General features: G+C 43.5%; 1 long non-coding RNA gene across 1 annotated transcript; it reads right to left on the minus strand.

Moving 5' to 3' along the window:
* Window positions 1-19,195: 19,195 nt before the first annotated feature.
* LOC129015288 (uncharacterized) lies at window positions 19,196-54,365 on the minus strand. Its single transcript, XR_008494531.1, has 3 exons — window positions 53,916-54,365; window positions 20,370-20,507; window positions 19,196-19,934 (listed from the first exon to the last, which is right to left on the minus strand). It is a non-coding gene; the product is annotated as an uncharacterized LOC129015288 (long non-coding RNA).
* Window positions 54,366-72,089: the final 17,724 nt, after the last annotated feature.

Consider the following 72,089-nt stretch of genomic DNA (forward strand, 5'->3'; position numbering starts at 1 on the left):
TGGGGAGGACGGCAAAACCCCCCAAGGTTGTATCCTGTGATGGTCTGAGACAGATGTGCTGCTTTTGTCCAAATCTCCATCCTTTCCTTTTTGGCATTCTATCACTCACAGGTTTGCACTCTCAGTGCAATGGGAGCTGCTGGCTTCACTGCTTTGAGCCTCTGTCACCTTTGTCTCTGGTCCTGGCTGTCACTTCTCTTGCTGTTTTGTGAGTCTGATTTTCTCTCCAATGGAAAACACCATCACTCTCTAGGTAGGTAGGAATTTTCCATAAAGGAAATTGTTGGGGCAATTAACACACATTTTATTCTCAAATTTTCAAGAGGCTGCTGAAAATATGGAAAGAGTTTGGAGGTTCTGAAATTCTAATTTAACACAAATTTAGTAATAATAATTAAGGGTTATCATTAATGTGATTATTCCTCCACTTTATCACTATATCAAGAATTTTGCCTCATTCTTGAACTTTGTACAATCCAGAGGCAATGCATAGATGTGTAATATAACTTGCATTTGATGTTTATTATTTTCCCCTGTCAACATGGAAAAATATTAATCCATTACAGTTTAAAATACATTTGGATGATTATTTGTTTTAGCTAGTTGTGTGTGTTTTGTAACTTGCTTCACATGCTCTCTCTTTCTGATTTTTGTTGCTTTGGTTCAAATGCCCAAGATTGTATTTGAGCCATTATGAGTTCATAGTGATTGATGGACTTATCCCAGTGACTACATTATCAGCATCCACCCTTCTGCAGAGAAACATCTCTACCAGGGAAGAGCCCATTTTTGTTTTCCTCCATTTGCTGTTAATCTGACTTTGTGATAATGTCATCAAGCCTTATTCTGTACTTTTTCTTGATGAGCTGAAATTCTCTGGAGCTACGAGTTGCAGGCATGGGAGAGAGTGATAAACTGGAACCAGAGAATTAGGCAAATACACTTTTGACATTCCTCTGCCTTGGACATAAAATTGATGGACCCACATTTGCCTTTTTTTTTTTTTTTTTTAGGTTTAGAGCAATCCCAGAACCACTTGACATTCAAATCAAACTCTATTAGAACACCCAACTCAAGAAAAAGATGCCAAGTAAAAAGTTGAAGGTTGATGTTGAAAGAGAATATCATCCTTATTATATTTGGTGTCCAATGGCTTCAGAAAGTAGCATGATGATAAGAAAGACTACAGAAGAGTTTGCAAGGACCAGTTTGGTTTGCAGATATTTTGAAAACTTAAAACGCATTCATGCTTAATGGGGAAACTTTGCAAACAGGGCAGACCCGGAAAATAGTGAGATTTGACTTTCTTTTGATTAATATTTCCCACGTGGAAACAGTTTTAGCCTCCACATACTAGTAAACATAGACTTGTTAGTGAAAATACCAATAATAATTCTTATGTCATTTATGTAGAAATTATATATAGTAATTTTGACTATCTGGAACAAAATTCAAATGTCAAAAGTAATGGGGGGAAATGTCTTCTATAGGAAGAAAAGGATGTAACAAGAAATGCAAACACTAATACTGATGAGGTAAAAATCTCACTAATTCTGATGAGGTAAAAATCTTTGGGGGAGTCTCATTTAATGTATCTTAGGAATATTTCATTAAAAATATTTAAAATAAAAATAATGCTTTGGGGCATGAAAGGATATACTTCAATTTCCCACCACAATAACATATGAAAACCCTTTATTCCAATGTCAGATAAAAAGGCATGTTATACAAAATCCCTTTCCTAAAATTAGTTAATTGGTGTAATACTTTCTGTAGTTTGCTAGTTAAAGATAGACACGAGAAAGGGAACTGAGCATTTTGCCCCTGCCTTTGTTACTCGTTAATGGTGTAACCTTGAACCAGTCATTCAATCTCTCTGGCCCTAAGTTTTTTCATCTGCAAAATAAGGTATTAGGTTGGTGCGAAAGTAATTGCGGGTTTTGCCATTGAAAATAATGGCAAAACCCTCAATTACTTTTGCACCATCCTAATATTACTCCAAAATTGTTTCTGCTATTTGTAAGGAGTCTGATGTGTGCTTCCTACACATCAGAGCTTCCAGATTGGGGTGTCAGACAGACTGCTGAGCTCCAGGCCTCCCCAGAGCCTGTCTAGCCAAACAACTGAAGAAGCTTCAATCTAAGAGAAGCAAGACCAGCTTGAATCAGTTCAAGGCATCCGTGGAGGGAAGAAAGGTGTGATTTAGAACTCAGGGGAGTCTCTGTCACTGGTGTGTCCTGGGAAGCTCTACGTCTCATCCAGGGAGAAGACGGGACCACTTTGGTGCCCATCTACCAGAGCATGGAAACAAACAAATAGGGAGGAAGCCATTTCCCACCCCACCCTCCCCTGACTTCAGCCAGGATGTCACCTGGCTTCCTTGCATCGAAGTCACAAAGAACAGTGCAGCCAAAGCAAGGGGAGGTCCTGGTGAGTTGATGGTAGCAGAATTCACAGCTTCTTGTTAACCCTGGTAGCAGTGGCAGTGGGTGGGTAGCTGATACAGTTTGGCTGTGTAAGCACCTAAATCTCAAATTGTGCTCCCATAATTCCCATGTGTTGTGGGTGGGACCCATTGGGAGATAACTGAATCGTGGGGGTGGTTTCACCCATACTGTTCTTGTGGTAATGAATACGTCTCACGAGAGCTGATGGTTTTATAAGGGGAAACCCCTTTCACTTGGTTTTCATTCTCTCTCTTGCCTGCTGCCGTGTAAGACATGCCTTTTGCCTTCCACCATGATTGTGAGGCCTCCCCAGCCACATGGAACTCTGAGTCCCTTAAAACTCTTTTTTGTTGAGATGCAGTTTCACTCTTGTTGCCCAGGCTGGAGTGCAATGGTGTGATCTTGGCTCACCACAACCTCCACCTCCCAGACTCAAGCGATTCTCCTGCCTCAGCCTCTGAAGTAGCTGGGATTACAGGCATGTGCCACCATGGCCAGCTAACTTTGTATTTTTTGTAGAGATGGGGTTTCTCCGTGTTGGTCAGGCTGGCCTCAAACTCCCAACCTCAGGTGATTCGCCCACCTCGGCCTCCCAAATTGTTGAGATTGCAGGCGTGAGCCACCGTGCCGGGCTACCTCTTTTTCTTTATAAATTACCCAGTCTCAGGTGTGCCTTCATCAGCAGTGTGAAAACGGACTAATACAGCAGCCATCCCCAGTGCACTGGGCCGTAGGAGAACTCACCACCCATTCAGGGAGCCTCAGCAGGTTACAGGGCTCTGGTGCAGACACTGGTGCTGGGAGGATACCCTTTAGGTCTGCAGAGGCCCCCCAGGCTTTAGCAGCAGATATCCCTGACCTCAAATGGCAGATTCCTAAGGTCCTGAGGGTGACTCATTGGTGAGTACCTGTGAGCCCCAACCCAGAATGGGAGAGAACTTGAGTGGAGGCCTTGGTTCTAGGATAGCAGGTGAGACATGAAATGGGAACTGTGACTCATGACCATGGCTTAATCCCAGAGCTTCTCACCCCGGGCACTTTTGCCCTTCAGGGGACATTTGACAATGCCTAGGAGGTAATTTTGGTTGTCACAAATGAGGGGAGAGAAGTGCTAATGGCATCTAAGGACAGAAGTTGCTCCGAGTACAGAACAGCCCCACCACAAAGAATGAATTGGGCCAGGCACTGTGGCTCACACCTGTAATCCCAGCCCTTTGCGAGGCCGAGGCGGGCAGATCACCTGAGGTCAGGAGTTCGAGACCAGCCTGCCCAACATGGCGAAATCCCATCTTTACTAAAAATACCAAAAATTAGCCGGTCCTAGTAGTGGGCGCGTGTAGTTCCAGCTACACGCTGGGAGGCTGAGGCAAGAGAATCACTTGAACCCGGGAGGTGGAGGTTGCAGTGAGCCGAGATCGCATCACTGCACTCCAGCTTAGGTGACAAGAGCGAAACTCTGTCTCAAAAAAGAACGAATTGGTTCAAAATATCAAGAGTCCCAAGCCTTAGAAACCTACTTTACCTCCTTTGTGCCAATCCATCATGCAGGTTTGACCTGGGAAATCTCTGCCTAGGTGCACCTGAAAGCTGAACACAATGCCAGCCAGCCAGCCAGCCAGCCAGTTCAAACAATAAAGAGGATGATTCCACGATCCTAATAGCATCATAATATCACTAATAACATGTATTGAGTCCTATTTACTTCCTGCCAGGCACTATTGATGCATTCCAGAGGTATTTATTCATTTAATCCACCCCACGACTCTAGTAGGCAGGTGTGACTCTTACCTGCAATGCCCCGTGTAAATAGCCATGCTGGCCACTGACTGGACAGCGTCAGCCAAGCTGCTTGTTTTCCCAGTTTGAGTGGGTACCTCAGTCAGACCCACCCAGAGGACTGTTGAAGTCACTGACCTTCCTCAGCTCCGCCATTGTCCCACCAACTGGAGAACAGAAGGCCAGCCCGGCACTCCCAGCCCACTGTTCCACATCTTGAGATCAACCTCAATGATGTTATCTGACCACCTCCAAAAACACACTGTTGTTTTCTGCAGGAAAAAGCAACAACAACAAAAAAACACCATCCATAGATGAGTCAACACAGCACAAAGTCAAGTGGAAAGGGGTGGGGAGAGAAGCCAGGAACTTGAAATTTCTATTAAAATACATCGTTAAAGCCTCCAAAGTCTGTTTTTGCCTCAGTTATTCAAGCAGATGCAGATTGTTTTTAAATGACGCAGATAACTGGGGCAGGGTAGCCCTAGCCTGTTTCCATAGGACCTTAGTAGATAAACTTAATGAGATGGACTAATTAGTCCTCAGCCCCTGCTTCAGGGGCTTTGGTTTCCTTAGAGGAACACCACAGACCTCCCGTTCACCTTTCATCTCAATCAATCCTCTTGTATTTACTAAGGGCCCCAGGAGTGGGGCACGAGAAGTGTAGATCATTCAATTTGTCGCAGCACATATTTTCAATATTATGATAAGAAGACAAGGGACCCTGCATTTTGTCAACTTTCGAGTCCAAGATCGATCAGCAAATAGATGGGCCTCCCCGTATTCTGAATTACAGTGTGTGTTTGGGCGGTTTATTGACAGTTGGTAACTACTGACCACTAGTCCTGATAGAGTTACAAAGGTCAGGTCAAGGGAGGTCAGAGCCACAAAGGACGCCTCCTTCTCTTCCAGCTCGCCCCCCTCCCAGAAGGGACACGCAAGTCAATAACTAAGCCACCTGTAAGGTCTGAAGGCTTTTCTAGTCTTTCTCCCTCTGGCTGTGCCATGACATAACCCCAGTGCAGCCTCATCCTCTCTGGCTTTCAGTCTGGCCACTGCCCTGGGAGTCACACAGGCAGCCAGGAAGCCACGGCTCACCCAGTAGGCAACGTGCAGCCGCAGAGTGGGCTCAGCTCTGTCTCCCTCTGCAGGCTCAGTCCCCAGGCCCTTCCAGAAGCATCATTGCCAGCACAGGCTGGGCGTCTGCCTCGTCACCTCAGAGAGTTAAGGACACACAGAGGCAAAGGAAGTGGCAGGCTTTATGGCTCCCCTAGGAGCGTGGTCCCCCTGTGTGTATGCAAACCGCTCTTGGCAAGCAAAAGTTTAATTAAAAGCCTCTCAGAATGCCTCTCCAGCTGGGATGGGCCTCGGTTGCCAGGAGGGGCCTTATCAAGTGGATTTGAAAACTTATAAACGATAGTCCTTGTTCCCAGGAAATGTCATCTGTCTGCCTCATTGGGCGCCTTGCTGAGGAGGGGGTGCTGTGCATGTTTTTGATGCGGTGTCTATTGTCTACCTGCAAGATGCAAATGATATTCAAATTTGGTTCCAGTGTACAGGCTGCGTGCGTATACCCTACAGCAGCCCTCAAGCAAGTAACTAATGGGAACATGTGTTCTTTCTATTTTTATAAGTCTGGGAGAACAAGGGGGTGGAGGGCTAAGCTTGTGGGGTTTCAAATCTCTCTTTGCAGGGGACACGCTGCTGTCTGGAGTGATAGTAATACTCAGTGGCAGCTCCATGGCAGCGGGCCCTGACCTGCCTAGATGCTCTGCTCCACGGAGGACCTTGAGCTGAATAAATGGTCCTGCCTGTCCCTTCTATCCTCCCAGCCAGGAGAGAAACCCATGGACACAGCAGGGTTCTTAGGACAGTGGCGAGGCCCCAGCCTCTCCCTCCTGTGGCTTGGCCAGGTGTTAGTCTCAGCAGGACCTCATTGGGAGCTAGTAGAGTGATTATCTCAATATGATCTAGTTGGTACTGCAATGATCTGTGTTTTTAATTAGATGATTCCTAACTGTCTCTGTCAGGTCAGCTGTGGAGAGGCAGGGGAGCTTGAAAGTGACTTCAATAAAACCCATCTATCCAGAGCCTTGTGTAGCCTCTTGCAGCCCAAGGTAGAAAAAAAAGAAAAAAAAAAAAACACAGAACGATTCTAAGATGCTCTTAGGATCACAGACAGTTTCTGCTGCTCCGTCCCTGATGCTGACATTGCTGTGGGTGCAGCAGTGGGTCTTTCTATGTCTTAATGGTTTCTACTTATACCTGGATCCAGTGAACAGGAATTACGTGGCAAAGAGGCATGAGGTGACGAACAACAGCTCTTGCATATGGGAAACATTCTCTTCATATGTGAATAACAGAATGCATGAATCTTGAAGTGCTGGGATTTGGAGGGATCAGAACAGATCGACTAGATCAGTGGATCGCATAGGATTCCCAAGAGTCTTTTCAGAGGGGAAAGAAGTGGGTTGGGCTCTGGACTCCTCACCCCTTTGTCAAAGAGTCTCACTCCAATTGATCTGCTTTATATTGTCTGTTTCAATATCCAGTCTATCAAATGGAGTTATATGCTAACTCCAGCCACCTAATAGGGGCTGCCTAGATTGATGTGTGGAAGACCCCAAGGCCAAGTCTTGGATGTATGAGAGAGAGAGCACTGTAATCAGTAGGTACAGGATAGGAGAATAATGGCCTAGAAACCATGCATTTGCTATCCCTAGTATCAAATTTCTTTTGAAAACAAGGCTCTGAGATTGAAAAAGTTTGAAGACCACAAGACTGTTTCTTGTGCTAAGACAGAAATCTTCGTCCATCCCTAGGGAGACGCATTTTGATTTTAAAGACGAATTTCACCTGTGCTCAGGGTAACCTCAGAACTCAGAACTCAGCAGTTCTGAAGAACCTCTTGGTGTAAGAGAGCAACACGCTACCTTCATAAACTCAAACCCAAACGTTCCCCTTGTCAAATGGAGGAGAATCTCAGGGATGAAACTAGAGTCCCAAGGTCTAGTTGCTTCTCCAGACACAGAGATTCGCCTCCAATGACACTATTGGGAGACCCCAGCTTGTCCCATGAAGGCCATCACCTGCCTCCTTACACTTGATTTGAGGATTCTTGGGGGCCAGGTACTTAATACATTTCCAGTATTGTAATCAAAGTGCATCCCTTTGACCAAATTGCTGGGATTTTTTCTCCCAAGGAAATAAATCATGGAATTGTATATAAAATACATTCATTACATCATTATTCTAAGTAATAAAAACTGGGACTAACTGCATGTCTGACAATCAGTAATTAAATTTATAAATAATGGAACATTTGTGGAATATATATGTACTTTTATAATCAGAAGACTTTTTTTTTTTTGAGACAGGGTCTCCGTCTGTCACCAAGGCTGGAATGTAGTGGTGTGATCTTGGCTCACTGCAACGTACACCTCCTGGGTTCAAGTGATTCTCACGCCTCAGCCTACTGAGTAGCTGAGATCACAGGTGCGTGCCACCATAGCCCAGCTAATTTTTGTATTTTTAGTAGAGATGGGGTTTCACCATATTGTTCAGGCTGGTCTTGAACTCCCGACCTCAGGTGATCTGCCCGCCTTAGCCTCCCAGAGTGCCAGGATTACAGGTGTGAGGCACCGTGCCTGGCTGACATAAAAACAAAAACAAAAAAACAAACAAAAAAACAAAAAACAAAACAAAACACATTACCATAAAAATTAGAGCGCTTTATTTTTAAGAGTATCCCTAGAAACAGACTACCTTAGCGTCTATAAAGGAAAAGCAAGGTGAATTTTCTGTTAATGCCGTTTAGGGTTAATAGACAAATTGCATAATTCAGGCTAAAAAATCTACTTTCTCTGTAATTAGATGTTTGTCCTTCTTTATCACAAAACTTGCTTCAAATTTCCATTTCTTTTTACTTCTGTGGAGACAGTGAACAGCCACACCTTATGTTCTAGAGCAGGCGCAGTTGTGACCCACTAGCTGACCCATTTTGTCCCCAGTATGTCCCAACAATGTGCTGGGCACTGGAAACACAAAGATAATTAGTGCAACATCCCTTCCTTTGAGGGACTTTTTGGGCTAAGTGGGTCACAGAAATGGAAACAATTAAGAAATAGTGCCTGTGTCACCTGGTTCAATGCACTGGCCACTTACTTCATGCCAGACATTGTCCTAAGTGTGTATGTGTCACCTCCTCTGTTCATGACCTGCAGCAAAGGCACTGTTGCCACATTTCAGTGATGGGGACATTAATGCCCCACAGGCTCAGCAGCACAACTGACAGGCAGAAGAGCCAGGGCTCCAACCCAACGCTTCTTGTCCTTACTCCTGTTATAACTCTTGAGGCAAAGTGATGTTGGAATAGAAGAGGAAACCCTCTCTTCTGCCTGCAGAGCAGAAGCGCCGTGTGCAAAGGGATTTTCTTTTGATCTGTTTTGTTTGCTGCTATATCCCCAGCACCTAGAACAGTGCCCAGAAAGAATGTAAGGTGGGTGTGGTGTAGCTGAGGTAGCTTTGCCAGCTTTAGCAGAGGAAATAAAGGACACCCATTTACATTTAAATTTTAGATAATGCATCATTTTTAGTCTAAGTATGTCTGATGCAGTATTTACGGCATACTTTAAATGGATTCATTGTTAATTGAAATTCAAATGGCACTGGGCATTCTAGTGTACCTGGCAACCCCAAGCCAAGGCAGTGGATGGCAGGTTGTACTGAGTTGAGTGGAGGAGGGCCAGCAGGGTGACTGTAATCCCAGTGCTTTGAGAGGCCAAAGAGGGAGGATCACTTGAGGCCAGGAGTTGGAGACCAGCCTGGGCAACACAGCAAGAACCTGTCTCTACAAAAAAAAAATTTTTTAATTAGCCAAGTTTGGTGGTGCATGTTGTATCCCAGCTACTTGGGAGGCTGAGGCGGGAGGATCACTTGAGCCCAGCAGGTCAAGGCTGCAGTGAGCAGAGATCACACTACTGCGCTCCAGCCTGGGCGACAGAGCAAGGCCCTGTCTTGAACCAACAGAAAAGAGTGGAAGAGAAGGCTCTCATCAATTACACAAGTCAGGGAAGGCAGAACCCCAAGCCATCTGTAGGGGAATGAGGATGGTTTTCCCAGGGAGCTGTAAGCAGCCTCGTAGGGACAACCAGACTAGAGAGCAGTGTTCCCACCAGGGGCCTATGGGTCGACATGTTTTGTTCCATCTTCAAATTTTAATTAGTTCTCAACGTTTAAAATCTGGCAATTTTACATTTTTAAAAATTGGCTTTAAAAAATCTGAAGGTCTTGGCTGGGTGCGGTGGCTCATGCCTGTAATCCCAGCACTTTGGGAGGCCAGGACAGCTGAATCACTTGAGGCCAGGAGTTCGAGACCAGTCTGGCCAACATGGTGAAACCCCATCTCTACTAAAAATCCAAAAATTAGCCAGGCATGGTGGTGGCCACCTTTAATCCCAGCTACTCAGGAGGCTAAGGCAGGAGAATTGCCTGAACCCTGGAGGCGGAGGTTGCAGTGAGTCGAGATTGTACCACTACACTCCAGCCTGGGCAACAAAGTGAGACTCCATCTCATAAAATATATATATATATATATCTGAAGGTCTTTATTTCCAAATGACATTTGATAGGAGGTGAGTAGCAGCTGTCCCCTTTGGCATGGGGGAAGGCTGGACTCTATCGGCTTCACTCTCCTATAGCTTACTTTACCTACTTTGCTCTCTTGAACCATAGAACTTCTGTGCTGCTATCCCCAGAGTAGGGTGATTGGGAGAGTTGCTAGATATGGCCTATAAAAATTGACAAAAGATGAAAAAGGAAGGAAGGCCCTGCCCCGGGTGTAAAGAGCCTGTAAACCATGCTAAGGGTTTTCCTCTAGACATGGAGGGGTCCACAGGGTGTTGTGTAAACCAGGCCAGTGGCATACCCAGGTGTCCTTTAGAATATGACTCTGATGGCCTCGTGAAGGAAGAATGGGAGCAGGCAGTGGCTGGAGTCTGTTGGAGGCCCGTGCAGTATTCATTGGATATTTAACATGGTGAGGCTGACGGGGAGAACGCAATAGAGAAGACAGTTCCAATAATTACTGTCTTCAGATCCTTATAGAAGGGCCTCAGACCCTCTGGAATCCAGAGGATTGGATTCAACTCCTGAGCAGGTTGTAAATGTGTGAGCTTCAATGGAGAGCGTGGCAGGTTTAAGGGATAATGACATGTAGTGATCCATATTTATTCTATCTCTCTGTCTGTCTATTAATTTATTGATGGTGGGGAGGGAGGAGGAAGGCAACAGATGGAGTTAGAAATGGACATGACCCTGCATTTGCTCTGCTAACTCCCCTTGGTTTAAGGAAACGTGGCTATTCCTTGGCCCTGCATGCCTGGCTGACCCAGGCTGTCCTTGCTGGTGGCTGGTGGCTGGGGGCAAATGCATTCGTAATGGAAGAGGTGAACTCACTGTTGGGGGTTCGAGGGAGCACGGGGAGGTGTTTTCTTCTGCGGTAATAAGATTGTCAGGGCCCCTTCCTGGCTCGTGCATTGCAGGGACCGATGCAGGCTGCCAGAATGGGCAGCTCACTCTTCTTAATTAGTCCTAATGCAGTCGAGGCTGTTTTCTTAGCCTGACCAAAGGGAATAGTAATTAATATGGTGGGAGAGACAGACGGAGAGTTCAAGGCCGGCATGTGTGCCCCCGACCCTGGGGTCACTGAGGAAGGGGAACCTAGAAGACAATAGCCTGGCTCCCGCAGGCCTGGACAAAAGCTGGCTCTGGTTCTCAAACCTCAGCTCACTGTGGTCTTCCCATTAATGAGAAATTCTGTCCTTTCACTCCTGGAAAAGGGACCCGGCTTAGTAGACCTCCCAAATCATATGTGTGTGTCTACGTGTGTGCATGCATGTGTGTGTGTTTCAAGGTGTAATTTGTCTCCCACTTAAATAAATTCACGAGGCCTGGGGGAGTACCTGTTTCTTTTTTTTTCTTTTCTTTTTGAGACAGAGTCTCGCTCTGTCGCCCAAGCAGGAGCGTAGTGGCACAATCTTGGCTCACTGCAACCTCCGCCTCCCAGGTTCCAGCGATTCTCCTGCCTCAGCCTCCCGAGTAGCTGGGACTCCCAGCGTGCACCACCACGCCCAGCTAATTTTTGTATTTTTTTTAGTAGAGACAGGGTTTCACCATATTGGCCAGGCTGGTGTTGAACTCCTGACCTTGTGATCTGCCCACCGTGGCCTCCCAAAGTGCTAGGATTACAGGCATGAGCCACTTTGCCCGGCCAAGTACCTATCTTAATGCTAGTCAGTGGCTACTGTTGCTGCTGGTAGGGCTGGATTTGTACCACCAACATGCAGGGCACAGGACTCATTTCACCTAGGTCTTGCACAGCATCCTGGAGCTCGGAGCTTGGAAATGAGCATGGCCTTTTGCAAGCTGGGAAGAGGCTATCTGGGTGGGAGCAGGTAGCTGGTGCCCAGATACTGCTGCCGTTAGCAAGCTGGGTGGCAGGCAGGCCGCCGATACACACACAGTGAGGACAAAAGCCAGAGGCAGTGACAGCTCCACCTCCCAGCAAATCCCCACAGAGAGAGGGAATGAGGGCCCCAGAATGATGGTGAATGGGATGCAAACAACTGTCTCACTCATTACGGATGACCTTACCACTCACGAATGACAGGTAGACACAGAGCCACAAATAAGTGACAATACATTGCATTTGCAGTGCCTCTTCCTTGTTGGAGATGCTGATCTTTCCAGCAACAAAATTTAGTTCTTTTTAGGTTTTGCCCTCTACTTTCCTTTGGCTTGTTCTTCTTCTCCTCTTTTCTTGCTTTAATTAAATATTGCTGCCTAACTCTTTCAGGTCAGCAGCAATGTCACCAGCATCAGCCATGAATCATGGCTGAGCTGACATTTTAAAAATGGCATCGTCAGGGTAGCAAGTGCAGGCCAGACACCCAGGCACAATGACTGGACCCCGTAAATTACACTAAAAGTCTAATCAGAATAATCAACACGTTGACATCTTTATGCATGTGGGCAGAACTCGGGGAAGGAAAAGGCGCTGACTTGGATTGCTCTGAGATTTTGCTTATAGCAGATTCTGGCACTTTCTGAGGATGCATAAAGAATCTTCAAGGTATATCTTTTGAGTATGCAGTGACTGCTTTCCCCACATTTACATGTTGTGATTAAAAACAGATATAATGAGTATCTCTCAATAGCATGTTGGTTTATATGCAGCTCATGCAGCCGTCATATTTTTTTTCCTTCAAACCTCCCACATACACATATTTCTTCATCAGTGCACGTACGCATGAATGGCTCTCTCTCACACACACACACATGCACACACACACCCTATGATTATAATTTGGAGACATTCTTGGGTACTCTGCCTACAGAACTGCATTCAAACTCTGTCATTATGAGAATGGTTTTCATAATTCTGACCAGTTCTGTACTGATCCCCATTAATGTGATTTCCCGAGGCCAAACAGGATAGCCACCCTCCAGCCCAGGCCATTTACCACCTTTCTTGCTCCATTTTAGTTTTTGACCTTTACTTTTTTCTCTCTCAAACCTCCCCCTACCCCTGTCACCTCCTTTTTGTCTCTCTAGTTTGCAAACAAACAAACAAAACCTACTAAAGCTTTGTCCTCCCTGACTCCAAGGGGTGCTCTTGGCCATATATAATGCAGAAAGAGCACCTCCTAGTGATTAATTGGCCCCACCAGGTCACAGGCACAGAGAGCCCATTTGTCACCAGTGAGCTCTGGCCATCACAACCAGGCTGTCCAGGGCTCATGGGCGGCCCAGTGCACACCAGCTGGGACTCACCAGTTAGTACCCACTGAGGTGTGGCCAGCCAGGGCCCAAGGGTGAGTGCTATGGGTTGGCTGGAAGGAAGAAGGGGGACACAAAAGGAAGAAAAAGTGAAAAAAAGAGGATCACAGTTGACAGATGAGAAGCAGAAGCATTTTTTTTTTAATGGTAAGGAAGTAGGCTTTGTTTTTCTTTCACGGGTTTCTCATTTATTGAGCACTTATTGTGTTCCAAGAGTGAACAAGATATGGTCCCTTAATCTGGTAGTGGTTTGATGGATTTGACCCATCTGATTTTCTCAGTGATCTCAAGAGAAGGATATAGCTGATATCTGTATGCTAATTTTTCAGACGGATAAACAGTGCCAGGATCTCTGTGATTTGCCCACAGCCAGATGATTATACCTCCTCCCCTAGAGCTTCTTTTGTTCCATCACACACAAGAGGGGTCCATCAGCTTGACCCATCTGCCATACCCTTGAATCCTCCTGCAATGCCCTGACTACAGAACAGCCATCGAACCCATTAACTCCTGGATATAAACACCTAGGCTCTGGTTTCACTTTTAGCTTTTTCTACATACCAGCCATAAGGCCTTGGACAAGTCGCTTTAGCACTTGGATCCTTAGTATTTTCATCTATAAAACAGGTTTCATGCCCTTAGAATTGTGACGATTATATGAGATTATAAAACTTGGGGTATTATGCTTGGCATAGATTAAGCAATTCGTAAATTGCTAGGTGTGTAAGGTACCTATGTATGTATTTCTATAATCATTCTGTAAGGGCCAGGCTGTCTGGGTACCTGCAAGTGGCCCCAGCATCAGCACGCACCCCAAGACTGGGGAGAGAGATAACCAAAGAGATAGATGTCTGCAAAGTACTTCCCAGGAATATACTTCCGCAGCTTCTCCCTCTCCACCCTCCTGCTACAGTGGTTCCTACAGCCAAGCATTTGCTCAAGAAGTACTTGCTGATCATTCCACCGGAAAGCACCGTATTAGGTGCTATGCGCTGGTCAGGGCAGGGAGGGCAGGAGGTGGGAAAAGGGCAGTGACAGAAACACAGCAGAAGAGAGGGCGGGGACAGGCAAGACGCACTCCCGCTGGTGGTCTTTGGCCCAGTTATGAGACCCCCTCATGGACATGTCCCGCTTTAGAAAGCTCCAGATAAGAAAGTCCAGCCCAGTGAACAATTTCAGGAAAGGGAGATTTCTATAGAATAATGAACTCTTTTGCTTTAAACAAACAAACAAGACGGTGAAAGATGGTGATTACTTTTAAGTCAGTAGTTCATACTAGTTCTGTTTTTTTCTTTTCTTTCTCTTTTTTTTTTTTTTTTTTGAGACAGGGTATCACTCTGTCTCCCAGACTCAAGTGCAATGGCATAGTCATGGCTCACTGCAGCCTCAACCTCCTGGGCTCAAGCGCTCCTCCCATCTCAGCCTCCCAAGTAGCTGAAACTATAAGCATGCAACACCATGCCTCACCATGCCTCACCGAGTTTTCATTTTTTGTAGAGACAGGGTCTCGCTGTGTTGCCCAGGCCAGTCTCGAACTCCTGAATTCAAGTGAACCTCCCACCTGGGCCTCCCAAAGTGCTGTGAACAAAACTATCAGTAGCCCAAATTGTTGAGCTGCTCTGCTTGTGAGTACATATGCAGGAGGTACAAGGAGAGCCATGTTCAAGATACCAGAAGCCCCTGGAAGAGCAAAAGCTAGAAATGGCCTCTGTGTATCAGACACTTTCTCCTTATGAGGCACTGAGTTGGGTACCTTGCATGACAGATTTCACTCAAGTTACACAGTGATGCCACAAAGTGTCATTACCTCTGTTTTACAAATGGGACAACTGAGTCAGGAAGCATGACTGGTGAGTGACTACTAGTAAGTGGTCTGAAGCCTTTCTATCGGTCAGTATGCTTTTGGAGTGAAAGTAGTAAAAATCTGTTTCAAATTGGCTTAAATAATATGAAACAGTTTTGTCTCACCAAACAACAAATGTAGTGGTAGGGTGGGCTCTCAGATGGGTGGATTCAGTGGCTCATTGGTGTCATCAAGAAATTTTTCCGTTTCTTCTGGATAATGCTCTCCTTGATGCGTTAGCTGGCCCTTCTTTCAGGTCCCCTTTGAATGGTAATATTGGCATAGAAATTAACATCTCACAGAGACCCAATATTGTCCAGAGATACAAAGGAAGTATCAATTTCTAGATCTCTCTCACTTTTTTTTTTTTTTTGAGATGGAGTCTCATTCTGTCTCCCAAGCTGGAGTGCAGTGGTGTGATCTCAGCTCACTGCAACATCTACCTCCTAGATTCAAGCTATTCTCCTGCCTCAGCCCCCGAGTAGCTGGAATTACAAGTGTGCACCACTGTGCCTGGCTGATTTTTGTATTCTTAGTAGAGGCAGGATTGTGCCATGTTGGCCAAGCTGGTCTCGAACTCCTGACCTCAGGTGATCTACCTGCCTTGGCCTCCCAAAGTGCTGGGATTACAAGCATGAGCCACTGTGCCCAGCCCGTTTCTAAACCTCTTAACAGCAAACTTTTCCCCAGAATCCTTCAGCAGGCTTTCCTTCCACTGGGACACATGACCAGACATAAACACATCACTGACAGATGCATGAGATCACAGTCTGCCCAGTCTCACCAGCACCCAGTGTGGTGGAATGTGGAGGATAAGACTAGGGCAAGTCGAAAAAGGATGAAGGGGAACTGGGAGCTGAGGCAACAGTTACCATTGTCAGCCACAGCCAAGACTCCAACATTCTCTGATAGCAAAAGAGGAAATGTTAGTTGTCTAGCTATAAAACTATGTCTGTCCAGCATGGTACTGGTACCAAAACAGAGATATAGATCAACGGAACAGAACAGAGCCGTCAGAAATAATGCCACATATCTACAACTATCTGATCTTTGACAAACCTGACAAAAACAAGAAATGGGGAAAGGATTCCCTATTTAATAAATGGTGCTGGAAAAACTGGCTAGCCATATGTAGAAAGCTGAAACTGGATCCCTTCCTTACACCTTATACAAAAATCAATTCAAGATGGATTAAAGACTTAAATGTTAGACCTAAAACCATAAAAACCCTAGAAGAAAACCTAGGCATTACCATTCAGGACATAGGCATGGGCAAGGACTTCATGTCTAAAACACCAAAAGCAATGGCAACAAAAGCCAAAATTGACAAATGGGATCTAATTAAACTAAAGAGCTTCTGCACAGCAAAGGAAACTACCATCAGAGTGAACAGGCAACCTACAAAATGGGAGAAAATTTTTGCAACCTACTCATCTGACAAAGGGCTAATATCCAGAATCTACAATGAACTCCAACAAATTTACAAGAAAAAAACAAACAACCCCATCAAAAAGTGGGCAAAGGACATGAACAGACACTTCTCAAAAGAAGACATTTATGCAGCCAAAAAACACATGAAAAAATGCTCACCATCACTGGCCATCAGAGAAATGCAAATCAAAACCACAATGAGATACCATCTCACACCAGTTAGAATGGCAATCATTAAAAAGTCAGGAAACAACAGGTGCTGGAGAGGATGTGGAGAAATAGGAACACTTTTACACTGTTGGTGGGACTGTAAACTAGTTCAACCCTTGTGGAAGTCAGTGTGGCGATTCCTCAGGGATCTAGAACTAGAAATTCCATTTGACCCAGCCATCCCATTACTGGGTATATACCCAAAGGACTATAAATCATGCTGCTATAAAGACACATGCACACGTATGTTTATTGTGGCATTATTCACAATAGCAAAGACTTGGAACCAACCCAAATGTCCAACAATGATAGACTGGATTAAGAAAATGTGGCACATATACACCATGGAATACTATGCAGCCATATAAAATGATGAGTTCATGTCCTTTGTAGGGACATGGATGAAATTGGAAATCATCATTCTCAGTAAACTATCACAAGAACAAAAAACCAAACACCGCATATTCTCACTCATAGGTGGGAATTGAACAATGAGAACGCATGGTCACAGGAAGGGGAACATCACACTCTGGGGACTGTTGTGGGGTGGGGGGAGGGGAGAGGGATAGCATTAGGAGATATACCTAATGCTAGATGACGAGTTGGTGGGTGCAGCGCACCAGCATGGCACATGTATACGTATGTAAGTTACCTGCGCGTTGCGCACATGTACCATAGAGCCTAAAGTATAATAATAATAATAATAATAATAATAATAATAAAAAGAAAAAAAAAAAAAACTATGTCTGTCCAATACTCAGCAAAATTGAAGGAATTCTGATTTTTTTTTTCCTAACAGCTCTTGAATAACAAAAGGTGGTGTTATGGGATGAATTTTGTCCCTCCCCAGCCCCTGCAAAAAATAATATGTTGAAGTCCTAACCCTCAGTATCTCAGAATGGGACTGGATTTGGGGATGGAGTCTTTGAAGAGGTAATTAAGTTAGAATGGTAAGCCCTGATCCAATTTGACTGGGATTCTTATAAGAAAGAAGGGGAGATTAGGACTCAGAGGGAAGACCATTTGAAGACACAATGAGAAGACAGCCAAGGAGAGAGGCCCCAGGAAAAACCAACCCTGCCAACATCTTGACCTCAGATGTCTACCCTCCCAGAACCTGTAGCCTTCTTTCTCACAAAGAAGATGAATTTCTACAGCCTGAGCTACTTTGTTATGGAAACCTAAGCAAACTAACCCAGGAGGGTTGTCTGTTTCACAGTTTCCTTCAAATCCATAGTATTCACTGGAGATTGGGAATGACAGAGATGGTAGAGGGAGTTGGGAGGATGACTGCAATTATCAAGAGGAAAGAATAGAGCAAAGAAGGCAGAGGAAGGAGGGCACATGAGTATTGGAGAGGAAATGTGAATGCCTTTGGAAATTTGACCCATTGGGCAGTAAATCTAGACATAAGTCTGGGTGCCAGGAAGTCATGAGGCCACTGACCTCTGGGAAGTTGGAAGGGAAAGTTGCTTTGGGCAGAAAAATGACTTTGATTTGGGGAAAAGTCTCTTTACTGTTTGTTAACTATGAAATCAATAATTTATGCATTTTCTGTGTGCCAGTCACTGTGCTTGGGCTGTGAAATGGATAGACAGGGCGGCCCGTGACTTCAGGGAATTGGTATTTACTAAAAGAGAATAAGTTTAGCATGAGTGGTGGGAGGAAGATTAGTTTCAGACATTTGATTGCCAACCTCCAAAGCTCTGTTGTTGGGAAGTTTAGGATATGCTGGAGCCATTGATTTGTAAAGACAGATGACCCCATCCAAGGGTTGAGCAGAGGAAAGTATCTGCAGAGGTGGCCTCCCAAATAGAAAAAAAAAAAAAGATCTTCTGAAAACATCCTGTTTTATTTCCACGAATTATCTTCTTGGGCTTCTTAAATGGGAGAAGAAAAGAAAAAGATGCTTGGATTTAGAGTAGAAATAGGTAGAAAGCAAGAACATCTAGAAGATAACCTGTGCTGCCTGTTTGCCCCTGAAGCATGGTAGAGGAAATGTACCTTTTGGGTGAGGAAGCTCCAACCAGGTGCCAAGTCTTATTGTATGTTGTGATTTGTCCTGGAATCTTGTAGGCCTTACCGGGAAATGTCAGGAGGTTGCTCAGTTGGAGGAATCTAGGTGGGTTTCATGTAGGCTTTTCTGAATTCTATGAAATCTAGGGCTTTATTCCCTCATTATAAGTCAAGGCAGGGCTTTGCCTCAAGTTTTGCCCTGGGCGTGTGTGCTCCTGAAGAGAAAACCAAATCCTGACCTACAAACCCGTCCCCCATCCAGACAGAAGCCCTGGAGAGATGAAACTTGGGTGGCCCATCCATCAGCAAACCTAGGTTTTGCCACAAGTGTAGATTCTGTATCAGTCAAATGATACAGGAGGTTTATGGAGATCCACAAAGATGACAGTTTATTTAGGTTCTCCTGCTTAGAATTTCTTGTCTTTTTTCTGTTGATTTTTACTGGCATAAAATGTACATTTTGTACATTTATCACTATGGTATGGATGTTTAGATGATGACTGTAAATGAAATATGGATGTATCCTAAAGATATTTATGTAATTTAGCAAAATTATTTTGCAAATTCATTCAAAAGAATCTGCTCAGTTCACGTCTTGCTAGCATCACAAAACATTTCACAAATCATACCTTAATGTGGGAACAAGTACACATTACTTAAACATACCAAATATGTGAATGTACAAATAGTGTTTAAAATATTTTGTACAATAAATTGTGATCACTCTGTTAAAATACCAATTTCTAGAGAAAATTGATTTAAGAAAAATATCTAATCACAGTACCCCGTGAAAGCTGTGTTTTTTTAGTATCATTTAATTTTCAAGCCAAGAGATTTGGACGGTTATCTCATTTTGTTTTCCTTTTATTTTTTTTCCATTCATTTGCTGAACAATCATCTTCTGAAACATCCCACTTCTGCTGTGGTATCACCTGGCATGTTACCAAAAAGATGTAAATGATTTAATTGAATTAGTTTAATTAGGTAAATTAACAGTTAAGCATATCACACACAAGCTTGTTCTGTTTATACTACGTTATGGAGATAATTTAGTGCAGAAGGAGAATGGGCATGACCAAAATTCCAATGAAATGAGCCAGATTAGCTGGCAGAGGGGAAAAAAATACAAAGATAACAGTTGCTGGAATTAAATCTGAGTAAATAATTTATGTGCTGGATTCATTATGTAATTTGAGTCATAGACAACCAGTTGATAGTCTATGAATGCGCAAAAACATTGCTACTGAGTGGAAGCGTGAAGACGACTGAAGTGTTTCTGACCTTTCCCGAAACATATTCCCATGAAAATTCCAGCAGTCCTTGGTAATTTAGATGAACTGAGGCAACGCCAGCCAGCTTGGTTAATCAACAATCTGAAATAAAACAAAAAAAAAATGAACTGTAGTTTGACTGCCTTCAAGTATATGCCATGCCATTACATCAAACAAAGCAGGGTTATTCAATCTTGGCAATACGGGCTTTGTTTGGGAGGATTGGCATTGGAGGGAGTTTCTAGGGCATTCATTGTAGGATGCTTAGCAGCATCCCTGGCATCTACCCGATAATGCCAGTGACACCGCCTTCCCTGCAGTGTTGATAACCCAAATGTCTCAAGACATTGCCAGATGTCCCCTGGGCGGGGGTGTCAAAATAACCCCGGCTTTATTTCAGAACCACTGAAATAAAACCATTAAATACTATCTAATATGAATCTTTAGGAATTCTGCTTTAGTAAGTTATTCACAATGAGTTGTAACATTCATAGCGCTTACATAGAATCTGATATAAAATTTAAAAATATTTATTACCTCAAGTATTTGAAACATTTCCTGGCTGGGCACAGTGGCTCATGCCTGTAATGTCAGCACTTTAGGAGGTTGAGGCAGGCTGATGGCTTGAGCCCAGGAGTTTGAAACAAGCCTGGACAACATAGTGAAACCCTGTCCCTACAAAAAGTACAAAAAATTAGCCAGGAGTAGTGGTGCATGCCTTTAGTCCCAGGTACTTGGGAGACTGAGGTGGGAGGATTACTTGAGCTCAGGAGGTCGAGACTTCAGTGAGCTGTGATCATGCCTCTGGACTCCAGCCTGGGTGACAGCGAGACCCTGTCTCCAGAAAAAAAAATATATATATATATATATACATATATATATATGTATGTATATATATACATATATGTGTGTGTATATATATATATATATATATATATATCTGTTAATTCTCATTCATTCACTCAGCAAGAAGCAGGTATTAACCACTAAGCACATAGTATCATTAGATTGAAAAAGTATCAACACCCTCATGGACAAGGAGTTCCAGGCAGACTTGTGAATGAAGAAATCACATAGCCAAAGCTGGGCATGGAGGGGCGCACCTATGATCCCAGCTATTTAGGAGGCTGAGGCAGGTGGGAGGATGGCTTGAGCTCAGCAGTTCAAGTCCAGCCTGGGCAACATAGCGAGACCTCATCTCAAAAAAAAAAAAAAAATCACATGGCATATAGTAAATGCTAGCAAAGGTGGGAAGACTGAGGGAACCACATTTTTAAGAGAGCCCCAACCTTAGGTAAATAGCTTTTAGTTCTGTGTGGCAGCAGGGGCGACTACCAAGGCATCAAAGGCTGAGCTGAGACATTCACTGATCTAGTGGCAATGAGAGAAATTGGGAGGTTTTAAGCAAAGGAATGTTACATACAGTCAGTGTTGACTTCTGGAAATAGCGCAGGTTTTAAAGTCACACTCACATGAGTCAAATACTGATGTTGTCACTTGCCAAGTAAGGCAAATTGCAGATTTCTAAGCCTCATGTCCATATCAATAAATAATAGCTACCTCATTGCAAATGGTGAGTGAAACAGTGTCTGTGGAGCACTTAGCACACTATCTGCCCCATAAAAGTCACTCAATAATTATCAGTGCTTCTTTCCTTCATTAGCTGGTCTGTCCCACTCAACATCTTGCTCGTACAGAACACAGTGGAAAGGCTACATTTACAAGGTTTGCACTCCCCAACATCTGGGTTGTGTTGTCAAACGTCGCTGAAGTTGTCCAAAACCTTGCCACTGGATTTTGTTTACTCTAGAGCTATGTGTTTAAATCCCTTAAATTGGTAACGTCAGTTTGACGTCTATGTTAATCTTCCATGAGATTTCAGGATCTGGAATTGGGAGGTGGCTTTCTCTACCACATCCCCAGGTTTGGAGCCAAATGTGGTCATTATTACCACAGAAATCAGGGAGGACGTGGAAAAGTACCCATTGGAAGAAGTGATTTTTTAAATATATATATACAAAGGAATGTAAATGTTTTGCCAAGCAAGTTTCTGGCAACAGTGCCTCCAATGCCGGTATTTTCATTCTGTAAGGAAACAGCCACAACCAAACAGAGGGGATGGGAGACCTGTTTTACATTTGGAAATACCAACAAAGCCACATTCCCACCCCTTCTGCAAATGTATCACTAACGTACACAACGCTTTGTATATATAATGGAAGGCAGGGCTAAGCTGTTTTCTGTGGGATTCTGACATGTCTCTTTCTTTTTCTCACACATACTCTGCAGTGATACATCTATAAATGAAGGGGACATTTCCAAGAACACATTTCATTGTCAGAAACATATACACACCATGTAGAACAAACACAGCCTGAACAAAGATGTCCTCTTCCCCCCACCACTCCTTCCTTGGGTACCCACTTCTCATCCTTTCCCGTGACGGGGGACTCCCTATTCCAGGTGATTGGGCCTGGTAGCTTCTGGGAGTTGAGCCTGTAGGGTGGCTGCCCCAAAGTCACTCAACGGCAGTCCTGGTACCACCGTCTACCAGCTGCAACTGATGAGGAAATAGGACTCTTCCTTAATCCCTTCCACGCCCTGGGGCTTATTCTAAGAAGTTTATCTAACTTGTGAATGTTATGGCTATAATAACGTACAAGTTCTGATTAACCCAAAAGGGAAATGGCGAATTCCCAGTGGCCTCTGTTCATCTTTTAGGATTTAGAAGGTTCTAGAAGGAATGGTCAGCTGCTGTGCTTTATAGCTCCATCCCATGACTTACTGTCTTTCCTTGCATCCCACAGCCTTTTCTTTTTCCGTTTTTGTTGTTGTTGTTGTTGTTTTTTGAGATGGAGTCTCGCTCTGTTGCCCACGCTGGAGTGCGTAGCGCGATCTCAGCTCACTGCAAGCTCCGCCTCCTGGGTTCACGCCATTCTCCTGCCTCAGCCTCCCGAGGAGCTGGGACTACAGGCGCCTGCCACCATGCCCGGCTAATTTTTTAATTTTTTTTTATTTTTTGTAGAGACGGGGTTTCACCGTGTTAGCCAGGATAGTCTCGATCTCCCAACCTCGTGATCCACCTGCTTCAGCCTCCCAAAGTACTGGGATTACAGGTGTGAGCCACCGCACCCAGCCTCTTTTTCAAAAATCATTTTAAAAAAAATCATTTTGAAATTATTTTAGACAACAAAAAATTTGCAAAAATTGTTCACAGAGTTTCTGTGTATTCCTCACCCAACTTCCCCAATGATAACAATCCTAGATAACTGTGGTGCAACTATCAAAATTAAGAAATCAGCTGGGCATGGTGGTGCATACTTGGAATCCCAGGTACTCAGGAGGCTGAGGCAGGAGGATCACTTGAGCCCAGGAGTTTGAAGACAAACTGGGCAACATAGCAAGACCCTGTCTCCAAAAAAAAAAAAGAAAAAAAGAAAAAGAAATTGCTTTTCTTAATTAATGGGTACAATACTAATACCAAAGTACAGATTGTATTTGGATTTCACCAGTGTTTTCACTCATGTCCTGTTTCTTGGATCCTATCCACAATCCTAAATGTAGGACAGCTTTTAGCTATGTTTCCTTTGTCTCCCTTAATCTATGACAGCCTCTCTGTATTCCCTTGTTTTTCATACCTGGACACTTTTGAAAAGTATGGACACTATCCATGACTGGATAGAATATATCTAAAGGTTCTCATGATTTGATTGAAGACATGCGTGTGTTCTGGGCAGGAATAGCAGAGGTGACATGCCCTTCTCAAGGTGTTATATGGGGGGTGCGTGATGTCAGTGTGGCTTATAACTGATAGTCCCTTTGGTCACTTGGGTAAGGCGGTGTCTGCCAGGTTTTCATGCCTTAAAGTTACTATTTTTCCCTTTGTAACTGTTAAGTGTATTTTGGGAGATACATTGAGATGATGATAATATCCTACTTCTCAACTTTCATCTGCTAAATTGAGTACCCCTGGCAGCACTGCTCTTGCCTACGACATTTATGACTGTGGTATCCTCACAGGGACTTTTCCGTGTTCTCCCTAAAGTTAGAAATTAATTTTCTTAATGAATGAGTCCAATACTGGTTTTCTAGTCCTCCCATTCCATCTACGTTTATTCATCAGCACTCCCACAACCTTTGGGCTGACTGTCCACAACATTTTTATTCTCACCTTGTAGAATTTCTCCTAATTTCCCACCCTGGTCCCTATAAAGGATTCTGTAAATATTTTCAGAAGTGGGAGAGAAGACGAGAGAGAAGACAAGCAAAGGAATAAAAATGCCTACAGTGATCCCAGTCTGTGCTCACTGTGTGACTTTGAACAAGTCACTGTCCTTTGAGCTTCTGTTTTCTCTCTCTGGTTTTTTTTTTTTTATGAGATGGAGTCTTGCTCTTGTTGCCCAGGCTAGAGTGCAATGGCATTATCTCTCGGCTCAGTGCAACCTCCACCTCCCGGGTTCAAGCGATTCTCCTGCCTCAGCCTCCCGAGTAGCTGGGATTACAGGTGCCCATCATCTCGCCCAGCTAATTTTTGTATTTTTAGTAGAGATGGGGTTTTACCATGTTGGCCAGGCTAGTCTTGAACTCCTGACCTCAGGTGATCTACCCACCTTGGCCTCCCGAAGTGCTGGGATTACAGGCTTGAGCCACTGTGCCCAGCCCCATTTTCTCTTCTGAAAATGCCATCTCTAAGCCCCTTCCAGCTCTAAAATGCTGTGATCCTATGACAGGCAGCTGGGTTGTGATGGAATCTGCAGCTGGCATCACCAAACTGCCCAACAGTGAGATGAACGAACATGGGGCGGTGACAGGACAGACAGGGGAATTCAGGAAGGGGAGGAAATGGTCTATGAATCTTTTACAAGCACTAGGGATACTGACATTAATAATACTTTCCACATGGAGAAATACGTTGGAGGGAATGCTAAGGTTTGAGGAGGAAGCAGCTCCATTTGGGATGAGGTCTTTTATCTTTGCCTGGCCCTTGAAACAGATGAATCAGCCCTTTTCTCCCCAGATTGAAGAATCCATAGTGTGTGTTTCCACCATCTGTTTCATTACTTTGAATCAGGCTTAATACCCATTTAAGGCTTAATGGTTGCAGAATTATACTGGATGTAAATATAGTTTTTAACAGCATGGCTTAAAAGCTGAAGTTCACTTTTATCCTCTATATAAAGCTCACAAAACATGCAGACCTCAAGACTAAAAATTTTCTTAATGTCTTATAAGCCAAGTCTGTTTCTTCTGGTTTGCAGCCCAGAGCCACTTTGTATTGATATTTTAAATATACAATTAGAAATTACTGATTATTTTGCCTATCTTGCTGGCTGATTTTAGAACATCGGTCATTATTTAAAAAAAAAAAAAAATACTGAGAGAAACATTTGAAACTATAAAAGGGAAGTTTGGCTCCCAGGAGTGAACTGTGAATGCTGGATTGGGCTAGACACCCAGGAATTGATCATAGGTAGTGGTCTTTGTTAAAGAGAGAGAAGAATCCAGAGATGAAGAAAATCAAAGTTTGTCCCCAAGCTGGGGTTACTTGAGCCCGTTCTTGTGAAGCTCCTTTCCTAGCTAGTCTGTTCTCACATCTGCTGGCTAATAGAGGAATGTACTGGTTTGGGATCCAGCTTCTTGTTTTGTTTTGTTTGAGACGGGATCTCACTCTGTCACCCAGGCTAAAGTGCAGTAGCACAATCACAGCTCACTGCAGCCTCGATCTCCCGGGCTCAAGTTCTTCCCACCTCAGCCTCCCAAGCAGCTTGGACCACAGGCACGTACCCCCGTGCCTGGTGGATTATTTTACATTTTTGTAGAGATGGGGGTCTCCCTACGTTGCTCAGGCTGGTCTCAAACTTCTGGGCTCAAGCAATTCTCTCATCTTGGCCTCCCATTTCCCCCAGTGGGATCCTACCTCTTAATTACCCATTTTAAATAAAGAACTTTTGAAATATCACTGTAATAAAACTGCCTTGGTAAATATAAGTTGGAGAATAACAGGGAAAGTGAGGGTAGGAGAACGAGTGGCCAATTTGTCACAACTTGTAGTGAAGATTCGGTGTTACTGATTAAACTGTAAGTTTAGTTCTTTACAGACAGGGACGAACATCTCTTAGTGACTGCTGTACTGTGAATTCCATACATAGTGCCTGGCACATAGTAGGTGATCAATAATCTGTGATGCAGCAATAAATGGTTAAAAGGTAGAAATTATCTCTGTGTGGGTTATACCCTGAATTATGGTCCCTTTCTTTTTTTTTTTTTTTTTTGATTTAACTAAATGTATTTATTTATTTATTTATTTATTTATTATACTTTAGGTTTTAGGGTACATGTGCACAATGTGCAGGTTAGTTACATATGTATACATGTGCCATGCTGGTGTGCTGCACCCATTAACTCGTCATTTAGCATTAGGTATATCTCCTAATGCTATCCCTCCCCCCTCCCCCCACCCCACAACAGTCCCCAGAGTGTGATGTTCCCCTTCCTGTGTCCATGTGTTCTCATTGTTCAATTCCCATCTATGAGTGAGAACATGCGGTGTTTGGTTTTTTGTCTTTGCGATAGTTTACTGAGAATGATGATTTCCAATTTCATCCATGTCCCTACAAAGGACATGAACTCATCATTTTTTATGGCTGCATAGTATTCCATGGTGTATATGTGCCACATTTTCTTAATCCAGCCTATCATTGTTGGACATTTGGGTTGGTTCCAAGTCTTTGCTATTGTGAATAGTGCCGCAATAAACATACGTGTGCATGTGTCTTTATAGCAGCATGATTTATAGTCCTTTGGGTATATACCCAGTAATGGGATGGCTGGGTCAAATGGTATTTCTAGTTCTAGACCCCTGAGGAATCGCCACACTGACTTCCACAAGGGTTGAACTAGTTTACAGTCCCACCAACAGTGTAAAAGTGTTCCTATTTCTCCACATCCTCTCCAGCACCTGTTGTTTCCTGACTTTTTAATGATTGCCATTCTAACTGGTGTGAGATGGTATCTCATTGTGGTTTTGATTTGCATTTCTCTGATGGCCAGTGATGATGAGCATTTTTTCATGTGACTTTTGGCTGCATAAATGTCTTCTTTTGAGAAGTGTCTGTTCATATCCTTTGCCCACTTTTTGATGGGGTTGTTTGTTTTTTTCTTGTAAATTTGTTGGAGTTCATTGTAGATTCTGGATATTAGCCCTTTGTCAGATGAGTAGGCTGCAAAAATTTTCTCCCATTTTGTAGGTTACCTGTTCACTCTGATGGTAGTTTCTTTTGCTGTGCAGAAGCTCTTTAGTTTAATTAGATCCCATTTGTCAATTTTGGCTTTTGTTGCCATTGCTTTTGGTGTTTATGGTCCCTTTCATTTACCTTTCAGGTAATGGTTGGAGCTAGAGGTAACCTAAAAGGAGTAACTACACTTGAAGGTCTGTGCCTTAAGTTTATATACTACTTTGTAACAATATTTTTCATAATGTGTTCCTTGGAAGGTTAGTGGATATTATTCAGTAAAAGAGTCTTGTGGTCAAAGTGTGAACTGCGAAAGGTTAAACAGTTTTTTTCTTTACTTTTGTTTTTAACTGCAGGACTTGTCAGGGCCTTTGATCACTTGCATGGGTGCTGGGATTTACCAAGGGAGGCATAAAAACTTTGTATATTGAATCTTTGTTTTCTTAAAGTATCCTTCATTCTAATAATCCAATGATCACAATTTGAGAAACATTGTTTATAATATGCAGAGCATTTTTACTTGGGTATATCATCTTAGAACATTTGGTTTCTCCAGTCTTTGACCTTGAACTCATTACATACGTGTAGAAAAATTTCCAAATCAAATGCATAACGTGAACAATGCCCCTAGGTACACAAATATTTGTTCAGTGGATGGATAGATGGATGGATGGTTTAGTGACTATATCAGAATAATATTGTTAGATAAATGACATCATCAGCACCAAGATCTGGGAGAGTTCTTGAGATTTCCCCAAAACCACAATGTTCTCACTTCAGTTGCCTCTCTCCTCCACCCCAGCCCCCAGCATAGAGCTACTGATTGCCTTTTGCTAATTGCAGGAGCTTCTAAGTGCTGTTTCCACATCTGGTCTCACTGCCCTCCAATCTGTCCCCACGCAGGCCTGCTATGTCTCGGGGTCAATTACATGGCAGTCCTTCCGCAAGGTGCCCAGAGCCCTCTCCAACACAGTCCCAACTCACTCTTCCAGCCTCATCCTCCTTCACTCCCTTATGTACAGGTTGCATTTCACCCAAACCAGCCTCCCCTCTGTTTCCCAAGTTTCCTTTGAACTTTCTCACTCCTGTGCTGTTCTTTGCTCTGTTCTGTGTCTGGAATGCCTGGGGAATCCCACGTCATTGATGGCAAGGGCCTCTTGAACTATTACCTATTTTTTCACTTTCATTCCAAACCATCTTCTTCATAAGAATGTCTCTAGTCCTGCTATTTTCTGAATCTCTGTGGCCTTCTCTGATATCACTCATAATCGCCAGTAATCCATCTATTTGCCCCATTTCCACCTTCCTGCCCAACACGCACACTGCATTGTGAACTCCTGCAAGGCAGCATTCTATACTTTTCTCCCCCAGTACTTTGCACACAGTGGGCCCTCAGCTATAGTTGGTGAGTTGAGCGCTCCTGTTAAGATCCATAAATGCATCTGTATTATTGCTCTTCAATAGCGTAGCAGAGAGACAGACATAGATCTTGCCCTAAGAAAACACGTTGCAAATAAGAAAGCCCAATTATCTTCTAGAATTTGGAAGAATCAAATGTACTAATAGGCTATGATGTTGCAGAAGTTCATTTTAAGTCTGTTGTTTGGAAACTGGGTGAAATATTCCCCTAGAAATAGTATCATGCGTGGTGGTTGTGTCTCCCGCCAGCCCACAAAAGCCTGTTTAACTTGTAATGTGTCTAAAGTCCGATACTAATAGCAGCCCCAGGGGTTCATCGGCCTCTTCTCTCAGGCCATTGGCAGTCTTAACACTACAGACCTTGCCCTGAGGCAAAGTATGAGGCCGGGATGGAAGAGGATAAGGTGGATGATGGAGGGAAAGGAAAGGGAGGGGAGAGAGTTGCCTACTGTGAGCAAGAATGAGGGAAGCACAAAGAACATGACCATGACAAACTGAGCAAGGGTCCGGTCTGCCGTGGCAACTCAAGTGGAATGGGTACAGTGTGCACTAGTGCAGGGACTTCAGGGGACAAACACATTCTCTGACATTTACTTTTTTTTTTTTTTTAAACAGTCTCTCATTCTGTTGCCCAGGGTGGAGTGCAGTGGCGTGATTATGGCTCACTGTAGCCTTGACCTCCTAGGCTCAGATGATCCTCCCTTCTCAGCCTCCTGAGGTAGCTGGGACTACAGGTGTGCACCACTATGCCCGGCTAATTTTTGCATTTTTTGTAGATACTGGGTTTCGTCATGTTACCCAGGCTGATCTCAAACTCCTGGGCTCAAGTGATCCACCTGCCTCCCTCTCCCAAGTGCTGGGATTATAGACATAAGCCACAGATCCTGGCTGTTATTTACTTTTATTGGAAAGTCTTTGGAAGACTGCCTATCTGTCTTAGAGGTCTTTAATTGCTCTTCCTTAAGTTTTACCCCCAGTAGAAACTAAATACATCAACAAAGAAACCAAGAAAGACTTATTTCAACACATGGAGGCACCTGCTATCCTGTAGACTGGAGGTCACAAACTCAAATGTCTAAGGGGGCAGGCAGGCCATGGAAATTCATGAAACACAACAGGAGTAAGGATGCTGGGCGTGGCAGTAACCTGCAGGGTACATGTCCCATAAAAAGGACCAGCTTGAACTAAGCTTCAGTCACATGTCCACCCACGGTTCAAAATATTCCATGTTTTCAAGAGAAGCCATCGATCTGAATTTTTATGTACTATCTCCTGGATTTTATATGCTGATAGTTAATTTTAAAATTTTAAAACAAGGTAAACTTATATACATACCCCAACACCTTCACAGGCATACAGATACACTTATGGGTCCTAGCCATGACGTCTTTGCTGTATATGGTCATATTTCACTTAATGTGATCCTGAAAAAAAATAAAGAAGTATAAATGGAATTTTTGTGGAGAGAATCATATATTCCCATTTGATGGCCATTAAAATTTCAGAAAGGTATTCCCACAGATAAAGATTTTTGTTCAACAACACTCTTGAAAAATCATACTTCAGGGAATAGTTTATGTGCATATTTCAAAGGGCAGGTGCCAATTTCTGATGAAATTTTAACAATAATGCACCAATCTCCTGTTAAATTTAATTGCTAAGCTCTTTAAATCCCACTGTACAAGAAGTCAAAAAATTGAGCACATTTTTGGCCAAGGACTGAGGTTCTAAAGACGGAAATTCACGTCAGCATTTCTGAAGTCAGCTCTAGCTTGTGGTTATTCCCAGTCTCTTCGGATTCTCTATCACAGGGCCCTGTCTTTAAAATTCCAGCAGCATGAAAGCTGTCCAGTTGGTGGCCATCCGTGACATATTCAGAAGTGCTCAATGCCATCGGCAGCTCTAGGAGAGCAACCCGTATCCATCTTATGTATCAGAGCTCTGTGCTATGTCGGTGGGATGACAACTGGATATTTATAGCCTGGCATTTTGATTATTCGGTGCTGGGCTGTAGTTCTGGGCCTGCCACTGTGAACCTGGGCAAGTAACTTTGAGTCTGTGTGCTTTAGTTTCCCGTCACCCATGGGTTGTTATGGGAAGGAGATGGAATCATGCTTGTGTGTGTAACACACATGTTTTATACTCGGTAGATAGTAAATGCTGTGATTCTTCATTCTTAGGAATACCATTAGTATCATCAGAGGATGCAGCCTCTCTTGTTGGGTCCTTTCTCCATCTGCTGGATGTTACCCTTTCAGATCACACTGGTCCAAGAGCAGGAGATGGGACAGCACTCATCTGGGCTGTGGCTACAAACTGAAGACTTTTTTCTTAATTGTGGGTACATAGTAGTTATATATATATTTTTGGGGTACATAAGACACTTTTATACAGGCATACAATGCATAATAACCACATCAGAGTAAATGGGGTACCCATCACCTCATGCATTTAGCCTTTCTTTGTATTACAAACAATTCAATCATACTCTTGTAGTTTTGTTTTGTTTTGCTTTGTTTTGTTTTGTTTTGTTTTGTTTTGAGAGAGAGTCTCTCTCTGTTGCCCAGGCTGGAGTGCAATGGCGCAATCTCGGCTCACTGCAGCCTCTGCCTCCCGGGTTCAAGTGATTCTCCTGCCTCAGCCTCCTGCGTAGCTGGCATCACAGGCAGCTGCTACCACGCCCAGCTAATTTTTGTATTTTTAGTAGAGATGGGGTTTCATCATATTGGTCAGACTGGTCTGAAACTCCTGACCTCAAGTGATCCACCCACCTGAGCCTCCCAAAGTGCTGGGATTACAGGTGTGAGCCACCATGCCTGGCCTCTTGCAGTTATTTTTAAATGTACAATAAATTATTGTTGACTTCAGTCACCTTACAGTGCTGTCAAACACTAGATCTTATTTATTCTATCTAACTACATTTTTGTAGCCATTAACCATCCCCACTTCCTACCTGCACCCCCCAGCCCAACCCCGCCCACTACCCTTCCCAGCCTCTGGTAACCATCAACCTACTCTCTTTCTCTATCTCCATGAGTTCAATAGTTCATTTTTAGCTCCCACAAGTAAGTGAGAACATGTGAAGTTTGTCTTTCCGTTCCTGACTTATTTCACTTAACATAATGTCCTCTGGTTCCAACTATGTTGTTGCAAATTATAGGATCTCATTCTTTTTATGGTTGAATAGTACTCCATTGTATTATGTACCACATTTTCTTTATCCATTCATCATGGACTCTTAGGTCACTTCCAAATCTTGGCTGCTGTGAACAGTGCTGCAATAAACATGAGAGTGCAGATATTTATTTGATATACTGATTTCCCTTCTTTGGGGATTACACCCAGCAGTGGGATTGCTGGATCATATGGTAGCTCTATTTTTAGTGTTTTGAAGAACCTCCAAACTGTTCTCCATAGTGGTTGTACTAATTGACATTCCCACCAGTGGTATACGATGCTTCCTTTTCTCCACATCCTTGCCAGCATTTGTTATTGCCTGTCTTTTGGATAAAAGCCATTATAACTGGGGCATGAAGACAGTTCTTAAAAGGAAAGGTGCAAGCATGTTCCAGGAGTCAAGATTTCTTACCATGTACCCAAGGCATGGCTGTCCCCAGACCAAATGAAACCATATTTTCTTGTCTTTGGCCATAGCCAGGGTTGAGGAATCAGCCAGGATATGTCTTCTCCTTGCTGAGATATATCACTGGGGTCTCCAGGGAACCCTAAGCTTTTAAAGGTCAGGACATGTTCTCCTGGCTTATTGCCTGCAATGCTGTATCTTGGTGCTATAAACCAAAAGGTATTAATAGTTGGCTTGGTAGCAAGTAAGCTGCTCATTTGGGTGAATGCTCATGTAGCAGATAAGTTAACACTTCTACTTTACTGTGGCTGGCCTTGACCAAATGAATGAATCCCTGTATTGAATGCAGAGAAAGAAGTGTTTAAACTAACAGTGGGAGTCCCTTGCACAAGGCCATCCTGAAATGAATGGGGAGACAGCCAACTTTTTCTTTTTGGCGGGGGGTGGGATAATCTCTGGCTTTCATGTCTATAAAGTTTGAGCAGATCTGGCAGATGAGGACAACTGTGGTTGCCCACTGGAATTTGATGCCTCTTGTGGTCCTCTCCCATGGGAGAAGACCAAACACCTGAGTCCCATGCAAAGCCATGCCTGTCTCTCTTCTGAGCAAGGGCTCAGACCCTGGCACACAGCAGCATCTGGCCAATGACCCAACCCTCTGAGCCACTCTCTGGAAATGTCCAGGCCACCACTGTCCTGACTTCTAGCCTAGAGGGCGCCAAGTTCGGCTAGCTGGGAATGGATTTCCAAAGCCCCGCTCTGCTCGTGTTCCTCTCATTCCCAAAGGAGTAAGTATTCCCAGCCCAGAGGCTTCCAGACAATTGACACATATGGAACCGCAGCACTTCCAGCTGTTGGGATTCCGAGTTGCCTTTATTTCTTGGCTGGACTGCACTGGGGATGAAAAGGAAGGGCGGATGTGTCAATGAGGAACCAGTAGCAGCTGCATCTGCTGCTGGTTACATTTATTGGCGTCCAAATCCCTTTTTATGTCACCCCATTGGCTTGAGACCTCAAGACCTTGTCAGGGACTCTGGCTTGTCCAAGTTGATTTCTTCTGCCCAAGTTCACCCTCTCTAGTCGATTCTGCTCCAAGATCATTTCATCCACACATCTATTTTTATGGTGGACACAGCAATAGACTTTTCTTTCTCCTGTGTCCACTCTGATATCATTTAATGCAGAAATGCCTATTAGGGGCTCAGAATGAACAACCATCTGTTTAGGTCCTAGGCCAAATCCCTCCACCCAAGCAAAAAAAACGAGCTTCACAGGCGTCTGCAACCAGAGCTTCTTCCCCCACCCACCCCCATCCACTCCTGCAGCACACCCCTTTTCACTCCCGTCCTTCTTGGCCTCTCCAGGGGTCCAAGTCTCCTGTTTCCATCACAAGAGAAGGTGGGTGCACTTCCCCCAACTGCTGTTTGCTTTCCCCAGCCTGTGGGAATCAGAGGTAGGGTTAGGAATTGATAAAAGCCAGCATTTTGCCATAAAAAGAATCTAAGAGGGCAATGGAAGGCCATTCACGTGATTCCCCGGGCTGTCTGTCTTTGAAAAGGAAGATCTGGCCAAACCTACAGAACTGCTGCCTCTGGAGTTTACTCTTTATTTCACTCTGTGCTGCACATCCTTGTGTATGAATTAAAGATGAAAGTCAACTTAACCTGCATTTTGCTATATCTCTATATGCAGGAGAAGAAGGGAGGGAGTGAGTATGTGTGTTCAGTGGGATCTCCTGGTTCTAACACCAGACAAGGAGATGGGAGACTGAAGGTGGAAAGCTCAGTGGTCTCTTCCTGACCCTGCCACTCCCTCATGCTGTGGTCTCTTGCAAGTCATTGAACTGGACTGTACCTCCATTTCTCGAACCATGGAATGAGCACAGTGACACCTTCTTGGACTACTGATGTGTCCTCTGCCAAGCTGTGTGGGTCTCAGAGCGTTGATGACATCATACCACAGGCCATGGAACAAAGGACCCAAGGGGTTAACCACCATTCAGTGGAAAACCAGCATTCGGGCCCCTCCCTCATTTTCCAATGCAATTGGTTTTGGATTGTACACAGCTGAACTGTCATTCCAGCTACTTTTAGTCACAAAGCATAGCGGCCGCATTTACAGTCCCTTAGAACAAGGCTTCTAACCTCTGCACGACTGACATTTGAGGCTGGATCATTCTCCTTGGTGGTTGGAGGTAGGGAGGTCCTGTGCATTGTAGGATGTTTAGCAGCATCCTTGGCCTCCACCCACTGAATATCTCTAGCACTCCCAAGTTGTAACAACCAAAAATATATGTAAACATTGCCAAATACTCCCAGCAGGACAAAATCACCCTTCCTATGGAGAACTGCTGCTACAGAATCAGCCACCCTTGGAGGAGGGCATCACCAAAACCCTGATTCAATTAATTGTTACTCTAAGAAACTGAAACATGAGTGCCTAGGCTAATTTGGTGCCATATTTAAAAACAGGAGTGTCACCAGATAATATAAACCAGCCCCAGCCAAAGCTCAAGATAAGGCTGCAAAAAGAATACATTCCCAAGTCCTTCTTTCTGTTCTTTTGCAGACATCTTCATGTCCCTAATATCCCTTTAGTGCAAATCACAGATCATTGACCTGAAATAGACCATCCTTCGGCCCTAAAATTGTAGTAACATCTTCTGAGCACTCAGAGTGTTCCAGGTACAGGCAGGATTTGGGCAGGAGAGTATTTTACAGATGCATATGGGTTAGGTGTGCCCATTTCGCTCTGAATCTGTAGCTAAGTATCTATGTAACAAATGTTAAACAGAATTTATAGCATTCCATATGAATTGTTGAGCCTGGAGCAGCTACGTGAAGCTGTCAGTATCTGCCAAAATGGGTATGTCTTTAGGATGAAACTTACTAAGTATCAAATAGTAAAGAGGCAGAAGCAGGTCCTAAAGGTGGACACTGTGATCATCTGAAATTGTCTTCAATTTCAGAAAGGTACCCATTGGTCCTGCCTTGACTGTAACTCTGTGACAGCTCCTGGGGCTGTAGAAGCTCCAAGGAAGGGCTTTGTAGATGGATGCAGTGATGCCTCCATCATTTACAAAGGATAGGAAAACCCACATGGTCAATAAGTTCTACGTCCACAACCAGAAATGCTTTACAAATGTGTCAGCACAGAAGGAAACAGCTCCTGGTGCCAACATGGGAGTGACTGTGAAACGGAGGAATTAGTTCGGGGCGTTCTTTGCAGCTGATGCACAGGCATCTGATGGGGCATCCTGAGGCTGGCTTCCCAGTCCAGATGTTTTTGTTCTGCTCCCTCCTCCTAGAGACGATGGAATTTGTGTTCCCTCTCCCCCTCCCCTCGGTGTGTGCCCCTACGGGCATCTACGCTGATGCTTCTTGGAAACCACACATCCCTAGGAGGAATTGTTTGTGTGGCACTCTCCAACCTTCCCTGGGGCCAAGAAAAGATTTACATTTTGCTGTGGGTGTTCCACAAGTCCCAGGCATTTCCGCTCCTTTCAAGAAGATTCCAAATGAACATAAATCTTACTCCGGCTCTGACAGCCTCCAGTCATCTGTTTACCAAAATAAACTTTAAGCATACATTGAAAAATAATTCCCAGTGAAATATGCATCCCCATGGCATTCAAGCCTGGTATTTAATGTCTTTTTTATGGTTAATAATGCATCAAAAGCATCCCTAGTCTGAAGCTGTCATTACATTACATACATGACGTGCAGGGCCCCGTTGCAATGACTAAAAAACTTGGAGTTAGTTTTTATTTCTTAAAAAAAAAAAAAAACCTAATGTATAAATTACAGTGGCCTGTTTCCCTCTTTCTGTGTTTCTTTTTAATAAATCTGTGTCTTGATGAGATCAATCCACTGAAAATACCTGGAGATGTTCTTTGCTTTATACAGATAAAGAGACATGCTATATAAACAACTCCAAAATCCCCTCATTAGATCTGGGTTCTGTTTGGAGAGCACCCTGGCCTTCTTTTTTTATGTTATTCTATTGAAAAAGAAAAATCAGCCAGGATCGTAGAAAGCAGTACAGCTAAACCTTAGTCCTTCTTTGTAGATGTGGAAAAAAACAGAATAATTTCCATTCTGGCCCCTAAATTTAAAAAATTCAGGAAAGCCCCATTTGCCTTTGGTTCATTGCAAAACACACATGACTCTCAAAGTCCTTCTTTATTTCCTTTCTGGCTTTGGTCGCTGATGCTGAGAAAAACACGGATGGTTGTAATGATGAGGATTAAAAGTTTCCTTCCTGAGTTATCTAGAGGCTCATATCAGCCTTGAAGAGCAACAGCCCCAGGTCCCATCACGGCCATTGGTAATGACCACATTCATGCCCAGAAGTGATTTCTCTGCCACCTTGGACCATTGCAAATGGTCTAAGGATGATGTGACTCCGTGGGAACAACAAGCTCATAAGTGCTTGGAGGTTGGGCAGTCTGCTTAGCTTGATTTGTGACTCTGAGGACCAAATGAGATAATTAGATAATGTATGTAAAGTGCTTCGAATGGGCCTTCCACCTGGGAAACACTTAGGAAATGGTAACAGGACTTGGAGGGGCAGCAAAACAGGCTGCTAAGAGCATGGCTATGGACTCAGGTGGTCTGGGCTCGCGAGGACATCCTGAACTCAGAGACTTGGTGTCCTTATGTGTAAAATGGGGATAATAATAGTACTTGCCTTTTTCTATTACGTGCTTATAATGAAGATGAAAATGAGACATGTATAAGATATGAAGTATCAACGGATGGCATCTATTAACAGTAATGATACCAACAACAATAATGGCAATTAGCTCTGCCTATCTTCATATATTTGCAAACCTGCAGGTGATGTGATTTAATGGTCTCTTTGTGGCTGCTTCGACTTGTAATTTCCTAATAACACTGCACGAACTTGGAGCCAAGATGCATCCTAGGAGGTCCTACGAGTTTTCCTCTGCGCAGATAGAGTGCGTCCCTGTTTTAGGAAATAGAAAAAGCACTCAAAGATGGTCACTTTCATGTCTTGCAGGTTTTACATTTTGATTGTTCATTCCAGGAAACCATTACAAACCACAGAATAGAGGCTGAAGTCCAGCCCTCTTTTGTGCCTTAAGGGGGATCCTCTGTCCGGAGGCTACAGGCCAGCCTTGTCCAGGACTGAGCTAAGTGGGTTGAGGGGGTGGGAGGGGCTGGCCTCCTTTAGATGGCATTAGCTTTCCCCCAGCCCCTGAAGCTGGATTCTTGGCTAACCCAGACAGGCAGAGCACTTAGGAGACTGAATCCTCAGAGTTCCCACTGGTGCAGAAAGCATTTTGGGTTTTTTTCTTAGTGCTTTTCTAAGATCTGAATTTATGGGGTTCCCAAAGGGACTCCTACCCTTAAAACTCCCCACAGGAGTCTTTCTTCCATTCTTGCCTGGAAAAAAAAAAATCCCAAGATCCAAAGGCAGAGCATCCGTGACTCCAAATGCCACCAGCGCCCAGACATTGTGAGCAGTCTGCATGTTTGGCAAATTTGCCGATCCTTCCTTCGTGGCTCTTGGCCTGAACTCCAGTTTCTGGGCCCCTGCCTCCCAGGGGTTGACAGGCCTCACAATCCGGAGACAAACACTGCTCACTGTCCCTTTCAGGGCTGACTTAAGAAGTTACCATTTGGATGTGTTCACCACTGGCCAGCCTTTCAGTGCTCAGCTCCCTCCAGCCCGCCCTGTTCAGACCCTTTCTTAGTTTTCCTATTGTTCGGCTCCACGGTATTTTTTAAGTGTCAAAGCAAATTTGTGTTTCCAGTAAGAAAGCACCTTTTGCTTTTTGCCTTTAAAAAAAAAATTGCATGTGGCCTCCATGATTCTAATTCCCACAGAAAACTTAACTGTATCCACAAGAAAAGGTACAAACGTGCACACAGACCCAGCCCGCAGACGCTCCTGCGCCTTCACACACCCTTGCAGATGCACAATTGCATACCGCAAAGCGGGCTAATGTTGATGCATCCAGGTTGGAAATGACAGGATATGGTGGAGGGCCAGTCACTTAATGAACCCCTGCGGGACCAGTCTTGGTTACTAACAATTTCTCTCCAACTCATCAAGCAGGGGAATCGCAGCCCTCGGTGTTTCACTCCATCACGTCCCCCACTGCCCCTTCTTCCTGCTCTACACAAACAAACCAATTACTGCAACGGATATAAATTGGACCCCCTTTCTGAAAATGTTCCCTCAACCTTTTTTCCACCCTTCCTTACTCAGTTCCAATCAGCCAGCCAGCCAGGTGGACCGTGCGCCCACACATACACACACATGCACACATATGCACATGCACACATGTGTGTGTGCCTATTTACACTGTTGTGTATGTTCTCTGCTTCCAGTTCTTTAGTCCAGCCTGGTGTTAGCTCTATTACCTCTTAATCTACTGTCTTATGGAATACAGGTTAAGAATTACTTCTCTGTAATGTTTTTTTTTTATTTATTTTCCATATGTACGACAGCCACCCCCAAGCCCTCCCCTCCCTCTGCCATACGTTAGGGTAACTTCCTGATTTATTCTTGGACAATGCCTTGTGTAACTCATATTGACATTAACAGCCCTCCCTCTCAGTTATCAATTGATTACTTAGCTTGGAGGCTTTGTATACAGACCTGTCCCTGCTTTAGAAAAGGTATTAAAACATTGGATTGACAAACTCTTATAAGTTAAGGAGTGAGCAGTTTCATAGCTGGAAAATGAGCCACGGTGGGTAAGATGGCAGGACAGTTGTCTCAACTTCAGTGCTACTCAAAGCGGGTCCACAGGTCGTTCCTGGTCTGTTAACGATTTGATAGGTATTCTCAACAAGTTAAGTACAGAAATTCAGAGTTAAGAGTTTAAAGACTTTTATAGCCATGTGACATGACTGCAACATTCAAGCGACATTTTATTTTTCTGGTAATTCAACTGTTAACGTATTTTACAAAAGTATCAGGCCATGGGGAATTGGATATTAGCAACAAAAACAACTACCAAGTTGCCCTTCATGCCAGGTTATTTGAGAAGCAAGGTTCTCCATCATCAATGAAGACGTTCAAGTTTACCCGAGGAAACAAGGGTTCCCTTTGGAAGTTAGATCATTTTGGCTCAATTCAAGCTTTGTTTACAGATCCTTAACTGAGCGGATGGTGTGATCAAGAAAAGGCAGGAAAAGTTAAAACTAATATGTATTTAAATAACAATCACAAAGAAACAAAGATAACCCAGTCTTGAAATGCAGATATGTGGGGGAAAAAAAATCATATTTTACAAAGATTCTGCTTTGAAATAAGTTTTGGCCAACAAATCTATCATGTTCCTTTCCTGGACTAGTATTTTGACCCCATTTCCATATAGAGGGTGACTCTTTTAAAATGCTGGAATCAGGTGGTCCTACTAACTTGTCTATGAAAAGCTGGATGCAGTTGTGTTTTGGAGGAGGTTATTGTTAGTCTTTTGGCATCTACAAATCTCTGTGGAGTCAGACCCTTGTTATAACAGGGCTCTCTATGTGTAAGCCTCCATGCATATTTCAAAGAGAGACGTTTGTTCCCTCCGGCATGAGGAACAATTACCCAATTATCTAAGCAGAATGTTAGGTATCTATGACAAATCGTAGGCTGGAGACATTTTAGAAATAATAATAACTTTGAATTTTTAGTACACTTTCCAGTTTTTACAAAGCACATGTACCTCTGTTAATTCTCAGGATGCTCAGAGCCGGCCAGCCAAGGGGACAGGGCTGGGCTTTGTGCCTCCATTTTAAGGCAGGCGTCTGTTACCTAGAACTTGGCACGTCCCCTGTCGCTGCGTGTCCATCCAAATGCTGCACAAGGCCCAAGGACATTCCCAGGGAACAGAAAGAACCTCCCCTTGCAGCCATTTTTGCTCTCTGTGCCAGGAAAACCCACAAGGGGACACCGGTAGAATCTGACAGTCCTCTGGGCTTTTGAGGTGTGTGTGTGTGTGTTTTTAAAAGTACCTGTGGGTTTTATCGGCTGGATCATGACTGGAGGCAGTGCAGGAGAAAGGGAACACCGGGCATTAAAAATGACAAAGCACTTTCATTTGTGAGGGCCATCTGAGGAAGGTGGAAATGAACATATTTTTCTGAGGGAAAAGCAATTTCACAAGCCCTGCCTGCGTACAGATGAGCGGGACCACAAACCGGCTCAAGATGGCCGCCGACATTCCCGGGGAGAAATAGATGATGGATGTTTTCTCATTAGGTGGCTGGGGACGGAATTTTATGCAAAATTCAAAGAAAGAAAAAAAAAAATCCCAGTTCCGCCCTTCTTCCTTTCATGAGGGCCTTCCTGTACCGGAGCCAGACAGACCTGGCCATGGAAGTGACCCAGAATTACTCGGAGGTGACGGGGATGGCTTGTGGGGCAGGTAGAGAAGCCACACACCAGCAGGCCTGGTGGCTGGGAAAGACAGTGTCCCCTCTGTGGAAGAACACAAGGTAATAAATGGCTTTTGCGGCAATTAAACACAAGAGCAAAGGTGAACCGCCAACTCCTCAGCGTTATTCCTTTTTTAAGGACAACAGAGATGACCAAGAGCCACCAACCCGGAAGATCCTCGCCCCTAACCGGGGACACAGGCAGCTGTCTGTTGTTTTTTTTTTTCTTCTATCAGTGAACTTTTCACTGCAGCTCCTTACGGGTTTCATAGATCAGATGTCTGGGAGCAGCCGGGGGTGTCCCCTTCCATCTTGCATTTGCTAAAAAGCATTCGGAATCACATTATTATAGATTATGCAAGGTTGGAAGACGGCGAAGATGAAAATGTAGCCCGGGATGCTTCTGAGAGGAGGAAGTCAGACTGACCCCACGGAGACCGAGCTGTGTACTGTTTGTTTGCCACAGATCTACTTGCCTGAGGGAATGGTTCAGCTCTTCCTTCCTTTTCATTCCCGTCTTGTGGGAGATGTGAAAACATGAAACAGGGAGAGAACATCCCGGCAAACTCCCGTCACACACCAACAGCTCATGTACACACACACGTGCACAAACAAAATGGGGCCACGGTTTTAGCATTTTGCTCAGACCTGCCACCTTGTTCATGCAGAAACTTGCTTATGAGAATTGGAAGTAAGGAAGGCAGGAGCTTATATCTTCTCTGGTTAGCTGTGTGGCTTCAGGGCAATCACTTAACCTCTCTGGGCCTCAGTTTCCTCATCTGAAACAACAACAACAAAGCTTTGGATTTGATAACCTTGGTGATTTTTTTTTTTTTACAGATTTGATATTCTCTGATTCACTAAATTCATCTCTAAAGAAAAGCCTTGCTCAGGAAAGCTCGTGGGTTTTGTACATATGCATGTGAGCACCTATGTCTGTATGTCTGTTATTGTGTGTGCAGCCCTAGCTTTGCACAGGCAGTAATGCAATAACTCCATTTCATTCTTAAGCCCAGCCTCTGGGGGTGTACCCTCCGCTGTCTACACACACACACACACACACACACACATACACCACACACCACACACACTCTTTCCACACACTTTTGATGGTCCTGTTATATCCAGACAGCTACATCTTCTGAAAATCATAATTAGGGTGATGCTGGAATGACACATCTCACCAGTCCCCCAGCACGCAGACAAAACAGCACTCGATTCCTGTTGGAGGCAGTGGAGGTAACCACGGCCCACTCAAGCGTGCAGGGAGATTGGCTGCATGCTCCAGTGCACCGTAGCATGTCGATACTCCTGAATAAACTAATCAACCCATTTGCACCTTTGTGAAAACGCATCTTAGAGTCAATGAAATAGGTGTGGTAGAGAGAATACCAAGACTGAGTGGAGGAAAAAGAAAGAAGGATTATAAAAAACAAACTTGCTTTCATGGGGTGCTGTGTGTCCCGAAGGTTAGAGAGATGTCTCGAATATCCAAGAAACTGGAGTCCCCTCTGCTTTCTTTCATGGGGCAAAGTATTTACCTCAGTGTTTCCACCCATGCCTCAGAGGAAACGAACTCCCCAAGTTCCCAGATCGTTTGTGACTATTGTTTAGTATAGAGAATATCCTACCTTTCTAAAAATTAATTCCACAAAAATCCAGATACTCAGGTTCCCAACCCTTCCCTTTAACATTTTTGTAGGGCTGCTTAAGATCCACTGTCAGCCGGGCACAGTGGCTCAGGCCTGTAATCCTAGCACTTTGGGAGGCCAAGACGAATGGATCACCTAAGGTCAGGAGTTCGAGACTGGCCTGGCCAACATGGCAAAACCCCGATTCTACTAAAAATACAAAAAATAAAAATAAAAAATTAGCGGGGCATGGTGATGCGCGCCTGTAGTCCCAGCTACTTGGGAGGCTGAGGCAGGAGAATTGCTCGAACCCAAGAGGCGGAGGTTGCAGTGAGCTAAGATTGTGCCACTGTACTCCAGCCTGGGCAACTGAGTGAGAGTCCATCTCAAAATAAAACAAAAAAAAAGACACTGCCACTTACAGTGTACTTGTGCTGGCAGGAAAGCAACACCGGATGCAGGCCACAGTGTTACAGGAGTTCCCAGCCAATGGGATCATGCCATCATGTACTACAAATGATGTGCTTATGGGTCAGTTTATGTGAGAAATGAGTTAGATGGCATCTGGGGATCCCGTGCCATTTCTCTGATAAGTCTGGACACAAAGTATGGGGGGACCAGTGGTGTGCTTATAAATAGGCTCTCAAAAATGTTTAGAGATCCTCCTATGGATAATTAGCTGATTTCTGTGTTATAAATGCTCCACCCTGACTTCCACAATAATAGCTGTATTTAATAACTGGCTCACACGACTCCTGAAAATTTAACAAACAGCTATCATGAGCCAGTGCAGGCCGGCACCAGCACTCACAGAAAGAAATTCTCATGGTGCCAGCTGGAATTACCAACAGTGCAGGCTCTGCAGGCTCTTCCCCGCTTCCCTAGAAATGCTGATGTGTTGTTTATCCTTGACACTGGTCAAGGATAAATGGAAGATGCCTAAATGTCTGCTAGATGCTTTTTCCCAGGTCTTCTCCTCTTTTTCTCCCATTTCCCTTTCCCTAAGAGGACACATCTAGGTCTGTGGCTTTAAATTCTGTTGATTTGCCGAAGACTCCTTAGCAATCTCTCCTGAACCCCAGACTCTCCATGTCAACCTCTAACAGGCATCTCAAACTTAGCACTTTTAAAACAGGCCTCTTGGCTGGGTGCAGTGGCTCACACCTGTAATCCCAGCACTATGGGAGGCCGAGGTGGGTGGATCACCTGAAGTCAGGAGTTCAAGTCAAGCCTGGCCAAAATGGTGAAACCCCATCTTTACTAAAAATACAAAAATTAGCCGGGCATGGTGGCCGACACCTGTAATCCCAGCTACTCAGGAGGCTGAGGCAGGAGGATCACTTGAACCTGGGAGGCAGAGGTTGCAGTGAGCCAAGATTGTGCCATTGCACTCCAGTCTGGGTGGCAGAGGGAGACTCTGTCTCCAAAAGAAACAAAAGCAAAAACAAAACAGGCCTCTTGATGTCCCCCCATTTTCAAGACCCCCCAAAGTCTTGCCCAGCTTAATAAACACCACCACTGCCCACCTGCTCAAGATAAGAACTGTTTTTCACCCTCCACTTCCAATCTGTCAGACCCATTGACTTTCTCTCCAAACGCATCCCTGAATCCAGCCCTTTCCCACATCCCCACTACTAATAGCCTGGTCCAAGCCACCATCACTGCTCACTGAACCACTGCAATTCTGTCTTCACTTTTCTCATTTCTATTCTTGATCCTTGCAATATGTTTTCTGTGCCATCACCAAAGGTGATCTTCAGTATGCAAATCAAATGCTATCTCTTTCCTTCTCTGCCTCTCTCTCTCTCTACACACACACGCCTATACCCACTTTAAGACACCCTAGTGGTTTCACGTCACACTTAGAACTGCCTCCACTTACTCTTTCTCTGCCTCCTCTCAACCTCACCCAGTGACGCTCTGACCCCATCACTGCCTTCCAGCCATGTCACTCTTCTATTCCTCAGACACAGGTTAATTTCTGCCTTTGCATTTGATTTTCTGTCTGCCTGAGCACCCAGATCTTTGCATGGCTGATAATCCTTACTCTTCAGGTCTCATCATAAATGTCACCTCCTCAGAGAGGCCTCCGTGATTCTCTTTGGTATTTACTGTCTGTCTAGATTATGAACTCCATGAGTGCATAGACTGCTATTAGACATCCATGTAAGTACAAAGGCTATGACAAAGATGCCCCCAAATAGAGCAGCTGGATAAACAAAGAAGTGAATTTCTTGCTCACAAGAGAGCCGCTTAGGTTCATTTCCTTATGCTGCTTCCACACTGCAGGGGGCATTGCTACCACCTACAGGATCAGTGTTAAGGTCTGGGCAGAGAAGTAGTTGGTATCACTTAGGCTCATCTGTGCTGGTAAGAACTCATCCACATGGCCACACCTCACCACAAATGAGTTTAGGAAATGTAGGCCATCTGTGTACTCAGGAGGATACCCTGGTGCTTAGTGATATGGTTTGGCCTGTGTCCCCACCCAACTCTCATCTTGAATTGTAATCCCTACATGTCGAGGGAGGGACCTGGTGGGAGGTGATTGGATCATGGCAGTGGTTTCCCCCATGCTGTTCTCTTGATGGTGAGGGAGTTCTCACAAGATCTGGTTGTTTGATAAGAGTCTGGCACACTTCCCCCTTCTCTGTCTCTCTCTCTCCTGCTGCCACGTAAGATGTACTTGCTTCCCCTTTGCCTTCTGCCATGATTGTAAGTTTCCTTTCCAGCCATGTAGAACTGTGAGTCAGTTAAATCTCTTTCCTTTATAAATTACCCAGTCTCAGGCAGTTCTTCATAGCAGTGTGAAAACAGACTAACACACTTAGTATGTGTTGAATGAACGAATGAAAAAAAATTAATGAGTCTTCTAGTTAACAATTAAACATGTCAATTCCCCTTTGAAAACTTTCATTAAAGCTGCAAAAGGAGGTTAGAGGGTAAAATACAGCCTTCTCCAGTTTGAATCTACGTGGTATACTTGCACCCTGCAAGACATTCATAAATAAGCCAGTCTTCAGTTATCATGGGTGTGACCTAATTCTCTGTCCTCTCCTCCGCATAAGCCTCTTCCCATCATACAAACTAGAAAGGCGTGGAGAAAGATGCCTGCTGGGAGGCTAACAGGGAATATTGTGTCTTTCCATTTTCTAACTTCCCATCTTCCATTTAGGCCCTTCAGCCACTTCCCCATAACTTCAACAGAATTGCTACATTCCTCTAAGGCCCTGGCCTATTTATTCCAGGTAGGGTGATGATTATGGAATAACAAAGGGAAAAGAAAACCCAAGAAGTGTATAGTAAGCATTGTTTTCTTCTAAACCTTGTTAAAAGTATAACTCTAAGATGTACACATAAGCATACTTAACAAAGTCCTGTGGGACATCTGGTGTGTAGGGGAACAAATTGGTAGATGTCTTATATATCTGCACTTAAGGTAAGTAATTAGGGTCTATTCGTGGGACTTGTATACCATCCCTGGGGAGTTTTACACATCAGGGCCCCTGTTCCAAGCACCTGTGGTGAGGTTCAAGTCTATAGGCCTTTTTAAAGTATTAGGCACATAATCACTTATGAAAGAAAAACAATTGGTGTCTTTTTATGTAGCCATATAGGGGCTTTAATAATTTCAGAAAAATAATCCATTTGCTAATAGTTAGGAGACAACAGCCTACTATGTGCCAGCTACAATTCTAGATGCTGTGGATGGGATAATGGGCAATTAGTTCAGAATTTCTTAAAGAAAAACAAGCAGAGCACGGTGCAGGATGACCCTCTTGGCATGGGGGGCCAGATGATTGATTTTTTGGGGGGGTTTTGGAGATGGATCCTCACTTTGTCACCCAGGCTGGAGTGCAGTGGTGTGATCTCGGCTCACTGCAACCTCCGCCTCCCAGGTTCAAGTGATTCTCCTACCTCAGCCTCCTGAGTAGCTGGGACTACAGGCAAGCGCCTCCACACCTGGCTAATTTTTGTATTTTTAGCAGAGACAGGGTTTCTCCATGTTGTCCAGGCTCACCTCAAACTCCTGACAGAGGTGATCCACCTGCCTCGGCCTCCCAAAGTGCTGGGATTACAGGCGTGAGCCACTGTGCTCAGCCCAGATGATCCTTTTTTGTGAGGGTGCCCTGTGCATTGTATTATGTTTGGCATTATCCCTGACATCTCCCCTCTAGATACTACCCTAGATTCCAGATGAACTCCCAGCCCCAGGCATGGCAACTGAAAATGTCTCCAGATATTGCCAAATGTCCTCTATGGGGCAAAACCACCCCTTATTGAAAACCACTGCTCTAGTGATAAAGAGCATGGTCTTTGGGATGAGAGCTGTGTTCAAGTCCTGGCTTTGCTAATGTGAACTTTCAATCCCAAGGCAAATGTCTTTACCCTTCTGGGCCTTGGTTTCCTTATCTGCCAAATGAGTTAATAAGAATGTGACATAATGTGATAAATGTAAGATAAATGATAAATGTAAGATGCTTAGGTCAGTGTACACTGATGCTTAGGTCAGAAGTACACTGAAAATGTGATCTAAGTGGTACAGAGTTCAATTTACTTTGGGACAATGTCAAAGCCTCAATTAATATAAAATCTAGAAAGTTATTTACCGTACCAGTTTTTATGATTTCAATAGAGTTTTCTGTACAATTACAAGCATATCTGTGTCCTTCTGTCTCTGTTCATGTAAAGTATTATTTTAAAATATTAAATAGGGCTGGGTGCAGTGGCTCACACTCGTAATCCCAGCACTTTGGGAGGCCGAGGCAGGTGGATCACTTGTGGCTAAGAGTTCAAATGCAGCCTGGCCAACATGGTGATAACCCATCTCTACTGAAAATACAAAAAATTAGCTGGGCGTGGTGGGGGGGCACCTGTAATCTTAGCTACTTGGGAGGTTGAGGCACAAAAATCAGTTGAACCAGGAGGTGGAGGTTGCAGTGAGCCAAGATCACACCACTGCACTCCAGCCTGGACAACAGAGCAAGACTCTGTCTCAAAAAGAAAAATATGTGTGTATATATATCATATATGTGATATATGTACACATATATGATATATATGATATATGATATATATCATATACTTTATAATATATATGATATATGATATATATCATATACTTTATAATATACAATACATACTTTATATATATCTCATGTATATCATATGTTCATATATATGATATATATGATATACATGAGATACATATATATATATAATAGGATATCTGTAGTGTTGGCATACAGGTAGAAAACCACTAAAGAATTAATGTTCTTAATTGAACAATTCAGTATTTTCTAGCATTTTTCCTTTTGAAATAGTGCTTTTACCCACTGGATACTATGGTGACTCCCAAGAGAATGTATTTTCCTGCAGGAATCATTTTCCTCTCGTTTTGGAGATTAGGTCCCAACTTTCATAGTTTATTCAATGTGATCAGAGCTAGGAAACAGCACACAGCATCAGAAGGAAGATTCACATGAGAAGGAATGCATACGTCCAGTAGCAACTTGATTTTCTCACCAGCGACTTTAAAGTTGTGAACAGCACCAAATACCTTTGGTATGTGCTCATCTCTGCTTCAAATCTGAGTTCATAATTTTGATCTCAAAGGAACTAGCATATGAACAGCTGTCTAGATTAGGAGTACTGAAAGTAACGTTTGTATGGAGGAAGGGGGAGGACCAGGAACTGCAGTATCAGGAACAGTAAAATACTGTCAGTGATCATGGGGGATGTCATGGGCCCAATCGTCAGCCCATTGGGACTGAAAAGAACGTACTGACAAGCAACATACTGACTTGACCAAAGAAATATTCAGCTTAAATTGGAGGGAAGGGCCAGGTACAATGGCTCCCATCTGTAATCCCAACATTTGGGAAGGCTGAGATGGAAGGATTACTTGAGCCCAGCCAGCCATGCTGAGCTGTGAGCCAGTGAAACTTCTTTCCTGGCCAGGCATGGTGGCTCATACCTGTAACCCCAGCACTTTGGGAAGCTGAGGTGGGCAGATCACATGAGGTCAGGCATTCAAGACCAGCCTGGCCAATGTGGTGAAACCCTGTCTCTACTAAAAATACAAAAATTAGCTGGGGGTCATGGCAGGTGCCTGTAATCCCAGCTACTCAGGAGGCTGAGGCAGGAGAATGACTTGAACCTGAGAAGTGGAGGTTGCATTGAGCCGAGATCAGGCCACTGCACTCCAGCCTGGGCAACAGAGTGAGACTGTCTCAAAAAAAAAAAAAAAAAACCAAAGATACGCTTCTGGAAACACTCTTGACCTGCCTTATTCGATGTTTCATCTGTTAGAAGGTTGAGAGAGCCAACAGAGAAACTGCTAAATCTGGTCTTAATCCTAATAAATCCAGAGGAACTGGTGGTGAAATCAATTGATGGGATCCATTTCAATAGGAATTTTATTTAGTTTTACTGTTATCAAAGTTACTTATATACACAGTTTTTAGATTCATACAGTCCTTCCAGCTTGTTGCAAAAATATATATAATTTCTCCGCCAAAATCCCCTGTCTAGCTCCTACTCCCTTATGGATCAACTCTTTTAATGCTTTAAACTGATTCCTTAGAACTTTACCTCCATATCGCTCAATAAAATGCTTTTGTTGCTATTTCTTTTTTTCACTCTTTTTTTTTTTTTTTTTTTTTTGAGACAGGGTCTCATTCTGTCACCCAGGCTGGAGTACAGTGGTATGATCTTGGCTTACTGCAGCCTCCACCTCCAGGGTTCAAGGGTCCCGTGCCTCAGCCTCCTGAGTAGCTGGGGCTATAGGCACACCCCACCATGCCCAGCTAATTTTTGTGTTTTTGGATAGAGATGGGGTTTTACCATGTTGGCCAGGCTGGTATTGAACTCCTGACCTCAAGTGATTGGCCCACCTCAGCCTCCCAAAGTGCTGGGATTACAAGCGTGAGCCACTGCGCCTGGCCTTGTTGCTGCTGTTTCTTGATTTTTATTTCTAGGCATTATCTACTGACTTCCCATTGCGAAAAATGAGGGTCCAGCTCTCTTTTAAATTCCCCTTCAAAAAACCCTCATAAAATTCCCATCTTGCCAATATCATGATATTGTCATTTTTATCAGATCAGTATTTAGCCTAGCTGAGCCATGTAGTGTATTCTGTTTACTCTTCCTTTCCTGAATGACTCTGTTTTCAGTGGTTCTGTTTTTGCTTTTCTTAGTCTTCTGTCATTGACATATACCTGAAGTCTTCCCCGGTTGTGTGCATCATCTCTCAATGTATCTGGATATATTGGGCATTCTACTAATTTTGTCTTCTTATGAAAGTTCTTCTAGAGCCTTCTGATCTGCCCCTCTTGGCACTGGTTGATCTCTAAGCCTGGAGCCCAGCTGTTCCTTCCAGATGTCCCTCCCTGTCCATCATCCTATAGATTCCTTTCTTCTCTTTGATATGTTAGAGTCTGTGTTCTGCATCCTATTTAATTTTGTCTCAACCTGGTAGTAGGTACTATTATGGGTTCCATTTCACAGATGAGCCAAACCAAGGCATAAGGAACTTAAGTAAAATTCCCTAAAGTCATAAGGTTTTGGCACAAGCAGCACAGCTAAGCCTCAAACTTAGAATCTAACACCAAACCTAGACTTTTTTTTTTTTTTTTTGAGACAGAGTTTTACTCTGTCACCCAGCCTGGAGTGCAGTGGCGTGACCTTGGCTCACTGCAACCTCTGCCTCCTGGGTTCAAGCAGTTCTCCTCCCTCCTGAGTAGCTGGGATTACAGGTGCCTGTCACCATGGCTGGCTAATTTTTAGTAGACACAGGGTTTCACCATGTTGGCCAGGCTAGTCTTGAACTCATCTGCACGCCTTGTTCTCCCAAAGTGCTGGAATTACAGGCATGAGCCACCACGTCCAGCCAAAACCTACGCTCTTAATGACTCACTGGACAGTCACTGCACAAGCTGGGCCTGCCCTCCCAAGGTGGCTAAGGGACTTGTGCAGGCTGTGCCTCCCACGCTTAGGTCAGTCTATTGCCACAGTCCTCTCCTAAAGCACTTTTACAGGCCCTGACTCACTGTCCCTCATGGCAGTTTCTTATTTCTGGGATTAGCTGGTTTAAAAAAAAAAAAAAAATAGCTTCTGGGCATGTGACACTATTCTTGGGCCTTTAATGTCAGAAATAATGATGGCGTTAAATTGGAGCTCATTACCACAGAATGAGACCTCATTGAGCCCTCTTTTGGGGGGGTTGTTTAATGATTTTTTTTTAAACCTCCTCAGTAACTCTGACATGGCACACCACGGGGAGAAGTGGGTGTTTGGAGAAGCAAATTTTTAAATAATAGGAAAGATCTCCTTTCATCGATGAAAAAAAAGGGTCCATCCTCCATTGTTCCCACCAAATGCTGGCTGTTCCTTTGTTACGGTCTCATGGAAATTTCCTGAGCCCCTTAAGCCACTAATACCGATTGTATCCCCAGCAGCAACAACACATACTTAAGGCATTATTTTCAGTGCAGCTTTTCCCATAATGAGTCTGACAATCCTGCTTTATGATTTGTTGAGTGGTTAATTCAAAATATACCATTCTCTACAACCAGATTTCCGGTGGAATCCCCACTAGGCCTCCAGCCACCGGTGCAAAGGCTTGGCATATCCAGCTTCAGAGGGCATCTTGGGACCTGATGAGATGATGGGGCTACCCTGTGCCTGCTGCTCCAGAAAGAGAGCAGCAAGCCTCTGCTCCTGCCCTCCAGAAGCTTCTAACACTTCACTGGTGAACTCTCAGCACCATGGTGACCAGGAATGAATGCTCATCTTGAGAAAGCACCTGATGTCTTCACAGTACTCATGGCTTTCTAAGTTTAACAGGGATATTAGCCACCAAGAGACGCTACAGAGGTGGTGGGGCCTTGAGACTACACCACCCGAGGAACAGGTAGAGGGACTGGGGTTATTTTTTAACCTGGAGAAGCAAAATATAAAGGTGAGGCATGCCAGTTACCTACAGATACTTGATGCTTAATTTTTTTATTTTTTATTTATTTATTTTTTTGAGACAGAGTCTCGCTCTGTCACCCATGCTGGAGTGCAGTGGTGCAATCTCGGCTTACTGCAACCTCCGCCTCCCAAGTTCAAGTGATTCTCCTGCCTTAGCCTCCTGAGTAGCCGGGACTACAGGCGTGTGCCACCACGCCTGGCTAATTTTTGTATTTTCAGTAGAGATGAGGTTTTACCGTGTTGGCCAGGCTGGTCTCGAACTCCTGACCTCAAGTGATCCACCCACCTCTGCCTCCCAAAGTGTTGGGATTACAGGAACTAGCTGCCATGCCTGGCCGATTTTTCGAAGAGGATTGTCCCCCTTTTCCTGACTGGCCCCAAAGGGCAGAATGGGAACCAGTGGGCGGAAATGATAGGAAAGCAGATTTTCACTGCAGATAAAAAAGAACTCTCCAATAGAGCTGTTGGGAAACATCACAGCTTCCCTGTGAGCAGCTGTGTGTTGCCTTTTACTGGAACCATCAAGAGAGATGAGACGTCCACAGGTATCCTAGAAGAGAATCACGTACTAGACCATAAGTAGGACTAATCATCTAAAATACACCTTCTAATTACATAGCTCCATGACTCTAAGAGGTACAGGTTTATGAATCACTTTTAAGATAAGAGAAAGACCTTTTGACGATTTTTAAGAAATAGATTTTCTAGATATAAGATGCTGCTTTAGACTAGGGAGCAGCAAACATTTTCTTAATGGGCCAGTGAGCAAATATTTCAGACAACATGGTCTTTTTTTGTGACTACTCCACCCTGTTCTAGTGCAAAAGCAGCCAGATGATACACAAACGAATCAGCAGGTCTGTGTTCCAACAAAACTTTATTTACAAAGCAGGCAGTGGCTGGATTTAGTTTATGAGTGATAGTGTGCCACTGCCTGCTTTGAAGGATGCTGCTGCGTGCTGGGAAGCACAAGAGGGACTCGGGAAAAGCTATGCTAACACCGCACGTATGTGTGAGTGTCACACTGATATACAATATACATATGCGCGTCTTTGCATATGGGGACGTGTATTTGTGTGAGTGTGGTTTGGAGAGTGGTGAGGAGGGAAAGAAACAGAGCACATGGATGCCTGCAGAGAAACAAAACCTTTAAGACGCCGTGGCCACAGTCTGTGCGGGCCAGCTCTCTGTCGTCGTGATGTAAAGACGCCAGCCCCAGAGGTACCCCAAGGGGAGTTGTTCACAGTGTCTGAAATTCTGACTGCTTCACTCTCTTTGCTTTGGGCATCTGCCTTGGGAAGGAAAAGATCGAACTAAATGTAACCATGTCCTGAAGGAGGGAAAACAGTTACTCAGATTGGTGCATCGGATTGGCTGGTTGTCACAGAGGCCTTCTAATAGGGAAGTTGGGCCAGATTGGTGTCTGATGCAACCAGGAACATCAGGAAGTCTTCGACTCTCAGGAGGAAGGGAGCTAGCAGGGGGAGGTTGGGGAGGGCAGAAACTTGCCTGCCTGCCTGGTAGGTTGGCTTAGGGATAGCCCTCCATGGAGCCTCCAATCCCCTGCCAACTTACCCGTGGTAGTGTGGGGGTCATTTTAAACAGGATATTTCAAAAGCGGCTAGTGCAGGGACTAGGATATTTTTGGTTACTTGAGCTGGCATGGTTATATAGTTTCAGGGTGGCTAAAATACTGTAAATTCTAAGTTTCTTGGGGTCAACGTACTTTCTTGGAGCCTTGGGTTTTCCCAGATCATTACCCTTTGGTGCTGTCTGACCGCTTTCTTTGTCAATTGTCCATTCCTTCTAAATGCCTCCCTTTTCTTCACCCTGACTTTAAAAACCTGCTACCCTAGGAATACCCCACACAGGCCTGGATACACATAGACACTTCCTCAAGCATCCAAGACCTGTGGCAGCCATTTGCTGCTGCTTCCCGTTTCCACGGTGGCCATTTTGTCGCATCCAAGGAGAGGGCAAGAACAGCCTGCCGCATTGCTTCTCAAGTGCACTGTGTGGCACTGATTTTTCCAATCATCTCTAAATAGAGGTTTCTGTCCCCCTCCTCCCAGCTCAGCATCCGAGGGCACAATGAGCGTGCCCTGAATTTGAAATCTGACGTCTCCCCCTCTCACTCATTCTCTCCATCTTCAGCTTGGCAGAGCGTTTAAAAATTGGTATCCCTTTAACTAGGCGAGCTATTCTTCTGCTGGGAGATGACCTTTTACACAGAAGATAGGACTGTCATACATGATCTCTGACATATGGAAGTTTCCTGGGTGTTCCAACAAGGAACAGTAAGTACCACACCAAAAGCAGTGGGTGTTTCTGTGCAACTTGTGTGTAAAGATATATTATATTACTATACATCATTCTAAATAAATTATTACCAGTTCTTAAAAGTACTGCCAGCCCTCTTGAGGCACATCTGTTCAATTTTTTGTTTTAATTGAAAAGAAAAATTTTGTCAGATTTTAAAGGCTCTTGGGGAAAAAGATGGGGGGGAAATTATTGAAAAGAGGCAATTTTTCCGTGGGTTTTGCAGAAATTAATTGTGGTCTTAAAGTTATGAAAATAACCTTTAAAAAAAAAACCCCTCCCACAGACTTGGGGAGTGAACCACTGAATGGCTTTTTCTTCTCCAAGATACGTTATCCTGAAGTCTTCAACATGACCCCTTGTTTCTTATAAGAAGCCTAATGTCTGCTTTTCCCTCAAGCAGAACATTATTTGTTATTTTTTTGCAAAATGTTAATCTATATTGTCATGAAGTTGTGGGATTCACAAAGCAGAATGAAATGTGAAATTTCCAAAATGGGAGATGAGAAGGATCTGCTCACCTGCCACAAATCCACTGGGTACCGCTCTCAGCGTTCGTGAATCTTAACTTCAGAAGCTTGTCAGTTGCTCAAATAATGCAGGGACCATGGGTTTTTAGCATACCGTGGAAGCAGGGCTCACACAGCCTCATATAATATGCTGTGAGAGAGAATGGATTGTGCCAGGGATGTACTGAGTCCTTGCAGTTCTCTCTAGTTTGTCAGTTAAGCAAGATGGCTGCTCTTGGAATGGAAGAACTACTCTCTTTGCTGTTGTTGGTCGCTTTCTCAAAACTACTGGAGAAACGGATCCTGAGAGAATTCCTAGGTTATGTGAGGGAGATCACTAACAGATTTACTCACTGGATGATGCTACCCCTGACCAAATAGAAGGAAATCCTATGTGGCAGGAGGCGTATGTAATCCCACCCTAAGCCAGTTCCAGGTAGCCCATCGGAATTCAGTGATGACATCCTGATTGTCACTCAGCAACCCCTCCAATCTCTAGAATCTTTTTTTTTTTTGCCTTCCACATATATGGCCTGAGTTTCTGATTCTCAGGGTCATTGCCTAAGGACTGTGCAGGGCTCTTGAACACCTTCTTTAAGTAGCCACCTGTCAGATATAAACCTAGCAATAGGTCTGTCGCCAAGGCTGAAATTCTGACTTTACAGTTCCTAATGTTGGGTTAAGAAAGGAATTGCTCCCTATGAAAATGCAAACACCTCCAGGAGGCTAAAACAATATTAATGTTATGTCTGTAATATTATTTTTATGGTTTGATAATAATAGTCTTACATCTAACCACTATATGCCTTATCTCGTCTCCCTATGATAACTCAGCAAAGCATATATTTAAAAAAATAAGCAAACTGGGATTCAGAGCATTTAAGTTGCTTATTTATACAGGCACATCCAGTAAGGGGTGAGCCTGGAATTCAAATCCAGATCTGTCTGGTTAAAAAACTGGTGAACCTGACTCCTGTGGGTTGTTTAATAAGGTCCTTTCCTATCTGCTTACTAGTTGAAAGTTGTTTTGGTAAGAGAGTTAAACAGAGAGAGAGAGAGAGAGAGAGAGACAGGGGGAGAGAAACAGAGAGAGAAAGAGAGCGAGAGCGAGCATTGGTTACTTTAGGGTCAAGAAGATGCTAAGAGAACATGGAATGGTGCTAAAGAAAACATTACCTGGTATAGTTTTGCTTGAAATGACCTACCCTTTGGTAGGTTCTTTAGTGGTTCTTTGTGTTAGACCAAACCGAATCATTTTGTAACTCCCCCGCCCTCCACCATTTCACACATCTTGGTCAAGTGAAACATTCCACGGGGGTTTGAGGCATGAGACACATCCTGCCCAACCACCTGATCACAAGGCACAGGAACATCCTTATCATACCCTGCTGGGAGAAAGTGCAAGGAACATCACCTTCCGTGGGAGCAAAGGCCAAACTGCCTCATCATGGGAATGTCTTATCAATATCATCCCGGGCAGCAAGCCATACTGCCCAGGCCCCTCCTGCCCATACCTGTAAGTACCCCAGCCTGTAAGCAGTGGTGGGCACTGGCATTAGGCTGGTCCTCCGCCTCTGGAGGTCTTATGCTGGACATAAAGCCTGCATTTGCTGTAGAGCTGCCACTTCCTCTCTGTGTGTGTCTTTCTTTAACCCTCACCTTCCCTTCAAAACCTAACACATTGCTCAGTTGACTTGTAGCAAGATTCCTGAACCCTTTCCCAGGATCCTTTTTCTTGAAACTGAGGGACTGTTTTGACATGAGCTGGTTGCAGTTGGAGAGATTGGAGCTGCCAGGGTCTATAAGTGATAGCAGCCTTGGTGATGGTCAAGGCAGCAAGTGCCTCAGCTCCAAGACAGGCAGCCGTTTACTCATGCTCCTCCTGCAGATGTGCCAAAATGTGTCCAAACATGCAGGAGTGTTCATGGCCCTCATTTCTCAGCCACAGTCAGATGGAAAGTTTTAGTAATTTTTCCTATCTGAATTTTTTTTTTCAATTGCAAAGTACAGAAATTGGAACTCCAAATGGCAGAAGCAAAAAGGGATGTGTGGGCTCATATAACTGAAAAACCCATGGGAACATCCTGTGGCTAGGGGTAGCATTTGATTAGGAGCCTAAACAAAGTCACCAAGTTTCTTCTCCTTCGTGTTGCTTGGAACTGTCCCCTCCATGCTTGTTCTTTTCCTTCTTAGAGTCCCTTCTTAGGGTCACGAGATGCCTACAGCAGCTCAGATTCTATGTTGTCTCACTACAGATGATCTAGGAAAGACAGAACATTGTTTTCACAGAAGTCCCTGCAAAAGTCCCATGGGAACCCACTGGGTCACATGCTCACCCCTGAACCAATCAGGGTAACTTAGGAAGGATGCAAGATGCTGATTGGGCTGAGCCTGGAGTCAGCCCTGCCCAAAGCACATTAACGGAAATGGGAAGAGAGAAATATTTCAAAATTGCTGCCGTCAGGAGAGGAATGAATGGATGCTGGAAGTCAAAAGGCAATGAATGTCCACTGAGCTGTCTGTCTAGATTTGTGGCTATCGATGAACTAAACAGGAATGTTCCAGTGTCTTCCTTGGTGTATGCTGCTAGGCTCGTATCAGTAAGTGAGGCCTATGAGGTGAGAAACAGGGATATCCAAGACTTTCTTTGATTGCAGCTGACTCAAGTTATGTGATACTGCAGGGCCAAGTTCATGCTGTGTACAGGATTTGTACTTAATGTTTAATGATTCATCATACTTTTGTTTGTTTTGGAAAAAGATAGTGCCTAAAACCTTGCTTTGCAAAGGGTGGCTCCAAGACTAACTGCATCATCTTCAAGTGAAAGCTGCTTAGAAACATGAAATCCTTGACCTCACCTCAGACCTGCTAAATCCAGGAAGTTGCCTAGAGCAAGAGTCTGCAAATCTTTCTGTGAAGAGCCAAATAATAAATATTTCAGGCTTTGCAGCCCATATGATCTCTGCTGTAACTACTCAAGCTGGCCTACTGTTAACAGCTCAAAAACAGCCCATAGACCATATGTAAACACAGGGGTGTGGCAGTGTTCCAATAAATCTTTATTTGTAAAAACAGGGTGCAGGCCAGATTTGGTCCTTGGGCTGCAGTTTGCCAATTCCTGGCCAAGAGCATCTGACATCATGACAGGAATTGAATTCACATAGTTGTTGCCTCTGTTTGGGGGTCTACATATCCAGATGGATTATTAGAACATGATTCCAAAATAATCTGCTCATTCATTCATTTATTTCTTTGAAGTGTGTTTGTGGAGCACCTGCCATTTGGGAGGCCTTTAAAATGATTGCAGGATCCTGAATTTCCTGAGTGTCTACCACACGGCAGATACTCTTTGGAAGGCATGCCTTCTTCTGGGTGTGCAGAAATGTGTGTTTGTGCAGAGCACGAGGCACTGCTGTTTTGTTAAAGACCAGCATCATTGGCAAGCAGGGTCCATTGTGCCCATCTCCCTGGGAAACCAGACACAGGCTCAGTCATGGAGAATAGAGCATCCTCAATTTGCCCGGATGCAGCTGTGAGGGGCAGAGTTGGAGGGTAGCTAACATTGCCCACCCCCCACCCCCCCAGTTCCTTCGGATCCACTTTCTTGTGCTTGCTCCACAAGGGATTTCGGGCAACAGAGAGGCCTCCACAAAGATAAGCCGCAAGAGCTCTGTTGCTGGATGCGGGGTCCCTCTGCGGCGATGCTATTCTCTTCCCTTTGCAGAAAATGTCAGCTCCGCTGCCTCTGCCCGGCAGCTCTCGTCTGTGTGCATTCTTTCATTTTTCTCCAGAGATCCCTCCTGTCCAGGATGTTTTTTATTTTACATTTGAAAAAGCAGAGGCTCTGCACGGAGCCACCGAGCCTGAGTTACCAGCTCCAGGCCCAGTGCCGTTCTACAGCCTCGGCTTTTTGCCTCGGGCTTCCTAAACCTTGCAAAGGGAGGGAGGGACATTTCTTTGTGCTGCCTGTCACTCCAGCTGCTGTTCCTGCTGCTGGATGGGTGGCCGGAGTTTCCAAACCCACTTCCTAGCTGAGAAGAAGCAAGTCGTTACTTCGTTTTGACCATTGATCACTTGAAAACTGTTGGCTTCACGTGCAGACAAATGACTTGCTGTTAAGTCATTGGGTCCCCAAGCCTTAAGAGAAGAGATTATTCAGTGCAACCCCCTCCTCCCCATGTGGGGATGTGGGCAGCGGCCAAGCATGTGCTCTGTCATCTCCTGTGTTAGTTTAGGATCCCCCTTCCTTGTCAGTTTCATCCCCTGCCTCCTGTGTCCTGCCTCATTAGACTAAGAATTCACCAGTTCCTTCAGACTGCAACAGGTCTTCTTGCCTCCCCTTTCCATAATCAGAGCCAAGAGGGGCAACCGCACTGAGCTGTGGACGAGTATGGCAGGATTTCTCAGGGGTAGCCTTCATCCAAGCTCTTGGGTTTCATCAACCAGAGACACACATTTGTTTCTACTGAAAGTTGAAAAGAGGCCTACCACGTTCTGAACCTCACATACCCTCAAGGAAAGGATCAAGGAGTCAGCTCAGGGACGCTTGGCCTAGATGCCATAGCGGGGCATGGCGTAGATGTTTTCATCAAAATTCAGCCTACGTTTATTGAACATCTATTAAGCCTTCTCTTGGGGGAAGTGGGGTAGTCTGCAAAAACATTCCAGCCAGCCTCCCTGGTTTCCTGATTACCTCCTGCCCCCCCCACAATCCATTCCCCACACAGCAGCCTGAGTGGGCTTTTTAAAACATAAATCATATTATTCTCTTGCTGGAAACCTCCAAGGGCTCCAATCGCACTTAAACTAAAATCCATACCCTTTGTTCATTTTTCTGTTGGGTTGTTTGTCTTTTTCTTGCCAATTGGTAAGAGCCTTTTGTAGATTAGAGATATCAGTCATCTGTACTGCAAATATTCTTCTCAAATCTGTTATCTTCAGACTTTGTGTATAACATCTTTGTCGTATGAAAGTTTTACATTTTTATAAATTCAAGTAGGTCCAGCTTTTCTTTTATGGCTTCTGAATTTTCTGACTTATGATGGATACCCTTCGTAATATAATCATACCTTATTGCACCTGGATTTTTCTTCTAAGAGGTTTATATTTTACATTTAAGTCCTTACTCCATCTGGAATTTATTTCTGTATTTGGTCAGAAATGGGAGACTACTTTATTTTCCTCTAAAATGGAGGTTGACAAACTGTGGCCTACAGGCCAGCTGCCTGTGTTTGTAAATAAAGTTTTATTGGAGCACAGCCATGCCCATTCATATATGTATTGTCTAGCTCTACTTTCACACCATAATGGCAGAGTTGTGAACTAGCAGCAGAGACCATACTATTTTAGACCAAAGTCTAAACAAGCTTGTCCAACCCACAGTCCACAGGTTGCATGCGGCCCGGGATGGCTTTGAATGCGGCATATCACAAATTTGTAGGCTTTCTTTAACCACTTTGAGATTTATGCATGGACTTTTATTTTTTATTTATTTACTTATTTTTAGCGCATCAACTATTGTTATTGTTAGTGTATGTTTTGTGTGGCCCAAGACAATTCTTCTTCTTCCAGTGTGGCCCAGGGAAGCCAAAAGATTGTATATCCCTGGTCTAAAATATTTACTATCTGGCTCCTTATAGAAAAAGCTTGCCAATCTCTGCTCTAGATGACTAGCCATTGGTGCCAGCCCATTTTTTTTAAATAAATCACTTTCTGCCCCCTGAAATGAAATTCTGTCTTTGTAATAGATGAAATTCCAATGTATCCTAAGATCTTTCCCAGGATTTTTCGATTCTTTTCCATTCATCTCTTTGTCTCTCTCTCTCTGCCCAAACCACTTAGATTTGACTACTATGGCTTTATATACAGGTAATCATATCCCTCATCACAATTTTTATTTTTCATGGTTTTCATAGCTGTTCATAAAATTACCCTACCAACAGAATCTAAGATATTTTTATCCATTTCCAAAAATAATGAAAATCTTACTGGAATTCTAATTAGAATACCATTAAATTTATATATGTTTTCTGAGAAGAAAAGCTATTTTACAATATTAAGTCTTTCTATCTGAGAAAATATCTATTTGTTTAGTTCTTGTTTGGTGGTCTTTCAATAAGATTTTATAGTTTATTCATATAGGTCTGCATCAGTCAGGGTCTGGAGAGAGAAACCACACCAGTAATTTAAACAGGGAAAATTTATGTAAGATTTTTAACTAGTAAAATAGTGGTTAACTACTAAAAGAATTAAAAGAAGACTCTAAGGAAGATAGGAATAGTAAATGCAAGAAGCAGCTACTATATCTAGGACTGAAAGAGAGCAAGCAAAGATAGAACAGAGAACCCAGGGTTGAAATTCAGACGTCACTGGTGAGGATAGAGTGACCCCAGGAATATATAACTCTGGGTCCAAGTTCCTCTTGTAGAGATGGGGTCTCACTGTGTTTCCCAGGCTGGTCTCAAACTCCTGGGCTCAAATCATCCTCCCACATTGGCCTCCCAAACAGTTGGGGATTACAGGTGTGAGCCCTGTGCCTGGCCGCTCAAGTTCCTCTTACGTTAAATTTCTCTCTAAGTATTTTTAAAGGTTTTTAAACCTCTTAATCTCTTGTCATTTTTTCCCATTCTCGTTTCTGGGTGCTCAATGCTAGTAGAGAGTGAAGCAGTTGATTTTTGTGTATTTATCTTTACTATCTTTACTAAGTTGTCTAATTTATTTGACTAGTGTTTCATTAGAGTCTCTTGGGCTTTCTAGGTATTCAGATATATCAACACAAAAGTGAGAATTTTATCTACTTTTCTCAATATTGATGCCAGTGATTTTATTTTCTTGTGTCAGTGCATTTCACTAGTTCCGCAGATAACATAACTTTAGCAAGTTATCTATTCACTGAGTTCTTTAAAAAATGCTGAATTCCCTCTGTTCTTATTTTTTGTCTTGTAAATATGTCTAATTCTGAGAGATGTCTATGGATACCTCCAACTCTTATTTTCATTAAAATCTTGTATTTTAAGCTCTTTTTTCCCTTATATACTTAACTGTTGTGTTGTATGGTGCATAGAGGTTTATGGATATTATATATCCTTTATCAGTTGTGCTTTTTAACATTATATAATGTCATTGTCCATTCTGTTTTATACCTTCAATCTTAAATTTCATTCTTTCTGATGTCCACGTTGCTACTTTTGCTTTCTCTTTTGCTTGGTTATGCTTCATCTGTACTTTCTGTTTTCACCCTCCTTTGCCAGTTTTCGTTGTAGAATCAATTAATGTAGCTATACTCTAGAGTTCCTCCAGGAGTTTCACAGTTACTGTGTTTCTAGTCTCCAAAATTTCTGGTGGTTGTTTCCAGTGACTCTCAGTAGCCTCGGATGCTACCTTCGGTCAGAAGTAAGCATTGCACATACACTCTGCAATTTCCATCCTAATTTACCCCTGAATTGGCACAAGAATTAGTGCCCTACAGAGTAGGATAAGTGCTTTAGCAGTGGACCCCAAATAAGACTCCACCCTTTGTCCCTTATTACCTTGGACATGCCTGACTTTATTTTTTTGCTCATGTTGACCCAACCTCTTGCTTCATGCCAAGACAGAAATGACCAGCGGGGTCCTCTTCCTTTCTGCTTACATTAATAGCTTCCATGCATTGAGTTCTGGCTCTGTGGAGATAACTTTGCATACTCTATACACATTGTCTTACTTCATTCTCACAAGAATCCTGGGGAATATATTACTGTCTCTGCTATGTGGGTGAAGAGAGTTAGGTAGCCTGCCTATGGAGACACAGCTTGTAAGTAGCAGAGGTGGAACTTGGCTTTTATTCCATTTTTTATTGTATGCTGCTTTTCCCTTGTCCAGAGTCTGCCAGCCCACAATACAGCACTGAGATTGGGGCTTCTGGGGTGATAGATTGGGGCCTGTGCTGACATTGGGGCTTGGGGGTCAATAGAAGCAAAAAGCCAAGGCATTCCAGAATGACCCAATAATGGCTACTTACCAACTTCAGCGGACTTCACTATAACCTCTACTTGCCCTTAACACCTTTACTCCTCCATGACTAGGAAATCAGGTATTATCGTTAAACATCTGAAAATTCAGTAAAAACATCCTAAAAAATATTGGGGATCATGCAGATATAAAGGTATAGAAATCTCATCTCCCCCTCCCCAGCATGCCATTGACAGATCCTCCTTCGTGGGATCATCAGAATCATCCACACACTGAGTTCTTGGGACTGTACGAAACACTAGCATAAAAGAACCTCAAGGTGTACTGTCTTCTTCCTTGAGAGTTTTACACTTCAGTTAGAACATGTGCCCCCAAAAGGACAGTCTTAAAAAGGTAGATGGCATGAAGCTTGGGAAGGTACTACAGTAAGTATCTCGGAAGGTCAGAGGTGATATTCTCCCAGGGAAAGATTTAAGGGGATAATGCACTTGAGCTTGGCATAAAGGGAGATAAGAAACTGAGCAAGTGAAAAGAAAATTCTGAGATGAGAGCAATGAGAGCCAAAGCATGGGGGGAGGAATATGTCACATGGAGAAGGAACAGAGAGCAGACCAAGTTGGTCAAGGACGAGGGTTATGGTGGAAGAGAATACTGAGGTTAGTTTGGTGCAGATCAACCTCTGGTTAAAGACTTTGGCCCTTATCTTGCGGGAAGCAAGAAGCATGTCTTTTATCTTAAATTTATCTGTACGTATTTTTATAGTTTTTTTAACCTTTAGCATTTAACCTTTAGAATTTCTCAGAACAGTGAAACCAGGTACACAAGAGTTGCTTAGAGATAGTAATTTCACAGTGGCATAGCTGGTGGATTGGAGTGGTGTGAGAAAGAGCAGTTTAGTAACCACACAAGAACAAAAACAAATATTTCACAAAAGAAAAACCTTAAAGGGCCAATCATTTGGTGGGGATGAATGGTTAGCTTTCTGTGTTATCAAGTAAATGCACATTAAAACAACTATAAGTTACCCTTCCTTACTCCTGAAATACAAAAAGATTTTAAAGTAATGATATTCCATGTTGTCAGAGGAAGCACGTTGACTCTTTCATAGGCTGTTAGTGGGAGTAGCAGACCTTTCAGGAAAGAAATGTGGACCATGCTTTCCCAAAATATCTGAGCCCTTTGACCTATTAGCTCCATCTGATGAATTAATCTTAACTAAGGACATAAGAATGTGTATAAGGTTTTTTTTTTGTTTTTGTTTTTTTTTGAGACAGAGTCTCTCTGTCGCCCAGGCTGGAGTGTAGTGGCAAAATCTTGGCTCACTGCAAGCTCTGCCTCCTGGGTTCACGCCATTCTCCTGCCTCAGCCTCCTGAGTAGCTGGGACTACGGGTGCCCGCCACCACGCCCAGCTCATTTTTTGTATTTTTAGTAGAGACGGAGTTTCACCGTGTTAGCCAGGATGGTCTCAATCTCCTGACCTTGTGATCTGCCTGCCTCAGCCTCCCAAAGTGCCGGGATTACAGGCATGAGCCACCGCGCCCGGCCTGTATAAGATATTTAAATACAAAAATCTCCATTGCAGCATTGTTTATAATAGGAAAAAAAAAAAAAAAAAAAAAAACCAGGAGTCACTTAAATGTTAAGGGATGGGGATTGGTTAAATAAATGGTGGTACCATGATGGTATGTTCATATGGCTGAGTACCATGTAGCTACTGAAAGTGATGTCTGTGAATGGCAGCTGAGATGGAAAGATGTGCAGAGACAGTGTGCTCATCTTTACGCATTGATTTCCAATACCACCTCTGTCATGAAGCAAGCATCTAAATGTGCAAGGGTCTGTTTCTGTGCTCTCAGTTCTGTTCCATTGATCTAGTTGTCCATCTCTGTGCTGATACTGTCTTAATCACTATGGCTTTATGGTAAGTCTTAATACCTGGTAGATCTGAGTCCTCCTTGATGGTCACTATGTGGGGGACAGAGTGAAAGCAGGGAGACCACTGGGGACACTGTTGCAGCAATCAAAAGTAGCCATGGCCCAGGCATGGTGGCTCATGCCTGTAATCCCAGCACTTTGGGAGGCCGAGGTGGGTGGATCACTTGAGGTCAGGAGTTCGAGACCAGCCTGGCCAATATGGTGAAACCCCATCTCTACTAAAAATACAAAAATTAGCCAGGCGTGGTGGCACGCGCCTATAGTCCCAGCTACTGGGGAGGCTGAGGCAGGAGAATCACTTGAAGATGAGGGGTGGAGGTTCCAGTGAGCCAAGATGGCGCCATTGCAGTCCAGACTGGGCAACAGAGTGACTCTTTCTCAAAAAAAAAAAAAAAAAAAAAAAAAGCAGTCATGGTAGTGAAAATGTTTCTGAAAAAATTTGAGTTACTGTTTTGCAAAGCCCAGGATATTAAAGGGCAATAATTAGAAGGTCTTACCCCGATATATTGGCAGCTTAGTAAAATGTCTTAGATCATGGAGCAACTCTCTGACCAGTTTTATAATTATCAAGACAGAGAAATCAGTTACTCAGCAGGACATTGAACGTAAGGTGGGTCATCTACTGTGTCGTCCATTGACACAGAGGATGCACATCCTCCTCCTCACGACTGCCACATTCCATCCGCCTCTCAACCACACCTCCTGGAAAGCGTAAATCTTCTCATACAGTTGTTGCCATTATAAACACCATGGATTAAGATTTCAACATTGACTCCAGCCAATGATGCAAAAAGCACGACATGGCTGCTCACACAACAAACATGAAAAGGTCCCAGATGGCTGTGCCTTTTTAGAAGAACTAATAAATGATTTCAAGGGATTTCCTTCCTCTCATGAAAATGAAATGAATTGAAGTTCAGCAAATAGGTGGTAGAAGCCTTGCTGACATGGCTGAAAAATTCTATGGACGAGCTGAGTGAAGGTCAGAGAGAGAAAATGGTCCAGAACCTAAAAGAATTTTTCAAGCATTTTCCGCAATGTTAAAGAATTGTAACAAGTCGGTAATGACCTTCTTAAATTTGAACTGTTCTAGGATTTAAAACTGTACTAGCAATTATGATCCACCAACAGTTTAGAAAACTTAATTGTATAATTTATAAAACTGTTGATTCTATAACAAAAAAATTATATAAAGTCTAACATAAGGCAGCTGTCTATATTGTTAAAAAGAAACCAAATGAAGAATAAGCTATAACTTATCTTAAAGTTACCTGTAGTGGAAAGGAGGAGGAATAGGATAGCCATGATGGCAAGGAGATAGACTTCTCTGAATATACCTTGTTTTGTACATCTGACTTCGGACATATGTAAATATTTACAGAGGTATAAACCAAGAGTAAAATTTAGAAAGCCATCCTTCAAATCAAAATCAACATGAAATAAATGAACCCAACGGTGTATCCAATGGATGGCATGATCACAGAGAAGGAGCCATCTAAATTATTTTAAAGCATAGTAATTTGATGTACATCCTTAAGGACAAAAAGACCTATAAAAAAATAGTAAGCTGTTTTCAGTAATGATATCACTGATGGTTGGATTTCTGTTTTTCTGGGACTGTTGGGTGTCTAGTGTGGGATAAAGCAAATAAGTATTTAGATTATTGTCATGGATAATTGAGATCTTTTAGCATGAAGAAAAAGGGATACAGCCGAAGGATCAATAAAGTTAAATAAAAACTTGTAACTGAATTTGAATGGGAAGTATCAGTATAAACTTATAATGTATTTTATCTTAAATATCTCTAAATGCCTATATAGTTATATAATGTTACATATTATATGGAGTGTGTGTGTGTCTACAATTTTTGCTGTGTTCACTGAAAAGGCTTGGAAAGGGTGACTAAGCCATTAGCAGTGACCAACCCTAACATCCAAATTATGGCTTCTAAATACTACTTCTCACTAAAAGGACCCAGGGCTTTTTGGAGAAATGGCTAGTTTCAAATCTCAGGAAGGAAATATACAAGATGAGGCCAGAACATTTTGTCACATCAAAAAGCAAGGATGCATGAGTCAACTTGAAGTGCCATTAGCCAAAGATGACACAAAATGATTATCAAAAATAATAACTACCATGAATTTCAATCAATTGAAATGCACAGATCAAATATGTTTAAATCCATGAGTTTATAATGATTCAAAATGAATAAAGGAAAACCAAACCCTCAAGGTAACCAAATGGGGGGAATATTCATGAAATAGAAGTATTCCAGCTTTATTAAAAAGGAGGAAGAAGAGAAGGAGAAGGAGGAAGAAGAGAAAGAATGTTAGAATTAAGATGCCCATTTTGTGAACCTTAAAGAATTAATGGGTGTAAGCAATTATTATAAATAACTATTCACATCAAGAAAAGAGATCCAAGCAGGCAATGAAACACCTTGATAGAGATCCATACCACCACCTATGACACAGTCTTGCCAAAGAAGTTAACTAACCCGGTCAAGCCATTGGATCTCACCACCAATTTACCAGAGAGAAAGGAGACAGCAGATCATGTAAACACCACCATAAGAATGCAATCTGCAAAATCAGACTGTGTGAAACTCTATAGCACTCATGACCCAATTTCTTCAACAACAACAATTTTTTTAAAAAAATCCAGGACAAAAAGAGATTGAAAGTTCACCACCTTGATTAAAGAGACTTAAAAAGACCTATCGACCATTGCAATGTAAGGGCCTTATTGGATCCTAATTCAGGCTTCAAAAGTAAAATGTATAGGACAATCAGAGAAATTTGAATATTGCCTGGATGTTTGATGACATTAAGGAAATCTTTTTAGGTGTGATCATGGTGTGATGGTTATGTATTTAAACCGTATCATTGTTTTAGAGATGCATGCTGAAGTAGTTACAGATGAAATGGTAAGTCTGAGATTCGTTTCAAAATAATAAAGTGAAGGAGAGTGGGAGGAATAGATGAACGAGGACTGGCCTTGAATGGCCAATGACCAAGCCTGGCCTTGAATGGCCGATGACGAGACTGGCCTTGATCATTGTTGAAGCTAAGCAATGAATACATGGAGGTTTGTTATTTTCTATAAAAAAAAATAAGTCATAATTTATATAATTTCATATACTATACAATTATATATGTCTGTATATATGTTTAAAAATTCCAAACATGTCATTCTTTAAGAAATAACCCACCTGCTCTCTTTTGCTTCACATTTTTCCTGTTGCCGGCTCCCTCATTTTCTCCACTAACTGCTTTTCTTGCCTCTGCGTCGATAGGTGATTCTGATGGACCCGCAGAAGGGCTGGAGGATCTGGCAAATCTGCCGCATCCCAATTTACCCCATGCATGCTGCATTCCATCCGCGTTCTCATCCCAAGAGTGCACGTACTATGTAGCTTTGATTTTTGCAGATCCTGTCAATCTCGTGTGCAATAACATAGCGTTTATTTTAGCAGCGTAACTTTCTTCAATAGCTTTGTAAGTCATTTGAGTCCAAAGTTTTCACAATCATTAATAGTCTGAAGGGTTAACTCAAAATTTCCAGCTACACTTTCTTGTATTGTGTAGGGAAGTCGTACATCATAGTAACGTCAGAGATAGTTTGTGAAGCCCTCTTTGTAAATTTCTGAACCAAACACGTGTTCAGAGGCATGGCCTGAGGCACAGAAGGATAATTTTATCATGTACCGCCTCATTTTATTCTTTGAACACAGATAATCTTGTGCACCTGTCCTTAGCAGAACCTATACTTTCTGTTTTCATTTTCCTTTAGCAATCCAGTTCATTTGGTGGTAGCTCGGTTTTCTGGCTAGCAGGAGTTGAACTGGAAGGGGACAGGATCCCCAGGGAGTTTCCACATTGGGTTGATCTGCTAAGACTCTTTGGGGTCACCCCTGAAGGAATCTCTCATGGACAGGACAGTATTAAGAGACTCTTCCATATTGCCCCACAAAGGTCCATCTCCTGAGGACCATTTGCCACTGCATGCTCATGGTTCCTAGGTCAATGCGGGTAGAATGCAGGTGGTCTCTTCCTATCTGATCCATCTCACCCAAAATTCCTGACCTGAGAACGATGCTTCATGAAACACAACACAATTCGGCCAAAGGGCTAGGAAATGAATAGCCACCCAATTGGTGAGAAGTAGAAGGTGAAAAGCAGTCGACAATTTCTCTCTCTTAAAGAAAATGGATCTGGAGACTTTGGAACCACTCCCCCAACCCCTGCCCCACCAGTGTCCCACAAATTTAAGTCCCCAGGCCCAGGTGTCTCTAATTCTTCACACTGGAAAAGTTAGAAGCCTCAGGACCAGCGGCAACTACAGGTGTGTCTCTGGATGTTCAACTCATAAAGCTCTGTGAAAGCAATTTGACAGCATCTGGGATGTATTTTGTCATTAGGGGTGGGATTGGGACTGTTATTTATTTTAGCCAGGAAGAGGTGTGTGTGAAGGTGTCTGCATGCGAGGGTGTATGTTTCGGATGTAGGTGTCACTGAGTTTGTGTTAATGGATGGGTGCAAGCTTTTTGAGGGTTTCATTACTATTTTTGTTTTGTGTCGGTCCTACTAAAGAAATGCCCCTAAGCCCCAGGACTTTGATTCATCTGGAAATTCTGTGCTTCTCTCCAGTGTCACCGGAATCATCCAATGTCCTGTCCTTCCTCAAAATCATGAGCCATCTTGGCCACGGTTATTCTGAGCAGCCAGAGAAAATCATCTCTGAAATTTACATTTCCCTTTCCTTTTACCTACAGGAGCAAGTTGTCATTCTAATTAAACAACAGCTTCATTACAGGATGCAAGGAATAAAACCTTTGAATTAAATTTGACTAAATTCTAGTTTAAATAAAGTCTTGCAAATAATTACTTGAGTATAAATTATTTACCCATTAATTCTTTATTTGAATTTGGGGGAATTCAAATATGTTTTCTGGCAAGAGCTTCGTGACAAATGACTTGTGTAATTAGTAGTAAACGTGTTATTCTTATAATTTCTAATGTATAATAAGCAAAGCGCAGATATTTCTGTCTCACATCTTCCTTTTAAACCCTTTATCGCCCTTAAAAAAAAAAAAAAAAACCTTGTTTAATAGATCACAGACATGATCTTTTAAACTGTTTTCAGTAGTTATGCAAAATCTTCACAAAAGTACTGGTAGGCGGACTACAGGGACTTCTGGACTTTAATCAGCCATGAGAGTAGACAGGATTTAGAAGTCATTTCTCAACTCGGGATCACCTGCAGAAAATGAAAAAGTCCCAGGGAAGACTGCTGAGTATAAAATGCCATTGTGTACATAGACTTTTATGGACTCTGAAAAGCCCTTTGACTCCTTGGAAATAGAAGCTATGTTGGAAGTGGAAAGAGTAGAAAAATTCGTGTGACATGTGCATGTGAACGCAGCACTGATGTTTAGGCTTGAAAAAGAGTGAAGAGGTCCAGGAAGGGGGCTCATAGCCACTGAAAATCTTAACTGCTCACCCAGAGGGGCTGGGCCGAGACCTTGAATGGGAGGGAAAGGGCATTGCGATCAGCGAGAGAGACTTTGAACTATTTACCAGCGACATTGACTTCAGGGCCTCAAACCAGTTAGCAATAAACCAGGCAGTGGAGCAAGGTATGGAAAATGGGCTTAGCATGAGGATGAAGAAACCATATTTAAAGGAAGCATGATAAAGGAAAGCTCCTATTCCATAGAAGCTGCCTCTGTGAGCCTCACTAGTGCTTGCTACAGCAAACCAAGATGGGCTGAGGGTTACACCAGGTGCACCAGTTCCTGTTGGTGGATGGAGCTTCCTGCCCTGCCTGTGCCACTTCTTATCATTTAACACTGGGAAACTCACTTAACTTACCTGGGACTCGGTTTGTTTACCTATAAAATTGGAGGTTGGCAGGGAGCGGAGGCTGCAGTGAGCCGACTTGGCGCCGCTGCACTCCAGCCTGGGCAATAGGGCGAGAATCTGTCTCAAAAAATAAAATTAAAAAATTGGGGGTTGGAATGACTGACCTTAAGAACGTTTGCATATGCAACATTCTACAATTCAATGATGAGGTCTTTTGTTTTGAGATGGAATCTCGCTCTGTCACCCAGCCTGGAGTGCAGTGGTGTGATCTCGGCTCACTGCAACCTCCGCCTCCTGGGTTCAAGCGATTCTCCTGCCTCAGCCTCTCGAGTAGCTAGGACTACAGGCACGCACCACCACATATTTTTAGTAGAGACAGGTTTTCACCATGTCAGCCAGGCTGGTCTTGAACTCCTGACCTCGGGTGATCCACCCACCTTGGCCTCCCAAAGTGCTGGGATTACAGCCATGAGCCACCACACCTGGCCAATGATGAGGTCTTAAGAGAGAAAAACTTGGCTTCCCAAAAGGATTCCAATCAGGAGAGCATTATCTCAAAGAGCTTCTTTGCTCCCTTCATTCCCAAGCATCTTCACCTCTGGGTTGTCAGCCACCCATACATCCATCACAGATTGTCCAGAAAACAGGGAAGAACCCATTATGTCCGAGATGACTGGAAAAAGAGAAAGTGAAGGACAGACCTGTGGCCAGTGAGGCATATATTGGTTGAGTTTTTAAGCATTCAAGTGCCGAAAGAAAGGAGCCAGCAGTGTCCATGACAGTCCAAGATGGCCCTTTGATTGGATCAGGATGGTGAGCTGTGCATGGCACCATGGGGATAGAAACCCCCAGCAGTTGACCATCATAACCTGGTAATCACACTGACAGCCCCAGTATATATAGTAGGGGAAAAATTACAGCCTGGAAATTTGAGTTGAGCTTGCATCATATTATGGGGTTAGCACATGGGCTTTACTGGCCCCCAGCTAGCCACTCCAGGGAGCTCTGAGCTTCCTATTCATGTTTATGTGCCACCCAAATGACACCCCATTAATTGCACACGCATGTGCCAGCTTTGCCTTGTCCCCACTGCCCTGAAGCTCTCACACGTCTTAAACCTACCTCCCATATGCTCGAACCTTCATTAATACTTTTGTTCAGGGAGAACGCGGTCTGCTAAAAAATAAAAATAAAAAAATCAAATGGCTTTGATGAGAGGATGCATGTGACTTGTCAGATGTGGCCATTTTGACTCCCGAAGCTGACACCCAGGTGAAAATGCAGCTGAGTTACAGCAGCATGTGCCAGGTGGCATGAAAGTCGTCACCATGTGATGATCAGTTTTCTCCCTTGATTGAAGTGTTTCCAAAGAAAGCCTGCTGTGGTATATCCATTCTCACTGGCACTGGTCTGTTCTAGTTATTTGGCAGCAAAAAGCCGGAAGACACTGACCTCAGTGTGAAAACTTTGGCCTTGACATTACAGTTGCAAGTGAGGAATCATCCAAGTCTGGTGGTATAAAAGGGATCTTTTGTGTGTCCTGGAGCCATATCACAAACAGTCTGACCAAGTGATATATTGAAACAGTTTCATAGGGTGAGTTTCAAAAGATTGGCTCTTCAAATATGCATTGACTATAATCTTGAGAGACAGAGAGAGAGTGAGAGAGAGAAAGGACCATCCTAATTCTAAGTAATTAAGCTTAGTGTTCTTATACTAAGGAATGTCTTTGGCTTGTTAGCGCAATCAGAATCACCTTGAACTTTTTAATAACACAGAAGCACAGCCCTGCCTTCCTGATCCAAATCTTCAGGAGCAAGAGCCGCCAGTATCTACATTTTTAGCAGGCTCACAGGTGGTCGTGGTGCATGGTTAGGATTGAGAAGCACTGGCATGCTGTTTTGTGGTGGAGCCGGACTTTTTCATCCAACAGCTTGTGTGGTTCTTCCTATAACCTGTGAGTCAGGAATTGTCTCCATTTTACTGATGAGCAATCGGAAAGACTCAAAAAGTTCCACTGCATTCCCCAAGAGCACAGATTGTAGCTAAGGCAGCCTCGATTCCCACCATGGGTGCTGGCTTCACGTGCATTCGATTTGTGCATTTGCAAAGATTCTGATGCTTAGAAGCCTGGTGCTTGGTTCAATGCTCTGCCATCACCATCTTGAAGTCCTTAATGTTTTTTGACAAGGACACCACATTTTACTTTGCAATGGACCACGGAAATTATGTAGCCAGTTCTGCTGCCTCGACCTGTGCACTGTATTGTTTCAACCCTACTAAATCCATGCTGGTGAGTAGAAAGTATTTCTCTCCAAAGCAAACCCCAGCCCTGGAGTTGTTAGCTTAAGTGTGCTAGAATGGCATTTTAGGAGACAATAATGACAATAGAGAATAATGCTTTCATTTACTGAGCACTCTGTTCTGAGCTTTTCT

Source organism: Pongo pygmaeus, chromosome 18, assembly GCF_028885625.2.
Source record: "Pongo pygmaeus isolate AG05252 chromosome 18, NHGRI_mPonPyg2-v2.0_pri, whole genome shotgun sequence".
Lineage (NCBI taxonomy): Eukaryota > Metazoa > Chordata > Mammalia > Primates > Hominidae > Pongo > Pongo pygmaeus.